Raw genomic sequence first — 63,258 nt, forward strand, 5'->3', positions numbered from 1 at the left:
AAGCCAGAACACAGCCTGGTTTCCCTAAGGTCAGTAACCCAGTATTCTTTTGTCAGGTTCTTCCCTACCTTTCTTTCATAGTGCTTATACATCTTTTAATCTTCCTGCCTTATAAAAAAATAGATAACCTAACTAAAAAAAAAAAAAAAACAGAAAACACAATTTATCATTTTTAACAAGAATCTCATCAGAACTTCTGTGGAACACTTGTGGTCTGGCCCTGCAGAAGCAAACCCCTCAGTCTATCAACAGAGAACTGAATTCTTCCTCGTGTCCTGACCCAAACATTTAAATAGAAATGAGTAGTTTTATCTATTTTTTCTCTTACGATCAGGATTGTTCAAAAAGTAAGTATTTCACACCCCAATTCGTATTTAGGGGTTGAGGTGGCTAGCCTACTTGATAGAAGTGCAGAGGTCCCACCTGAGCCAAGTGATCACTCAAAATAAAGGCAAGGTAATGGCTGCTCAAAATTAGGCAACTTCAGTGTTCTCAGGAACCTGAGTTTATAAACACTCAGCCTAACTGGCTGCCTCAAGATAGACATTATGCCCTTTTGCTTGTGAAATGTATCTAAAGCTCAGATTGCTTTCCTCTGCTGTTACAGATCCGTAACAGCAGTAACATACGGATTTCCAACATCAGTCACTGCTGAAAGACAATGAACAAAGGGCCACAGGGAAGGGAGGAAAGAAGTCAGAGCCAGATTCTCCCAGGTCACATGCTGGGTGAGATGACAGTAGTTCAGACTGTTCACTTGCCCAAATGAGGCCCTACTGCCATCTGCCCACATATTTCTGTCTTTCCGGTGTTGTTGCCACAGCAAGCCCTTCATTCTTTTGACAAAAAGCCACCTGAACTATTGTATGTGTATTGATTTGGTCAATTTGCTGCCTGTGTAACTCAGAGCATCATTAATCTGATACGCAGAGCACTGCTTGAAAGGCTTTGATGGAGTACAATATCAAGTGTCACCCTGTGCTTTAGAGTACAAAAAGTACAGATAGTACAAACAAAAGGGCCATATTCACCTCTGGTTTAACTCTTACAACTTTCCCAACAATTGTCATAAGGTGATTATCCTGGAGCTGAATCACTGGAAAATATGACACAGAACTGAAATGAGAATAAGTTGCTTGGATATAGATGTTTTCCTGATTTCTTAAGGATGCCGCTTGATTGATACTGCTGAAAACACTGGTGACTTTGGAAACATCCATCTTACTTTTCTGCAGATGTTGCAATTGTCTGGTTTCTCTGAGGACTGCAATACTGTTAGCACAGGGGGATAATTCCGCAAACAAGATGAACTTCTCTTTGGAAACTGAATATGTAGGTTGCCTCTGATCAGTACTTGTGAACTGCTTCTTAAGGCTATTTGTCTGATAAAACAAACACACCTGAGAGTGAGTGTATTTTGAGTAAGTAGCAGCAGACATCTCAACCTGAATTACAGAGACCAGGTCAGATCCTGCCTAGTTCTTAAGCCAACAGGTGGTGGGGACACAGTGCATACAGAAGCCTTTTCCGTTCTTCTACAGCCCGTGAATGAGCTAAGCAAGGGTTTGGAACTCCAGAAAAAGGGGAGGGAGGGGAAACTGAAGTGGTTGTTTTCATTTTTTAAACCAATTCCAGTATCAGCTGAAATCATCATTGTGCTACGAAACTCGCTGTGACTAGAATATCTTCTGTGCATGCTATTCCTACTGCCTACCATTGTAAATGAGTATGAGTGATGCAAAAAAGTTGTTTTATGAAGAAATCTACCTGGTATTATTGGTGAGCTCGGTAGAGTGCTTACACCAAAAAACAAGTTCTTTCTGTCATCAAATTATTGTTTCTCACTGACATTAAGAAAAAAGCCTGGAGATTAGCCATTGACAAATAGTACATATTTCCTCAAAGGTAAGTTTCCCATTTTACACAGCAATTCAGACAATCAAATCTATGTCAGATTGTCAGTAACGCGTGACAATAGTTTCCTGTAACAAATAGGCCATGTTCCAGCATGCACTTTCCACTTACATTAATCCTTGTACTGCTCTGTATTTAAAATATAAGAGGCAGGCATGACTGGAAAAACAACAAAGATAGCACCTCAGCAGTAGTATATAAGTCTGTTGAATTCTTAGAACCAGCACTGCTGACACTGAGCCGTCCTAGGGCTTCTCCACGATGTGGGCAAGATTGGATTTTGGCATCCTAAAGAAGAGGGTAAGTAACTCACCTGTGCTGACAACACTCAAGAGCTATGTTTTGCCCCTCCTGCTGCTATGAAGAAAGCGGAAGTAGGGATTGTTTCTGCAAAGAGCGATAACCTCTCCCTCCCCCCTGCTTTCTCCCCCAAATAGACACCATCCATTTCCTTGGCCATTTACTGAAGAGCAGCTAGATATCTGGCTGCACAGAAGCAGCAGCAATTGTCTGCTTGGGCAACAAGTACTCCCTGTCTCTTCCAGCACAGGAATTTAGGCAGCAGGTTCATTATCAGTCCAGTTTATGAAACAGAGGAATCTACTTCAACCCTTGGTTCTGTGTGCTGCCACAGAATAAATGGAGACAATTCTTGGAAGAGTACTAAAACATGAAACCTAAAGAGTAATAAATAAATGAAAGGAGAAAGCATGACAGAACAAATTCTTCCCTCATCTATACTGACACCACCCATTTCAGGCTGGAAAAATAATTTTATGTACTTCATTTGTTGAATACTTTGTACCCTAACATATAATGAAGAAGCCTGCTTAAATGGTTGCTGAGCTTAGATCAGAGAGAGCCTCGATGTGGTTTAACACCTTGTGCTTTTCTTTCTCTGCTCTTTAAAGCCTAACTCAAATACGAAGTCCCTGATACCTGTTCTTAGACCTAACTGTATTTCTATATTTGCTTGAATATAAGCCAGGACTGAACTACAGACATGTCAGGAACACTCATAACTGGAAGTACATATACTCTGTTTGTTCACTAGTCCATAAGTATTTTTAAATGCCTGGGATGGAGGAAGGTCTTCTCCCAAATTTTCGTCTAGCTTACATGTTTTCATTTACTTAATCAAAAGGGATTTGTTACTCAGTATTCTTTGCTATCTTTTAGATTTCTATTTGCCACCATTTTATAGAGCATGCTGTCTAGTCCTGACCATAGAAATAGACTGTCAGTCTTTTTTTCCTCATAAATATGGTTATGTTAATTATAGAGGGTGCCTCAGAATTATTTTTCTCAGTGTTGGGTCAAAGAATAGCTTCACCAGCATATTAAGATTTTGTCATTTCTAAATGAAGAAAACTGTAAGAAGAAAACCACACTGCTGACTTAGCAGAGACACACAAGGCTTGCAAACTCTAAGATAGTTCCAGTTTTATAACTTGTGATCTACTTTGAATTGTTTTACTTTCTAAAAATATGTTAAAGTATGATTTAGTTCCTTAAGAAGAAAATACTGGGAGAACTAGCATAAGGGATGGTAGAAACACCCCTTTTAGATAACTTAATTTCACAGCACCCAATTCACTTGCTCATTTTATCTGCATAAGCACCAACATTACAGAAGATGCTCCAGGTCAGGCTTGCTGACATTTTTCATCTACTTTGTGCTAACCATACATAGACAAAGATGAATCTCATACATGGGATATGAATACTTTTCCATAGATTTACTTAGGTATCAGCTACAGAAGGTAACTACTGCAAAGCAGAGTAGGGAATGCCATCACAATGCACTAGTTCTTGTGTGAATAATTGCACACTTATTGCAAGTGTTAGGCCAGAAGGGACTAGTGCAAAGTAGATAGAGAGCTGTAAATTCACACCTTAGCTTACTTTTCTGTAATTTTCCTACGTCAGATAAACCCATGAAGATGCGATTTTAAACTGATTTCACTGAGCAAATCCAAAAAGTTGTCCGGTCACTGAAGTCTGCATTCCAGCTAGACTTCCTGGCTTAGCTTAGCCTTTAGGAATGAAAATCAATAGAACCAGCCACGGAGGAATTTGCTCTAGCTGAACCGAGTCAGTTTAAAAGCCCTTCTACATTAAAATAGTGGTGTTCCCTCAGATAGCATGACTCACAACTCTGATCTTGCCTCAGGTGGAGGCTTGGACAAAGGCTCTCTGAATGGTCAGTTATGACAGAATTGTCTTATGTCAGGAGCTTTTGGAAGTACCAGAAAAATATGCTTTCCTTAAGGCAAATTCCCACTTCCTTTGGAATTTTCAGAAGCTCGTAAGTACTTAAAGAAACCACAATACTTACATTGTGCCCGTTGGATTTTTTTTTGATCACTAGAGCATTGAAAACACTGTGTTATGCACAGCACAGTAACCAGAGTGCAGAAAGAAACTTGACCAGTATCATGTAATGAAGAATCACTTCGAAGTTTAATTCTTTCCTGTGCAAGTGAAGAGTTTATGTTTTAGTCATACAACTTTCCTCAGGGAGGAAAACAATCTAAGACAAAAGACATTATTAAATCACAACTACCTTTTCCGTGCTGTGTTTGTTTTTTTTTTTAGTTGATCCCATCTCTTTAGTGATAAACTAGTTGGGAATGAGGAAAATGTATTTTATCATTTCCAGAATTAGTCCAGTGATGCACCTTTACATTTGCTGTAAGTCCATTATACAGTTTCCTCATGAAGCTAAGGCCTGAACAGAATTAGTATAACAGAAAATATCATTTTAGCTATTGTGCGTGGGCCAGGTTTCCAAAAGTTAGATCTTTTCAGATATTCAAAAGGGCTGAGCATGTTCCCCCTCAAACAGACATGCTACTACTGAGGGCTTTGTTTTAAAATGAAACACAGATTTTGTTCAAATAAAAAAAAAACCCTGTGGGCCAACCATTTTGCCTGTCCTGCCAAAGTTTATCAATCCTTCAGCTATCATAATGCAAGGTTTGGGGGCTGTGTTATTGTTTTAATTAATTTAGGTTAAAAAGTCTCTTTTGCTGAGGTACAGTATTTTTTAACCAGATTATTTCACTGATGTCCTCTACCAAGAAGACCACAAACGCTTTCATTGGCACAATTTGAGGGACAACGGTGCTGAGGAGCCTTTTAAACTGACTTGGCTTCTAGGGAAGCTGTAAAGGGGAGCCATAGCCTGTGTGTCACCAGTGAAAGGAATGGCTCCGGCTGCGTGCCTCGGAGGAGGGTGTGGGCAGGCTTTGCAGAGAGCTGTACCAGTGGAAAGCATGGCCTCCCTGCCTCCCACATCCTGCTGCTCTCCCCCTCTCTCCACCAGCAGTCACCTTCTCCTGGGATTGGCCAGAACTGGCAATTTAAGCAGGATATAGAAGAAATACTGGATGAACCATAAAAAGAAGCCCCTCTCTTCAGCCTGTGTCAATAACACTGTCACACTGGTATGAACTTCCACTTGAAGTCCTGAGAGAGCTAACAGCTGACAGGTTAAGCAATGACAATATGACTGCTGTAGTTGCTGTAGTTGTGGACCACAAATGAGAGAAACTGGAGAAATGGGAGCAGCGGAGATCAGACAGAACAAGTAGGTCCAATTCATCTCATTCAGCTCCACTAACTTTAAAAGAAATTAAGTTAGTTCAGTGTGACTAAGCCAAGACTTAAGTTACAGCTCATATATTTAAGTGGGAACAGTGAGTACACATTAGAGGTCACAAAACTGAATTTAATGTAAGAAATGATGATGAATTAGACCAAAAAAAAAAAGGCTGACAGAAGTCAGTGTCTTTTTTATTTCCAAAAAAAAAAAAAAAAAAGCAAATAAAGTAAATACAAGAATATTCACTATTTCTTTTTAATTATGGATATTCATAAGAAACACAGAACACTGTTAAGCAATCAGACGTACGAGCTATGTAAATGCCAGCTTCCTCAGGCTTTCTATGGGCTACTGGTTTGTTCTGAGCGACATACATTTGAAACAACAGTGGTTAACTTCAGATTAAGCATCCCTTCTCATAGCACCTTGTAATTTAAATACCTTGTATCTTGCAAAAATGGATTAAAAAGCAGATTAGCTGCTTTGGAGATAGACTGATGAAGCAAGACTGTTCTCATTCTATTTATTCTACATATATGTTAGAAGCCCTTGAAAAATTATGGTCATTTAGCCTTAGAAGAACAGTCATTAAGGAACCAAAAGAACTGAATACGATCAAGTACTTGATGAAATGTTCTCATGATTCTTCTGACACGCAACACAGTACCTCAACCCATCTGAAGTCAAAGGACACGGGTGACACATGGTGTTACCTGACAGGCAAGAGGTATGATGGAAAAACCCTACAATGCATCTGGGGAGTCTGCTCCCAAATGCACTTATGTGAGCATAAGGCTTTGCTAACCATCATGCTTTCCTTCTTATTGTAACAGGCAATATTGCAACAGGCAGGGTGCTGCCACCCCCTCCCACAGAATCAAATTCACCAGATGGTCACTGGGTTACAGCTGGTTAGTGATCTGCTGGACAATGCGCTGCTCTGATACAAGAAAACCTATGGCTGAAGTCCCAGGTGGCACGTCAAGACTGGAGACTTGCTGGGTTTGTGTCCTGCTTTGCTGCTTTGGTCATGTAAGGCCTGGGAGGAATTCTGGGGTTACCACACAGCATGACCCTGTGTCCTGCCTCCTGGCCAACACCACAGGGAAACAGCTGCTGAAGTTTATCTTTCCCATTGCCTCAAAGAGCAAGTAGCTCCTTTAAAAGCTTAGGCCATAAGCATATTCTGGAAAGGTCATTTTTCCAAAACTTGTTTGATTATTTTACTATACAAGAAAAGTAGCGTAAGAGGATTAAAAACCTGGCTTCGGTAAAAGTTGTTACCAAAGCTCCTTCTAACTTCAGCAAGTTCAGCTTTTTACCTGAAAGATATTAATTACAAAGGTCTGTTTTTCTTTTTTAAAGTTTGAATCTACATTTACTTTCATCTAGTATTTTCTGTATACTCTTCCAGACGTACCGTTTCTAGGTACAAGAAACATGAGAGATTGACAACGCTTTAGGTATTAGAAGAGAAAATGCTGGAAGAAACTGCTGAACTGAAGTAACAGAGCACAAGGATGGTTGGGTTTCTCTTGATGTTCTGAATTCTGAAGAAGCTTAATAACAAAGTGGCATTTCAAGTTTCTAACAAAAAGATATTTTCTCACTAGTATCAAGTTCCAAACCAAAAAGACATTTTCTCACTAATATCAAATATTTCTCACTAATACTCAAAGAACAAGAGAGCAACAAATATATATTCTTCTTAAAAAAGAAAACTAATGAGTAATCCTGAGAAATTTTAGTTAGTCTTTTCTCAGTAACAACTTGATTTAAACTGTAATTAAATTTAGCAACACAAAACACAGAGAGAAACCTAATACGCTGAGGGCATTTAAGCAAGGTTCCTGCAATGGAAAACTGTAGCTCCTTATTAAAACTATTTGGTATGCCAGCAAAACAGCCAACAAATGGGAACTGATAATTTAAATGGACTTTCTAAAGTCTCTGACAAAGGACTGCAGAAGAGGCTGTAAGTAGAAGCTACATCAGCGTGAGACAGCAAAATAGTTCTCATGTTTAGAAAAAGTGAAGAGATAGAAAACAAAATGGAGAAATCAAATATCCCATTTCAGCATGGGGAAAGCTAACTGTGAGGTCCCTGTTATAGGGGACATACAGGAGGCATGTTTCTTAATATAGTGCCATCTGAAAAAGCAGGTAAATAGTATAAAAGTATTTATTAATCAGACTGAAAAAAATATAGAGATATCAGTTCTGGCTCCTGATTTATCATTTTGATAACAAATATTCACTTTCCTGTAAAGATTAATCTCCACAAAAAAAGGCAAAGTGTTTCTAAATATCTATAGGAGGATTAGCTGGAATGCTGTATAATACTAATTCAGACCTGGTCAAATACAGATGATAGACAAGAAGAAAATCCAATTACAAGGGGTGCTGATAGTTCAGTCTGTGGCAGCCTGTTTTGCACTAAGTACTAACTGAACACTCTTATACAGAGATTGCTGCAAAATCCTGTTTTTAAGGACCTCTTCTTTAAATTACACAAAATTGGAGGTTCTAGCTACTTATGCAATCACATTCCAGAATAACAATTCCAGTCTAATGGTTTGAGGAGCTTCTGCTACTTTCTTATTGTATTTCCTTTTTTTCCCTCCTCCTCTCTGAGAGCTGAAAGGAATGCTGGAATTTCCTAGGAATTAATTCTTCTCTCACAACAATTCCCTCACAACATTCCTGTAGCACAATAGTCCATAGGGAGACCTCTATACACCCAAAAGTTCACAAAACTGATTTCCTTTCCTGAATGACTGATCTGCACCAACTGCTAGAGGAGAAAGAGGCTGACTGACAACCAGGAAAAAAGCATTTTAAGGCTTTTTCCTTTCAGAGCAAAATAGCCATGTTTTTATATCAAGTTTACTCTTGTATTGAGAATAGTGATAGTCCTCTTGTTGTATTTCTTTTTTGATACTCTGCCAATGCCCAGCCTTGCAGTCTCAGCTTAGGTAAAACTTGAGAAACTGTCATCAGTAGCAAATTAGTAGCAACAAATTGTAAAGCTGTTCTTGTACAGAAAAGCACCAAAAAATGCTTTAATTTGCATCCTGTGGCTCACCTCGAGGCATCTTTCTCTAGCTAGCCTCTAGGTGAGAGATGAAGTACCACCTTTCTTCTCTACCCAAGGTGGGACTTGGCCTATTTTTTCAAGTTGTTCTTTATGAACCAGCACTCTCACTGTTCTTTATGAACCAACACTGCTATACAACCAGTCAAGAGGAGAGAGATATTACCTAACTCTGATAGGGGTGTGGGGGCATATGTGTTATCTGAATTTGTTTGTGAAAGTACTGAGCAGCTTTTGATAGCTACAGGGAGGTATGTTGTAAACTCTCTGTAATGAATACTTGTAGACATGAATGTTTGTGCATACCTTTACTATAAGAACAAGTCAAAGCCTGCACCATTTAGATTGTCTTACTTTTCAGAATTGCACATCTCTGAGTTTCTTCCCCTCAAGAAGGTTTTATGTGAATATTGTACAAATTGTAAGAGTTTAGAGAGGAATTATGTGACTTTTATTAACTGAAGCTGAAGATGATAAACAATTTATAATTTATTTTATTTTCAATTGGAAAGGCATTTAATAATAGGTTTAATTTGAAAGAGCATTTACCTATAGTATCTCCTTATTGCAAATTATACCTGAAATAAGAGAGGATTTGGATTTCTGTACTTCAAATATTCATATTGCCTGCCTTAGAAGGAAAAATAATCTCTGTCACAGAGAACTCTGATCAAGTCTGACACTATAATATTCATTTCTGTGGTATATGTATTTTTAGAACTGTCATGAATTACAAGGCTGAGAATAACAGAAAAACGTGATGTTTGTCCAACAGTGCACTGATACATACAATGGCCTTGTTCTCCTACACCTTTGCTCTTGTACTTCTGAAAAATTAAACCTCTGTAACTTGTGGAAGTGAATGTAAAAGCCTAATTTAAGACCTCAACCCTGCCAGCAACCTTATATGAGAAGTCTGTACTGACTGTGTAATGTGTGTACCTGGTGGTTTTGCTTTAGGGGAGCAAGAGGCTGGAGTGGGGGAAAGGTGTTAAAAATCTCTTTTAAGCTACCAAATCAAAGGAAGATACAGTACAGATCTCTTGTCCCCACACTCCTCAGATTCCAGAAAGCAGCTAAATAGCAAGTCCGGGGTGTTTTAAAGGCCAACTATTAGATTCACTACATGGCTCCAGGTTTAATCCAGAGAGAGGGCATCAAAAAAGCTGGCATTTATTCTATCCATTTAAAAATTGTCAAAATGTTCTCTCCTCAGTCTTCATGTTGCCATGATAAGCTCAGGATACAAGAGGCAAAATCTGAAAGACAGTATCTTTTATGAGACCAGCTGACATAGCTGGGAAGAACAGACAAGCTTCCAAGCACGCCAGCCCTTCTTCAGTCTGCTATGCAAGCAGCACCTTTTCCACGTTGTATGTCATTTATCACCTGTTTTGGTTTGTTATTTACCTATGTTAATGAGCTAGACAATTCATCCAATTATGCAACACTCAAAAACAAATTGAAGGCAGTGTTTCCAGACAAACCATATTCACATTGGACAAGGATTTACAGTTTGAAACGTATTGCTTATGGAAAGGGCTTTGGAGTCTTTAAAAGAACCCATTTTAGGACACCGAAGGTATGACATGTCCAGAGTCCAATGTCTCCAATACATCTGGCTTTGATGCCCAATTATTTGGTATAGCATACTGAATCATAAAAACCACTTCCTGCAACGGACTTTCTTGTAAATCTCTTATCCAAGTACTGACCAAGCCCAACCCTGCTTAGGTGTATGAAATCATAGCCTAAGGTGGTGTACGTGCAAGCACAAACAGCATACATCTGTCATTTCAGCTCAGTTAGTAATCCAGTTGCCATCTTCAGAATTAAGCCTTCCATTAAAGGCCGTCATAAAATGTAATCTCATAAGAAATGTTACTTTCCTGGGGTAAAATAGTCTGAATACAGCATATGCAAATATCGGCATTTGTTAGTTATTTTTGTCAATGGCGAAAAACTGCTCACTATGTTGCACAAGGCTGGCTGAAGTTGATGGTAAGTTCCTGTTCTGACCACTAGTCATCTAGTGGCTATTACTAAAACGAATAAATAAGAAATGAAGATCAAAAGAAGGATAAATGATACCACAGTGGGACTGCTTAAGGAACAAACACAAGTTTCTAAAGTTAGTCAGTCTTAGACAACACTAAACGGAGCCAATCTTTTCCAAGCCTGAGTGTTTAAATTTAGGTGGCTAAATAAAAGCTAAAGGAACCTAAGCATAGGTTTAGCAGGTTAATTTTATGTACCTATGATCACATTTCCAAAAGTGGTAAACATCTGCAGTTCCTACTGATTTTAGTCAGCAACTCTAAGAATCACAGCATGAGACCTGAAAACTACAGTATTTGAAAGAAAGTAGTAAGTTTACACAGATGCAGGATTCTCTTGGGGCAGACATCCTGATCTCTGCCTACAGCTTAAATAAATATGCTATACGCAACACCGATGTGCAAGTATTCTTGCTCCCCAGTCATGAATAAGAAGCAGCACAGCTGCTGCTGCAACCCATGTGCTATTGTATTAGGGCAGCTGCTGTACCCTTCATAGGAGGAGAGAGCTACTTCACAAGTAGTTCATGGTTATGGAAGCATGTCCCATACACTCCATATTCTCTGACCTGTTTCACCTTCAAATATTGTGTGTGGCAATACACGGCAAAATTACACTGACTCAGAGTCTCCCCACATATAACAAAGCTATGCTGAATCCTAGCATAGGGTATTCTTTCACACTTACAGCAGGACTGGAGCTTAACTTTTTTTTTCCTCTTAGCTGATCGCACTAAAAATTTGGGGTTATTAAGAAGTCTAGTTTAAGTCTAGTTTAAGTCTAGTCTAGTTGAAGAAGTCTGTATGGTTAGTGATGTATAAAAAAAGACCTTTTTGTTCCCATTTCCCTCTGCATTTGTGCTGGGCAAGACCTCTAGCCCAGTGCATCTGCATATAAAATGAAAGAAAATTTATAACAATAACATCTTGCTATACTTAACAAAGATATATCACTCCTTCACCCCTTGGTAAATTATTTTGCTGGAGGCTACATCATTCTATCTGAGTAGTATGTTGGGAGTTGACAGAGGCGTGAATAATTCACCATGTATGAAGCCTCCCTGAGCTGAGCTGAGCTGCAGCATGTTGGGCCCGCCTTTGATGCAGACTGGTTGGGCAGGTTCCTGGGCGCCCGGAGAACCGGTCTGACGGGCCTGTTATGCCAACAAATTCTGGTATGATTCCATGCTCTCCAGAATGCAGAAACCTGCCCAGCCAGTTAAATGAAAGGCATATTAGGTTATCCATTGCACATTGTATATATCTTAGGTGCAGCAGATCTCCTCTCGGCACTCTCTAGTGTGGTCCACAGTGGCTTCCTCATCTTACTTACACTTCAGGTTTATAGCTGCAGGGGAAGTCAATAGTAAATATTTATCACCCCGATCAAGAACAGAACTTTTGACAATTCAAACAGAAGGGTGAGTTTTGAAAGTCTTTCTTTAAAATTAATTTAAGATAAACTAAAGCAAAAAATTTACCTTATGCTTGAAATGGTAGAATGGTTATCTCCTTAATGTGTCTGGGTACTGCCAGCCTCTATGGCACTTGTTGACATTTTTGTGACTGCAGCTTTTTGACCCTTCTGTGTGCAGCTCAACATCATTTGCTCTGTCTTCAAGAATATTTACCAGAGAGAGAGTTTAATGAACTAAGCACAGGAGTGCAAGACAGAAACTCCACTGCCAATGACTTAGTATTTTGAGCTGGTCAGTTAACTTATCCTTCTTGGTCTTCTCTTTTATAGTGTTTTTATAATCCCTGTCTCATAATAGCATTGTTGTGACAAACCACAGTGCCACAGCAGTAAGATGTATGGTTACTAATACTTGCTGGGCCAACTTTTTTTTTTTTTAATTGTTCAGTTTTATGGAGTGGGTTAATTAACCTAGATTTACATTTTCAAAATTGACTAAATGGTAAGATGGGAAATGTACTTGTCATTCTTACTGCTTTCTTTCTATATATTTGTTAGAAATGTACCTGTTTAGAATGTAATGAGTAATGGTGGTAGGTAGCAATTATAATAAAAAACAGTCCTAATCAAAAACAGCAGGACAGCAGGCAGCCCTGAAATTTTTATCTGTATCTGCAACTGAATCCATTCACAGGTACAGTGTCAAAAAAAGAACTATTAAACAGTGCAAAAACAAAAGCTGTGGAATCTAGTAACTGATTAACTACTGAAGAACAGAAGTACTTGCTGAGCTGAATAGAAAGGAATGAAGACAGGTTTTGTCATGCCTGTTAGGACAAAATAACTCTTTAACTGAAGTAAATCTGTATCTTCTCACCATCTGTGTAACTTCATTCAGGAAAAATCATATAGCCACTTCCATCTCTCTGGAAATCTTATTTTAGTCTATCTTTAAGTGAAACAATTACGGTTCTCCTTTATGATGTAAAAAAAAATCCTACCCCAGTGGACATAAACCATTAGATACATGAAGATCTATGTAGGATTATGTAAGAATTTATGAAAGTCACACAACAGGAAGCTTCAATTATGGAGGTGTTTACTGCCTGCTATTTCCAGGTTGATGCAAAAATGAACATTATTATTCTCTTGTAGAGTGCAAATAAAAAGGCCTCCTGAGCAGCTTAAAAAATGAATGAGAGACTGAAATGACTTTCTCACCGGCTGCACTTTATCTGTTAAAATTGTTCTTCAAAGTGTGGGAGAACGGAAAACAACACAGGGAAAGTTTTGCACTCTCAAATATGGCTAAAAATATGCATCAGGAAAAAACATTTAATTTTTAGCATCTCTGTTGATTTCACTGTCAAATATGGTTTTAAAACTTGCTTAGACTAAAGAATACACCATTTTCAGAAGAAAAAAATATAAGTAAGTGGCTGATCTGTATGGTTTGACCAGGGACACTCTGCAGAGACCATAAAATGCTCCAAGAGAGCTCTGTTTTCTGAAGCTATAGAATTAGAACATATGAAATATATGAGTTTTCCAAATACTGCTTGCCACCCTCTCCCTCAGCAATTTATGTTTTCATTTTCTTGCTTGGTTCTTGCTTGGCTGCTTTTTCTTTGGGGCAGAGGCCATTGTTTAGGGATTTACCTCCCCAAAAGATAAGTAAAACACTATTTCCCATCTACTGTTTCTGTTTTGCTGGTTCTCCTGTCCTAAATTCTTGTCTTTCACTACAGTAAAAAGTAGGTGGCATGATACACAGATCTGCAAACTTTTACTCCAGCCTTCCAAGCCTGAAATAGCCTCCCAAGGCTAATATAAATATGCATAACTACTCAGACGATTCATATCAACCTGACTAACATCAGTAAGAGCAAACCATTTCAGTCTGCAGCTAACACATATATGTGCTGCTCCTTTGAGTTTGAGGACCAGGAACACTACACTGGAGTCCTAAAAGAGCCCCCTCAGGCTGCTTTTTTTTCTCCATCAAGGCTCTCTAAAGCACCTCAGAGTTCCAGCTGAACAAACCCTGGCTGCTTCAGACTTACAGATGCGGAGCAGTGTAAGCACTTCGAAGAAAAGGGTTCCTTAAAGTGAACAACATTATTGGCACCAGGGAATTTGCCCTTGACTTGATTTCAAAAGTTGCTATGCAAGCTGCTTGAGAAGATTCAAATTCAACTAGTGGGGGTGATGGAGTAGCTACTCTTCCAGAAAAAGCAAATGCTATCAGTGCCAGACAGATCGTGGGCTCTGTGTGCTCTCCCAGTTGTAAGAAATCGTACCATTCAGAGGGCTGCCACTTCCTACTCTCCGGGTTCAAATCCCATGAAGGTAGCTGCTGAACTGAGTTGCATGTTCTCGCTCACTGGATACGAAGCTGGGCTCATTTGAGGCCCTTACTGGCAGCTACAACATGAAGTTCATGAAATGAACATGCCTCTCAGAGATTAAGCGACATATTTATTTTTCAATGCAGATCCAACATGTCAGGGAGGTTGCAAGCACACTGGTCATGTATGTATATGTGCAGTCTGCTATATATTACGTGAGTAAATATGGGTTTCATTATTACATATATATACACAAAAAAGCAATTTATTTATCACTGTGTATGTTCAATGATAATTGTCATTCAAAGATGGTTTTAATCTTCACATCTAAATTTAAGGTAACAGAAGCAAAAAAAATCCAGCTATCTACTATTCTCTTTTAAAGCTACTTTGTATGCATATTCAGTGGGCTAGGCCTCTTACTGTTATCTGACTGGTTAGAAACACTAATGCATCCTCTGTGCTAAAAGGGGTTTTTTATTATATCTCTGCAACACTGCAGTACTCTTACAAAAGAAATTCAATCAGTAGTCGATTTGCTGGTAAATAGTCCAGTCACCAAGAAGGAAGATGTCACCATTAAATTATAATTGACAATCAACAGCTTCATATACTATTAGTAAGGCTAAACATTTTAGGCATTAAGGTCTAAAATGGGCTGGGATTAAATCAGATTCCCTTTTCTGTTTCAGAGTTGTTCATAGACAGGTATTCTGCTATCTAGTTTAATGTGCCATATTAAGGGTTACTTTGAAATCTGGACACCAGCCATGATTCCACAGGAACTTTTGTATCTGCTCAAGTGCTACAATGGCAAAGTCTTTTTTTTCCCACAGTTTTATTGTCTAGGTGTGGGTGTTTACCCTTACGAGATGAATGAAATGCAGTTCCAGTTAGACTAGTCAGCTTAACATCCGATATAGATGAATGTGGAATATCAGACTCTGCAGTAGTTTGTTAGCACATTTAATGAGCCAGGGATCTATTCAGTAATTTGTGGTCAAGTATGTGATTATGGAACACATTTTTCTGCATAAAATCAAGTAAATCTGGAAGGGAGATAAAGTTCAACTTTTGGTCTTATTTTGCATTCACTTATTGCTGAGTAAATTAGGATAACACTGCAGAAGTCAATGGAGTTATACTGCTGTAAAGTTTGACATAGGAGAATTATGTCCATGCAGATTATTTGGAAAGAAGACACAATTATTTTCTAGAGTGTTTCCTAGAAATAAAAAGAAGGGTCCAGTTCATCATAGAATGACTGACCAACCAGCAAGAAGGTAATTATACTGCTACTTATCTGGTCTGTGTATATATTTAAAGACATCTGTTTATCTTCAGTCTGAGGAAATGATTACTTTTGTACATCACTAACTTTTAGATTATAGGAAATTGAAAAGTAGAATAAAAAAACAGGGAACAAGACAGTGCTTGCAGTCACTGTTTAAGAATATTGGTATGTCTACTGTAACCTATTAGGGCAGTTTCTTCCATAAGATGTAGTAAATTTTAGCTCTTTTGCACATGTACTGATGTGAAAATGGGCCAGTCTATGATGGAAATAATCTGCTGCTGAGCTGTTGAACACTGGATTTGTTTTAGTAGAAAAATAATTGATTAAACAATAGTGAGGAATGAGGAAAAAAGTTAACTACAAAATTTTTCAAAACACTAAAGATCAAGGTATACAATTAATTGGAAACTGAGATTATTTGCAACAAGGCTGAACAACAGATTTAAAGTTTGCTTAATGATGAGTCATCTTGGACTCCAGTCTGAGTATTTCAAAATGCTTTATTTCAGAAATACTAAAATAATATTTTACATGTTTTTATTTACGCTATAGCTCCATATTTATGACACTTTCTTGAGATCCTAGACTTCAAGTTTGTGATCTACTAACCTAACAAGATGAAACAGCTACTAACTAGTAAAATAAATACTTGCACACCTAACTTTATTTATATTGCTATTAATGTAGTTAAGAAAGTTTATGTTTGCAGGACTGGCCTTTACAAGCAGATCGCTACTGTGACCTCTAACCACCCCACTAAGCTGTATCTGCAAATATATCTACATATACTGAAACAGTACAGTGGAATTGTCTGAAGGCAGAATAATATTAGTAAAAAGCTGTGTTTTGTTTCTATTTTGTAATTAAGTAAAAATACAGAGTAAAAATCAAAAGGTTTACATCACAGCAGATGGCAGGATTGATCCCAAAGAATGAATGGTGATCCATAATTTGGGCAAAAAAATTACATTGGTAAAATTCTCAAAAATGGATATATCAGACAGATCAGCTGACTTCAGCCAACTTATGCCACTTTGTCCTTACTAGTTATATGAGCCTACAGGCTTTTATACTCACACAAAACATTAAAGCGTGCTCTAGGCAGTTCTGCTATATGCTAAAATGGCAAACTTACTGAATCTAGTAAGATCAGGAAGGGGATGAAAAGCAATCCAAACACATCTTAACTTCCGTGGCGTAAACCCCAGCATTCAGCAGACCACAAATCCTGAGGAAAAAGGTAGCTTTTGCAGCACAGCCTGAACACTAGCAAGGCTACCTCTGCCAGAGTGGCTATATTCTAAAGATCCTCCTTATATCTGAACCAACAAGACCAATTTTTCTATCGGGCAGGCTCTTCTTATGTGGGCACCATTCCTCATAATGCAGGCCCTCACACGTACCCTTGCCTTTCCAGAATGTTCCGTGCCTGCCGCACTTCACTGCGGCACACGCCGAGGCCCGGCTCGTCCCCTCGGCTTTCATCAGGCCGCGCTCTCTTCTTCTCTGGCCGCGGAAAGCCAAAATGCCAGGCCCGGCTCGTCCCCTCGGCTTTCATCAGGCCGCGCTCTCTTCTTCTCTGGCCGCGGAAAGCCAAAATGCCAGGCCCGGCTGAGGAGGAGAGGGTGGAGAAGGAGGAGGGTGTTTGGCTCCATGGGTATTGAACGTGTGCGAGCTGTGGCGCACCGCAGCCTGCCGGAGCGGCGCCCAAACGGCCGGGCATGACCCGCAGCCGCCTGGCCCGTGCCGCCAGCCCGCGTTAGCGCCTGCTCTCGCGAGAGCTGGGGCGGAATCCTCGCGAGAGCTCCGCTGAGCCCCGCCCCGCCCCACCCCACCCCCCGCCAGGGAAGGCGCTCTGCCCCGCTTTCCCTTTTCCCGCCGTTTCGCGCGGAGCTGCTGGGAGCCAACCAGGTAACGGTGTGCGCCCTCCCCTACCCGCCTCCGCCGCCTGGTAACGGCCGCGCGCGTAGCCGCCGCCCGCTTCCTCCCCTGCCGCGAGGACCCTCGAGCCTCCGCCGGGGGCGGCGGGCCGCGCTCGCCCCTGCCGCCCGTCTCGGGGCGGCTCGGTTGCCGGGCTGGGGCGCCACGGAGGGGCTCCCCCCGCCGCCTTTCTTGGCACCGGGGGCCCGGAGCGGAGGGGCGGCCCCTGAGCCCTCTCCGCCGCTACGCCGAAAGCTGGCTCCGGCCGCGGGGGAGAAGTGGAGGAGTGGGACGTGCCCGTCCTGTCCTGCTCTTGCAGCTACTGAGCGCAGAGCAGCCTGGCTTGGAGCTGAGGCGGCTGAGACATGGGTGCTTGCCCCGTCCGACGCCTCTGCGCTGGGCTTGGCAGGCTGTCGGGCGTCTGTCATGTCTTACGAGTGAGTTTCCTGTAAAATGTTTATGCAGAGGGGGGGAAAAATCACTGCTGGGAGGTGCTGGAGAGTTCAGCTTGCAGGAGCAGTTGGACTTCTTAGTAGCAGTCTTAATGGTCTGTTGTTCAGACGTTTCGGTCAGGGGTCAGGGGTTCAGGAAGCTTTCGGGAAATAGTGTTTGTGCTCTTGAGAGTCAGAGAGGCGATTGTGCTCATGTCAGTGAAGTATAAGTGCAGATAACCAGTTACAGTGCTTTATCAGCGTTAACTGCTATTGCTGATGAAGGCGTGTGTAAGAAGGCAGTCGTTCATGAAGCTGTGCAAAGCCTTGCAATGCCAGAAATAGTCGGTGGCTGGAAGAAAAGGAAAACAGAGATGTTTAACTTGTTGCGTGAAAGGGGCAGTCAGTACAGCAGGCACACGGCCCCATTGGGGAGAGCCACTGGGCTAACTGCCTGCAGCAGGCCGTTTCGAGAGAGGCTGGCATGCCCCCTTCCAGGTGCAAACAGCTTCTAATTCTCTTCAGCACCTACCTGCAGCTCAGGCTTTTTTCCCCCTTTCCCCCCCCCCCCCCCCCCAAGGACTGGAAAGTCCTTTCTTAGGACCAGAAAGTAAGCTAAGACTGACATCAGTGAATGCCTTTTGCTCTTATGCAACCGCTGAGACCTGCCAAAAGGTCTCTTCAAACACTTGTTCGGGGGCAGTCTGTTTGAAGACTTGTCGAGCACCTGTAGACAGCAATGTACCATTTGGGATCTTGAAGCAGAGGAAGTCTGAGGCAACCCATTGCTCTGTTTTGTTCGTATTCAGTTGACATATTAATCACTTGCAGTAACTCAGCAAATATTGCGGGTTTTGTATTTTTTTTTCCTTATAACCATCTCTGGGGGAAAAACAAAAACACTGCAGACAAGCTTGGCCATGGGAAACAGAAACAATTTTAGTCAGATGCCCTTTTCTTGAAAATGACTCATTCAAAAGATTCAAATCTAAGATAAGCAAGAGCAAGTCTGCTGATTTCACTGTCTTAGCACTTGACAGAGGAAGAAGATGGTTTCTTAGGTATTTGTGGTTGAAGGTAGAAAAACAAGTGTTTAAAAGACATTCCTAATGTCACTAGGCAATGTGTTCCACAAAGAAGCGTTGTAAGATGACTTAATGTGACTACACAAAATGAAGCATTTCAGCTGTGAAGATGCAAGGAGACTATCATTCAGCTTCAGTTGGTGACTTGTAGGCATTGCTCATTCAAAAAGGTAATTTTATTTTCTATTAAAGATTTGTCTCAGTATAAGAACACTGGCTAACTTGAAACGAGGTCCTGAAATGGGCACTGAGTTTTCTGGAGAGAGCAGCTTAAAGCAAATTGGGAGCTACCTTATGCTTACCGAGGACTCTTTCATAACTCCCGTTACTGTAGTATTTGAGTGTCTTTACACTATCGGGAAAAAAAATGCTTCCAATATCCCTGTGTCATCAAGAATAACTGTTTGTTCTGTCTGTTCTGTTATTTTATTTTAAAGGAGGGCAAACTGAGAGAAAAGACTTACCTAAGACTGTGCACAAAGATATAAGAGCAGAGACACGACCCAAGGCCTCCAGGACTTAGACTAGGTCGCTAGCCAGTGGACTAAACGTTTTGTCATGATGAGTCTGGGAGATCAGCTAAACCTGTAGCTGCAGTTCAGATCTTTTAAGTTGCTTGAAGACTTTTAAGGTAGGAAATGCAGCTTCTTGACTAATTATAAGCCTTGTTGGGTCTGAAGTGCAACTATAACTTTTATCTCAAGAATTTGAGAGCCAGTTGCTACTTTTATTTCTCTATACAGAAATAGTCTGTGGTGTGCGTGGTCAGAATGTTACTTTAGGACTAACACAATGTACTTCAGATTATTCTTTTTTCTTATTGTAATTTATATTACAAAGTAATACATGTTGCAATGTGCATCTGGTAATTATACCCTGCGCCTGTTCAGAAATGTTTGTTTAAAATTGATGGCATAAAGAACAGGGGAAAAATTATAATCTGCAGTTTCACACACAGAGGGCTGAAGGATAGAGTGATTACATGAGTATTTTAATGCTGGACACCCACTGCAGCAATTAGAATTGAATCTTATCTTTGGCTCATACTCACATCTGAGTACCATGTTTGCCCTGCAGTTTACCTGAGGGTATCATCTGTGCTAAGGAACCCTTCAAAAGAAAGAAAAAATTACGGGTGAGATTGTTCTATCAGAGCGTGTAGGCAGTCTGGCTTTTAAGAGAGATAGTTCTCCTAAAATATTCATGTTTTGGGGGGATTTATAAATTTTGAGATTAATCTCCTATTTCTTTTTCATCAGGGAGTGTGAACAGTTTCAATGTAGAATTAAGAAAACTTCCAAGGGAGATTTGAACTTTTCTTTGCAGAAGGGGCTAACTTGAATCTATGTTTATGTAAAGAATGTATGTACGCAAATGCATGTTAAAAGCTTGGTGAAACAGTATTTGCTGATAGCAAAATTTTGGAAGCCTGAGACACTTTTGGCAAGCTGGAATTCTGTTGAAAAATAGCTTTACACGGGGCAAAAAATGAAGATTCCTAAAAATTGTAATTAGTTTTAAGTTGGTAGCTGTTCAAGGTGGAAAAAACCCCAAATTTCTGTTATTTTATAATTGCTTGTAGCGAAGTACTTAGCATCTCCCACACTTTCAGGGTGACTGTCAGTAAATAAGCGCAACCTGACAAGGATAGACAGTGAGCTTTGTATTTCATCCATGGCTGCAAGTTATACTCTGATAAGTGCAAACATAAGTGTTGTCGATCTGTCATTACAGGCATACACCTGTCTTCTGAAACAGCTTCATAACTATGTAATTTAAAACTTAAAGTGAGAGAGTGAGCCTGCTTTGTAGCTAAGTGAAAGAAGTTGGGAGCAGAAAAAGCAAGATGAATGCATCTGGAGGAAGCTGTGGGAGCCCTAGTTCTGCAGAATCTACTGGAGATTTCTTCAAGGAACTGTGGTCCAAACTGAAAGAATGTCACGATAAGGAAGTGCAAGGTATTGTTAAAATCTGGGCTCACAAGAGGGTAATCGTTACTATAGAGAAACTTTGAACCAGTGTACCACTCCATCTGTACAGAACTAAATAGATTTTTAATGTTTTATGGTATACAGGAAGTTGGATTGGATGATTACAAAAAGTCTCTTAGAGGTTTACAACCTAAGCTTGGCTTAGCAGAATTGGATTTAAACTATGAAAAAGTATAAATGATTTGCTAGGTCAATGAAGCGAAATAACACAATGTTAGATGCCATTTATTTTTGCTTAGAAAATGTTTGAAGGTTACATTGTTATTAAAGGATTATGGTTCAAAGTTTCAGAATGAAGTTTTCCAACCTATTTTTTTTCTCTTTTTTATTTCTTTTGGGTTTAGTCACTTCAGATATATTAAAACTGTGGCCTTGACAAACATCTGCATTTTTTCCCCTAACTTGTGCTTAATTACAGTGCATATCACACCTTGTTGCAGATTAAGATTACCAAAGAGAAAAATAATTATTTGATTTTTTTTTTTTTCAGTGTTCTACATTTTCTCAACAAACTTTATACAAAAGAACAAGCACCTCTTGTATTGTATTTCATGATCTGTGTGATACCGGTTTTACTATTGTTTGACTGTTACTATCTTTCCATTTTACACTAGCATAGGAGATTAATAACATTCAAACTAAAGACGAATTATTGCATTATGTATTTATATTCTTATTACAACATTGTTTCATAAATAGCATTCATAAAAATATTTTGCTAAAAATACATGGTCTGAAATTAAGATTTGGTCTTGCAAGGGTAAGTCAGATCACCTATGCTTTTGCATGGAATTAGAATATATTTGAAACTTCACAAAGCACACTTTATGCATGAAATAGTATCTATGTTATGCTGGAATAAAAGCTGGTGAACTCTTGTGAATTAAGGGCTTTAGTCATACAAATGCATCTTCATAGTCAGACTGTTCCAGTGGCCTTGGTCATTTTCAGCAGCCTCAAGACAGGTCCAGGTCTGTTCATTTAGGTCTAGTTATAGCCTCATTTCTTAACAGTCCCTCCCAGGTTTTGAAATTTTATAATGTGTAGATGTTTCATACTTCCCACTGGAAGTCGTAGAAGGCTTGATTCAGCACTGCAGCACTGGGCCTTGACATTTTGTGCAAGTGTTAGAAAACTTTCATCAGTTTGGCAGCTGAAAGGAAAGATGTACCAGGTAATAGCATTTTGTTAAAAAATAGTTATGTCCTATGAAATATAATTTTATATTGTGTTCCAAAAAACCCTCAAATTTACTGCTTATTTTTATGGCTTTTTATTTTTTTCCTCTTTAATTCCTTATGGTTCATTCCAGAGTGGGTGTGATGTCAACTGCAGATAAACGCAGAAGTACTGACAGAATGGGATCTGGCAATCTATGGCATGTCTGAACAGCAAAAACTTGAAAAACAAAAAGCTCTAATATGGAGGATGATGTTAAGTGACCCCTTCTCTAGTTTTTTGGGAGATATGCAGCATGTGATTCTAATGTTTTGGTTTTCTTTATGCATATGAAGATGTTCTTTAGAATGCATGTTGGGTGGGGCCAGATAATTTTGCCACTAGGCAGACTTTTTCATGCCTAGCCCTTTGTCAGTATGTCCCGCACTGTGTTAGGTAAAATTAGGTCTTCCATGATAACATCAAAGACATGCCTGAAGGATAGTTAATTTTTTCAAAAGGTGGGGATCTTCTTATAGAAAATGGTACTGGAAGATATTTTAGAAACATCAAACACAGACTTGCCTGGACTTTGCTTGTTTCTGAAGTCTATAAATAAGAATTAAAATTGACTCATGAGTTTCCAATCTGAATGTCAGCAAAAATATATTTTAAAAATGGTGGTGTTAAGGGAAAGCTAGTGGTTGGAGAAAAGACTTTTTCCACGAGGTAGACAATGAACTGGACATGGTGACAAACATGGAATTCTAATTACAAATTTATGAAAAGCAGATATACAGTACATGAGTGTGAAATGATCAGGCATATTATACAAATTAGAATATTTATATATTTATAAAATATTCATAGAGGATTTCAAACACATTAAATTGGAAATGGGTTTTATTGAATTTTCATGTTACTATATTGTAAAGTGTATATTTTTTCCACCACGTTAGCTAAACAAGCACAGTCTTGCAACTTTGTCATTAGAGAGTAAAAGCTTTTTATTGTTTTAAACAGATCATTTGTAAAAAATATTGAAATTCATTGACATTCCTAAAGTTGACTCTCTCCAGACAAAATAGCTAGCATTTTCTCTCAAATTCATTATGTGACCATGGGTAAGACTCCTACAGCTGTTTCCAAAGATGTTGAGCATGGTGGAAGTCAACTGAGTTTTATGGAATTCAGAAGTGCTCAGAAACTCCAAATAGTGGTCATTAAAACTATTTCTGCTTTTATTTCCTACCTGTAGAATGTGTGGCATACTTATAAGTCACACAACTTAGAAAGAAATTCAATAATATTGTTTATAAAATGACTAGTTTCTGCAGGTGTTAATACTTGCATCTAGCTTGAAATAACCATCTAATCAATAGTGCATATGTATCTTTTCAATGTCATTCCTGAGGATACATTCACATCTGAAGCTCTATACTAAAAGTAATTGTTGTATTTCAGTGTAGAAATGTGGTGAGACAGTTTTGTGTAATAGAACAAGAAACAGCCAAATTATTTTCAACTACTCCTTTACCTCTGAAGAGCAGGAGATATCAATGGGGAAAAAAACTATAGTTGTAGAAGTAGAGAAAAATTTGAGGAAAGCGATCCTGTTGATAGATTGCTGTAGGAAAGGAAATGGCCAGAGACTACTGAAAAGTAAATAATCATAGGCATCAGGGCTGGAAGGAATCTCAGGAGGTCATCTAGTCCATCTCTATACCCTTAAGGTAGGATTATATCTATGTCATTCCTGACAGAAGCTTGTCCAACCTGTTCCTAGAAACCTTCAGTAATGAAGTGCCTTCCCAGGCACTGTCAGTTTTAAGAAAGTAAACCTCTTGTGTCTGAAGACTTATTAGAACAGAAATTGTCATATCCGTTAATCAAAATATTACGTGTACCTAATTTAGTGAAGTTGCAAGTTTTATAAATGTTGTGTATTTATATTAATCTGCCTAATGACAGTTTGAAGACAGTCTCCATTATTTTTATATAGACAATTTACTAAAGCTCTTATGAGTTTTAGATAATTTAGATTTCTATAGTCTGCAGCTGTCTATTTCATAGAACTGTATAGTGAGAGAGGGGAAATCAATTAGAAAGTTGATTAGTAATGTACATAGTGTAGTTTTACATACATACGTATGCTCACTAGAGTGTTATGTAAGGAAATCCTAAAATTCTTATATACTGGTTAAAAATAAGAAAAAGCCAAGCTGTCTTAATCAGTGCGGTTGAAGCTTCCCAGTTCTCTGGAAAAGCAAAAGAAAGAGATTACAGCCAATGTAGTAATTCAGTGCTCTTGGATACATGTAACAAACTGGATTCCTGCCTTCTCATTGCAGTCCTTTGAATTAAAGGGGGGGGGGGGGGGGGAGGGGGAAAGACAACCTTTAAGTAACTAGTTTGGTTCCTCCTGAATTCGGGTGAGAGGGGAGATAGTGTTACCTGTAGCACAGTACTGGGCCTTTTGAGCACTGCCTCTTCATTTTGTGGCTCAGGTTGCCAATGTTACAATCTTAAAGACTTGCTGAACAGACTACCTGTTCATACAGGAGATGCATTGTTGTGCAGCTTCATTCCTTCCGATGGGCGTGGAGCAGCATTAAAGCATGCTTTATAGGGGTTTTAATTGCAGATGCCTAATTGACTTGATGAATAGCAACTCCTTAAAAAAAAATAAACCCTCTTTCTATGTTGATCTGCATGACAGAACATAACATCTCACAGGTGTTAAACACTTAGAGATAAAAGAAATCTTGCTATATTTCCCAAGAGCTATTTTTGAAGTAGTCTCTGTACATTTTTATTGCATTGTCTCACTGGCATCTTGTAGCAGTCTGTGGCATGGGTTCATTGAGTCTTTGGCTGGCCTGACTATTACTTTTAGGTGGCCTGAAAATTAAACTCTTCTCCAGCAAGTATTTTTCCCCATTGGGTTGTTTCCATTTGAGGGGCAGTGGGAGAGAATGGAAAGAAATCTGTTTACTGTTTTACCTTGCATCTTCTGTAGTAAGGTGTAGTACTGGGTAGGTATTTTGGTTTAAATTCAAAATTGTCAGAATTTTTCTGAAAAACACTCTAGTTTCGTAAGTTTAGACTTTTTTTTCCCCAAGAGACTAATCCTTTTGCAAGACACCTTACATTCAGACTGAAGTTGTTCTCTCTGGAGTATGTTGTGGTTTGTGTAGTTTAAAGCCTTAAATTGTTTATTTTTAATAAGCTGCCCTTATGCATATACACTTATAATACACTTTTCAATTCAGTGGTTGGATGCTAGATTTCAAGTAAAGAATTATGCATTTATGTGTATACACAGATAGCACAAATTATTATGTATATATACATTCAGTGAAAATATATTAATGCTTGGTACTCCCAGTAAAGCCTCCCCCCCCCCCCCCCCCCCCCCCGGATGTGTTTTAAGTGGAAATGTGGGTGTTTAGTTTATTATGGAGTCCCCATTTCCCAGGGCTCTTAATGGCTGGCTTTGCTTCCAAGAACATATCCAAGAAGCCCAGAATGAACCGTTTTTTTTCCAAATTAGTGACTTTGTTCTTTCTTGCAGATATCAGTGGCAAAAGGAAAGTTTGTTAATTGTTCCACTAATTTTGTTAAGTCGACATTGTTTAATACATATCTTCTTCCTCTTTCCAGGCTTACAGCTGAAAATATCCAAACTGAAAAAGGAAAGATGCTTGTAAGTACACATCCTGATGATCTAATCTATTAAAGGAGATTCTGAATGCAATTAACAAGCTGTAATACCTGTAAGATCATTTGAGGTTTTATGGATGCTTCCTTCATACATGTATAAAACTCTCTTCACCTGAATAATTCAGCTGAAGTTGTCTAAAGATGTACATAACTTATAGGGTTTGTAACCTGAACATTAGGCTTGCCTTCCTTGAACAAATGACTGGTAAGATTTTCTATCTATGATATTTTTAGGATGCCCATCAAAGATGCGTGACATTTCTAATATGAAAAATTATCAGGGAGACATTTTAAAATTGAGCTCAAATTTGTAAAAGAGAATTTGTAAGTGACAAGACAATATTTAAAAATTTCTTTTGCTAGATGTTTTTTAATATCAGCTTCTGGGCCTTTATCTCAGCTTTTAGATAGTCAACAAAGGTTCTGGTAATAAGCTTGCTAAATTTTGGTCAGTTTTCACACTTAAAGATGTTATGCAAGTCTTCTGAAGTCATTTTTTACTAGTAATCCTGAGTTTGTTCACTAGAAACAATTTGGAAAAAAAGAAATCTATTTTATGGGATTGTCATGTACAGTAGAATCACAGTCTACATTTACAGCATTAAATCAGCTTGTATTTTCTTCCTGGTGACCAAAGTCATTTAGTTAAAAATGATAAACGATATGGTAATGTGAAATTTTGAATTTTGACATCAGGTTTAAGGAAATGAAAGGAGGAATTTTCACAAATTTATTAAGATTACATATGGCCTGCATTATGAGTTGCACTTTCAAGTGCTTTAAGAGAAATAAGAATAAATTACTTAGGTATTTTCCATTTTGGAAAGCAACATGATTGTATGAAATATACTAAAGAAATAAAATTAAACTCTTCTGACCATAATGAAAATAATACTGCATACTTACATATCCAGTGTTGCCATCTGAAGCCAGAGATAGACAATCTTAGTTTTACGGCGCCACCACAATGCTCTCAAGCATAGTTTTCTGTGTTCAGATTTTGCTTTGTCAAAATTAACAATGTGTTTGTCATAGTCTAGCCATTCTTCTGCCTCATTCACTCCTGGATTTTTTTAGTTTTCACCTGCATAAATAATTACCCTGTTACATTTTTCACATAGTATAAACAAGAATTAACCCTCCCCTGGGTTAGAAAAATTACGTCATTATTTAGCCTTTTTTGTACAACAGTAACTCAGCAAGCTCTAGCATTTCTTTTATAAATTCCCCAATGTGCTTATATTTACAGTTGGGAGGGAAACAAAGGTGACTTTCCATAGGAGCAAAGTCCCTTTACTGGAATTAGTGTTTTCTTTTCCTGTAGCATGAAATATCTAAATGCATCTTAAAAATACATTGGCTTTTTTGTGTGCTTTACTGTGCTAGAGTACATACTTCACTTGCTGTTTATTTCTTATTATCACTGCTCTTCAGTAATTATAACTGTCTCCTTTCTAGAAAATTTGTTCTTATTTGTTTTCATTTAGCTTTCATAGGCATTGCCTTCAACTGTTGTGCCTGTGTTGCTGCCTTCCCTAGGTATCTTTTCATATTTTATCCATCCTTTGTGGTGCTTGAGCCTCCTCTGAACTTCACCGTTTTATGCTCATTTCAGTTAAATAACCTCCCTCCTGCTGGCATTTGATAATCCACAGTAGCATTTTGAGCCTGCAAAGTGTCATGTTTTCCCACTCCTTAGCTGCATCCTTGCTGATCTGAGCTGTGAAGACTATAGACATTTGCCTATGGGTTTGACTTTTGTCCGCACGGTGTCACTCTGATGCTTGCTGAGTGGATGCGTCACTGTTTACTCTGTGCTTCCTGGGTACTGAAGGCTACAGCAAAGATGCTAGAGGGATAACTGTTACAGCAGAAGGAACAGTTCAGGACAGAAAGGGAAGGATTAATTATTCTGTTTCACAACATCCATCTTATCCCAGAACCATAAGGATTTCCTGCATTCACCCCAAATCCACAGCAGGGTCTGCAATCCCAGCAGTACCTTTGTCGCTAATTCTCAGTTCCCCTACATGTGCACCTGCTGTGCAGCAGCAATGTTTGTCAACTTTTTTACGGCTTCTTGTTTGATGTCTAAACACTGCTGGAGCACAGTGTATTGACAATTTGCAGTTGCTGCTTAGGTTTGTGTAAGAGGTGACAAATGATACAAAAGCGATGTGGCAATAGAATCCCACTGCTTGTTTAGTCTGTCAGCAGATTTTTAGTCTGTCGGAAATATTAATGCAAAAGGATTTTATAAAGCTTTTGAGAAGAGAGTGTTTCCTGGAATCTTAAAAGATATGAACAATTGATAAGCTGTTTGAATTTTAATGAAATATCTGATAAGATATGCTTACTAAACATTAATATCAACAATGCAGTACCACAAGAAATCTAATTCTTTACTGAGCATGGGTGTGCTACTGGGGTTATTAGATGGCTTTTAGTTAACAAATATTCGGTGCTGTGTTTTATCATCACAGGATGCACTTACTCAATTTGGGGGGAAAAAAATCAATTTGACACCTTTTTATATCGTATGTGCAATCCCCTCCCCCCCCCCAAATGTGTTTGTTTCACTTTTAATCTAAAAGGGTGAAATGGGCTATTGCTATTGTTATTAACTTAACCTTGCGTGTCATGAGTTGTTTCCACATTCTAAAAAGCTTGTATGGATCAGTTCACTTTCTAGATGATGAATATTAACAGTTATTAAGCTATGTGACTGGACACATACCGAATGGTCTAATTGTTGTTTGTTGGAATCTTTCTACAATCACCACATTGTAGATGCAGTACCCTAATATTGGAGGTCTTGTTCTCCTTGATGCTTCTGAATACCTGAGGTTTAATATTTCAGACTTCATAATCAGCTGACAATGAGCTCCTTATGTTTTACCCCACTTCAGCATTGGAGCTAATGACTTGTAAATGCTAGGTTAGAGACCATTCATTATGAAGAGTGCCTTCTTAGCCGAAAGTGTCCATCAGGTATATCAGCTGCTTTGGAGTCCTTTAAAAAAAAGCTTTTTTTTTCTTCTGTCATTTTAACATCTTAATGCGGCATTTGGCTAGATTTAGATGGAAGGGATGGAGTATTAGTATATGTTATATCTTTTTTTATGAATAACTTAATGCCATAGAATAATGATTTTTAAAGGTGGCTTGAGAAAAGTTTTTAAAATTGGATGTATTAGGCCTTCTTTTAAGTTTCATAAACTGTGGAAAACATGAGGTTTTCCCCATAAACATCAGAAAAATATAGACCTCTCTTTTCTGGCTTTTCTGTTTTACCATTGCCTGCCTATACTTGGTTAATCAACTTTAAACTTTGTCCTCCCAAGCCGAAAGTGCAACTGCTAAATGGTTCCTCATGCTTTTTATATTTAACCATCTTTTATGTTGTGTATGCAGTTGAAAGGCACAATATTGGTCTGGAGGGTAGAACAGGAGAATAACATTTCTAGTTTTAAATTTCAGAATTCATAAAATATGTCTGGACAGTACACTGCAGAAACTTGCTATCCCATTCACTTTATGAATAATGGTTATTAATTTTCTGTATTACTCTTAATATCCACAGGATGTAAACGTGTTTGGATAGCATATCTTAAAGGGATAGAGCTTATTTGAAAGTGTGTCTGTGTAAAAGAATTGTATTAACAAGTTAGTAAATATGGTTTCATTTATGTTATGTGTGTGCTTAGCAGCTTTTTGTCAGCCAATTTCATGGCTTCCTCAAATAATCCATCTCAAGCATGCTGAGAACAAACACCCGCGTTCATGGAATATGCAAAGGATACCGTGGTTAAAAGAAAAACTGGGAATGAGTTCATTTATATATATATTCATATTTTCATGTTACATGGATTCAGCTGCTTAGCTTTTAATGAAAGTTGCTCTTTTTGTAGAGAAAAATGTGCGTGCTTGATGCTTACGCCTTGTTTGCGTCTTGACGACAGACTGTGATCTGATAACTAAAATGAAGCTAAAATTGTGAAGCTGATGTTCCTGATGCTTTTCCTTAGCTCTTTGGCAGAAATGTTCTTTATTAATTAAACAGTTCTGGCTTTTGGCAAGAAATTTCCTCTAAGCTCTTGTCCTGTTTCTGAGACATTTGGGAAGAGAGTTCGCTTCCCACTATTCATGTTCTGAGAATCCATCTTCTATAGACTCTGGGAATTGCTGCCTGAGAAACTAAAACTCTAGTGGATCTAAAGATTTATTAGAGCTTTACAAGCCTAATGTGGCTTGCCATGGTGCAAGATACAGTTATTGCTGGGAAAGAGTATAATTACAGAGACCTGAGTGAGAGAGCTCCCAGTTAGTTCCCCAACAGCTCAACTAGATAATAAAGAAAAGTGCTTGAGCTTACGTTCCCTGGAGTTGTTACTTGAATAGCATTAGCTTTTATGCCTTGACTGTCATCACCTGTATATTCGTCTTGAGCAAAGGTCAGATTTATCAACAAAATTTGAACTGTAATATGAATGAGGAACTAACCACTCCTTTTCTAACTCAGACGTTCAGTTACCATTCATCAAAAACATTGTTTCATTTATCCTCAACCTAGTATTTTTTGCTGATTATCAATTACATTTCCTAAGAATAAGAAATAAACATACTAGAGCCATAATTCTGTATTGAAATGATAATAACTGGAAGTTAAAGCTGGAAGTAACTTTTTCTCTATTTGATTTTAGGGATGCAGAGAGGCTTGAAGAATTTTACACCAAGAACCAACAGCTCAGAGAGCAGCAAAAAGCACTTCATGATACTATCAAAGTTTTAGAAGACAGGTGAATCTGTGGGTTTTTTGGCTTTCGGATTTATCATGTTTCATTTTGTTCTTAGAGTCCTTTTCTTAGACAATTCAAATAGTGTGTCTTGAAGAAAAGTATACTTTTCTTTAAGTATAGTAGTAGTAGATTTTTCTGATTGAATTATATTTTTGTTGTTTTCTTATTTCCTAACTGCTAGCATGCTTAGTGCAGTAAAGATAATAGAAGTTAAGTAGATCAGCTTGGGAGGCTGACGGTAGCCATTTTAAAGCATCTGCTTTTACAAAAAGGGATGTAAAAGTAAGTTTAATGTCAGTCAAGAAACATATAAATTGAAGACTGCTGGAACGTCTAGATAGGACAAGATCCCTTAGAAAAAAATACAAATACAAAAAGTAAAGGCAAACTATACAATATACTTCAGAACTCATGAAATAATTAACTAGGAAATCTTCCAGATTTGGGGGCCTTTTTTTATCTGTCATTTTTATGTAAATTTAATCACCAGTTCCATCTCTTGTCTTCTCTCAAACTCAGCCATTTTGATTGCCTTTTGACCCTGCTATGCTTTTCTCTTATTTGGCCCAGTTTAATCTGATACCAAAAAAACCCCAAACTGATAGACAGTGCATTTTTTATCTTTTAAAAACTGGTAACTTTCCAGAATGTGTATGTTTAATTTGCTATTAATAGATTCTCAGAAGTTTGAATATATGAAAATGCTTAATTCGAGAAGAGAATACTGTGTGTTTATTACACAGATAGAAAATCAAGTGTGAACAGATGTTCGGTGTTTTACTCTTTCCATAATTCCACAGTATTAAATTGGTCTTAAACCAAGATGCAGTTTATTTCAGTTGCAGAATTGGAAACTTTAGCTACTTTATTTGTGCTTCATGGGCTAAAACAGTGGAAATGCGGTGGAACACTTACCAGTGGAACTCTTAACCAATAGGTATCTTATTTGGCAGGCAAAAGACATTCTGGTTTTCGCTTTTGTAATACCATTAGCTTATCATTGCATAGAAGAAAAAAAACACACTTTCAGCTCTCTATAAAATGAACGCGTATTTCATCGCAGGAATAAATGTGTTGGGTAAAATGGACTAATTATACAAAGTCCTTTTCTGCCCAATGGTATGCTTTAAGCATTAGGTCTAAACCATGAGAGACAGTGGAGGCAATGCCTCACATGCACCTGCTGCTAAATATTTGTGTCTACTTATTAACTGCCTAGATAAAGAATTTCTCATTCACTTGGTTTTGGTTACAGACTGAACTTATTTGTCCTTTTAATTTTACTGCTTTACTTTATGGCAAATATGTATCTTGCTAAGGCATAATTCTTAGATAAAGCCAAAATTACAGTCATTTAGATTTTATATATGCTGAAGTATTATTGAAATGTCTGTTGTTCAACAAGAAATTATTTGCTTATTTGTATTTGTTTGAATGAACTGCTTATAAGTTAAGTAGGAATGATAATTTGTATCTGACAGAATGCTTATTAAAACGCCTTACAAAGGCTTTCAGTGGCAGTGTAGCACACTCCACCTAAGTGAGTTATACATGTTGTTTAAGAAATATCTGGTACTGGCAGTCATTTGTGAAAGCTATTGCACATGTAGTATCAGGTCACTCAAAAATCTCAAGGTATTGCTGTGTCAGTGTATGTTAGTGATGTTCTGCATAGTTTTCAAAAACTTTCTAATTTTCGTTATTCAAAGAGCCAGTTAACTATTGATAATCTGATTCATGTATGGCAATATTTTCATAACAGATGTACTTTCTCTTAATTCTCTTTTAGATTAAGAGCAGGATTATGTGATCGCTGTGCTGTAACTGAAGAACATATGAGAAAGAAACAGCAAGAGTTTGAAAATATCCGGCAGCAGAATCTTAAACTTATCACTGAGCTTAGTGAGTTTTATCCATGCATCTGAAGACAAAATTTGTAAACTTAATGCTTCATGAATTTCTGTGAAGCCACAAAAGAATCCCATCACACCAGGCAGCTTGTTGCCAGTTCATTTTGAAATAAGGAGCTAGTGCATATGGGAGAGGAAAAAATAAACTATTTGTTCTAGTAAACATCTGTGTGATGTTCTAGATGACAAGAAGTCAGGACGCATCCAATCTTTTCATGAAGAAAGATGCTCTCTTTAACTATTTTGTAACACGAAGTCATCTTGCCTCACCATTCAAGAACAAGCAGGCATTCAGTGAAATTGTGGGAAATGACAGACACAAATTGGCTTTTCAATGTTTGATTAAATTACGGAAATACTAAATTCTGTATTAATATAGATTATATCAATTTGTCAGGACTATTAATTTTGTATATTTATAGCAAGAATATTCAGAATTCTTGTGTTTAATGACAACAACAAACAATACAAACAACCTTTAAATTAAGCTCTGGGCCTTAAATCAGGATGGTACCCCTGTTGGGTACAAATCATACTGACCACTGTCTGACAGAATGTTAGACTTCTGTGGACATTGGGTTGAGATCTGTGACGCTTTGTGTGTTGCCTCAGCCAAGCAAAAAGATCAATAAAGAATAATCCAGAAGTAAAATATGCAACAAAAAAGTCGGAACAAGAAAATGAACATTAAAATGAACAGAAAAGTTGGGAGTTTTCATTCCTCTAATTTGAGACAATATGGAAAAAAGGCTGAAGGTGACAGAATAAGCTTGTGAATTGTACACAGAATGAATTGAAAATTAAGAAAAATAAAATCAAAGATTTCTGACTAACCTCTCTTTACTATTAAATTCCAAAATATTTAACTGATTTTGGAAGAATGGATTTTTTCTCTCTCTCTCCAACTGGCTGATTGTTTCTGTGGCTAAAAATAAATTCTAATTATTTTATCTCCATACGCTGCTTTCACCCTGATGAAGCCATTTTGTCTCTGGAGCTGTGTGAACAATTCATTCATCTTTACAGCCCAGTCTCACTTATATGCATGTGGAATGGAATTAATATTGTAATCCAGTAATTGTGATACCTTTGCCTTTTTTAACAATCATTTTGTAACCTTTTTAATGAGTAACTTTAAAAATTAATTTTACTAAACTATTGCATGCAGGGAGATTGTGTTTTTAGAACTGATTCTGTTTTCTTAAAGGACCTAGCAAAATCGAATATAACATGCTGTTACCATGTGTGCACTGATCTCTCTTTTTTTTTTTTAATATAAATTGCAGTGAATGAAAAAAACAACTTACAAGATGAAAATAAAAAGATATCTGAACAATTCCAGCAATTGCAGAAACAGTTGGAGTAAGTTGGGGAGGGGTTGTTTGTTTTTGTTTTTGCTTTTTTTCCCATTTCTCAGTAACAACTTCTGGGAATATAAATGTCAGCTTTTAATTCCTTAAAATCTGAATTTGCTCTTAATAGGTAGTCAAATGATAGTCTACAGCCACTTTGAGTTAAAAACGAAAAACTAGCATCTTGCTAATGTACAGAAATTTTGCTCTTTTAACTGTATGCATAGGGTTTTTTTTTTCTTTTTGTAAAGGGTAACAGATACATTTGTCACAGAAATTCTGTTTTGATAATTAGTCTAAATTATTCTGGTCTTTGTGCATAGTAAAGCCTTACTTCTCTCTTTTTATTCCTCTGTAGACACTGCCAATCCTTTCTTCCTAGGATGAGACTTTAGGAAACTATTTTCTCCAATAGTCAAGCAATCCTAGGATCTTTCAATACATTTTTGAAGTAAACTTACAATTTTACAAAAAAAAAAACCCACAGTAAATTCTGTAAGAAAGCCACAAAAATAAAGAGCAACAAATTGACTATCAAAGATGTAATCTGATAAGATGTAAGAACGTGCCATGTAGTGTTGTATTTAATATACAAATATGTTCCACTATGTAAGGCAGAGATAGTACTTGTTTCTTGTATAGCTGTGGTCTGACATCACCTGAAATTTATTTTCATTTTGGGTTTGGGTTTGACTGGAAGCAGTTGCCTTATGTGGTACGGGAGGAGGGGAATGGTGATGGACAGACGAACTTGATCTTTGAGGCTTTTTCTGCATGTAATTTTTTCTTGTTTTCATCCAAAAGTACGCTTCATACAGGAGGAAGCAAATTCACTTCATGATGCCTGCAGTTCTATTCCTTAGTATTTCTCGGTTGCTCTCCCATCTTTTGTGCCTTAATCATCCCTTTTTTCTTTTCTTTTTTTTTTTTCATGTATGCATTTCATCTTGTTGAAATGATATATTTCATACCACTAGTATTCTTTTTTTCTTTTAAATACCAATTAGTAATAAACTTTTATATGCCTTCCACTGTATAATTGCCATTCTATAGTGGGTCTTCTATGTAGCCTGACAGCAGTTAGGCAGTAACATTAGCAATATTAATTTATGCTAGACAAAATCATCCAAGTTTATTACCTTGAGCCCCAGTCTTGCAACTTAGCTTCCAGTGACCATCTCATGGTATATTGGCCACTGTAGGAGAGTTGAGAATTATGAACATAATGCTAAGTTATTTGCTTAGTATGCTAAGTTTATTTAAATGAGTGCAGAATTGTGTGGATTAACAATGATTAACAAGGATAGTCTTGCTCTTTTTAATATATTTGCTACATTTAGTTGTTTTGATTGAACTACAGTCATATTGCTTTACTTAGAACAAACAATTCGGATCAATATAACACCATCACACAGGAGTGAGGTAACAGATTTTCTCTAGTGCATGTCATCAAGTAAGACTGCAAACATCTAATTTCGTTTGTTATGAAGATTTACTGTTTTAGAAAAAAATCTGAGAGTCCCTTATAAATAGGAAATAAACCAAATTTTAGAAGAATGGTACTATCCAATCCTTTATTAGATTACAATTTCATTATTCATGGATGGAAACAGCATGGAAGTTTCTTCAAAAATCTGTTATAGGGTCTCAGGTAAATGTTTCAGTAACTTAGAAATGATTTAATGCATATTTATAATTATAGCATTTATGGCAGCTTCTTCATTTGTTTGTTTTTTGTTGTGGTATTTAGGAAATACCTCCTGGTTAGCATAGAATAAAGATGCAGAAAAATATATTTATAGCAGACTAACTTTTCATGCAAGGCCACATGTGTTAGTAAATTTAAATAGAATTCTAGCAACTAGCATACATTGCAGGGTAACTGTATAAATAGAATTTTTTACTGTTTATTTTGCTTTGTTTTTTTAAATATTTTCAGTAGATGGTACAGTTTTACAGTTGTAGTTTCTGTGTAAACATTCTGGAAAAGAGGAATTATAAAAATATGCATTAGAATTCATCAGGATTTCAGAGAAGCAAATAACCGCATTAGTGTTTTTCAATAAATAGTCATAGTAAAAAGCCTAATTTTGCAAAAATTCTTTTGACTCAAGCCAGACAGTATTCCATGATTTTCCATCATATTATTAACTTATTCTGTATAAGATACTGTGGCTTACTTTAATGCAAATGGAAATATATCCGTATTTCCTCCTCTTCTCTTAAATCCAAAACCTTTCATCCTTCTCTTTATAGTTAGGAAGTTGTCTTTTGGCCTGTGTTTTCTCTTGAGAGTTATAAAGAAAAATGCTACTAAAGAAAGATGGTAAAGCAGGCCAAGATAGATTTCCTTATATTTTTCCTGCCTGCTCCATTCCTCATTATCACCACCATATGACAGGAGTATTGGTCTTACTAAGTACTAATCAAATTGCATGTAACTTGAAAGAGCTGAAATAAATACTTTTGTTCTTACATTCTTGCTTTATCTGTAAATTCAGGTTTTGGTAAGAAAAGACATGGTCATCTGTTACATTGATTTTTATATACTGACTTCAGTATGCTGTTAAATTTGACACAGAGAAGAAAATAAAGTTCGTAATTCATGTCATGTTTTTGCTTTACATTGTTTTTTACACTGTTCTGTAGAGAGCCTATGAGGTAGATAAGAGGTAACATCAAATGCTCTGGAGAGGGATTGTTTTTAACAAAGTTCTATTCATTACCATTTACAATTCCCTAAAAGCTTTTATTTTGTATTTGAAGACAATTAATATTCTGGAAATACACAGGGGCTTCCATACTGGAAGAGACCTGGTAGTCCATCAACTCCAATTTTTTTTCATTGAAGTAGCATATGCTTCAGGGAAGAAGCTGGGAACTTCAGAGTTCCTAGTTTCCAGGAGAGAGTCTTCCATAATGCAGTAGTTAGATGTTGACTTCAGCTGTGAAGAACAAGGGTTCTATACCATTCTCAGGCTTGATGGAGCAATTGTGAATTTGTTGTTAGATGTGACTGAAATCTTGACTATAGCATTACTTTTTTTATATTGTGTTGTTATTAAGATTACTGTATTTTCTAAATTGTTGCTTTCTTAAAACATGATTATCCTACGTGCTATAACTAAAGCTCTTCATCTTGCTGACTTAGGGTTTTATTTAACCTCTTAATTTTGTCTCCAGAGAGCAAAAGCAACAAGCAGTTGAATTAGAAGAAGGCGTCATTCCAGATTCTCCAGTTCTGACTTCTTCATTTTCTGTGGTTAATCGTATGAGAAGGAAAAAAGAGAATAGGCATATCCGATACACAGAACATACACACCCAGATTTGGAACTTGCTGAAAGCAACAGTGGTAAGAGTATTGTATTTGGGTTTTTATTTAATTTTAAAGATTTTCTTTTTAAGGAAGGGCTAAAGGAAAAAAATAACATATAAATGTGATTGCAAGGAGGAAGACATTTTATTAAAAGCCTTGCTAATTGTCTTTTGCGTGTGGTTTGGGGGGGGGGGGGAGGCTTTTTTCCATTTATGCTATAATATATGAACCAGTGGAAAAATGGCTTTAACAGTAACTGTTATACCAGCAATATGTTTAAAGCTTGTCTTAACCTCCTACTTAACCATTCCCTCCTCTATTCATCATCCACATATACGTGCAAATATAAGAGTTTTCCAACACCTATGTCTTCTGCAACTCCAAACAAAAATATACTTAGGTTTGACTTGTGTGCACACCTTTATCACCACCTAGTGGAGAGTGAAATCTATGTCTTGGCGCATTCAGCCATTATCTTGCAAAGTGGTACTACTGAAACTGATAGGTGTCTAATTCTAGCACCTACATGATGTTTCTTTTTCTAGTTCTGATGTGCTGTTTGCATTTGGTTTGTGTCCTTTAGTGTTGCTCATGTTTAATTTAATCCAAACTTGGTTCTGTATGCCATAGAAATAACTGTAATGTACTTTAACTGTAAGAAATATTTTCATGAAATAAGGGACTTCTTGGTTATATTTTAATGATACAGAGGAAGTATGATAAATAATTCAGGTGCTCTTACCATGTTAATTTATTTCTTGTGGAATAAAAAATATCTTCTAAAAGTATATTTGATTAGATGAAAATATAAGACTTGACTAAAAGTTTCTTTCCAAAAATAGAAAGCACAATTGTGGGGTGAGGAGGGAGGATTATTTACACCCTTTATTTTATGCATCTAATTTTGGTGCTGTGAATAATTTTCTTTCCATTCTAAATATACCTATTTCTATCCATTTTCTGAATTAAAAAAAACTTGAGCTACTAAATCAAACCAAAGTAAAATACCTAAGAAAGAGGCTATAACTACCTACACAGTATATAATGGTTATGAAAAGCTGTTGGTGTCCAGCTGGAAAGAACTAAACAGCATAAAGAAGGTTGTTTGTTTCAGATATCAGGCTTTTCACTTTTTCATTACCTTAGCTGATGCAGAAAATTATCCTTCTGGACAGTTTATTCTTTAATCAGTAGTCTTGCTGCCATATCAAGAGGTAAATTGTAGACTGAATATTTACTGTATGTGCACTCAGTATAGAAAGTGACATAATTACATGTGAGCATTATTTTATGGCGGAAGCTGACTGGCTGGGATCATACCTGCGAGAGAAAGGATTAACATGAAAATTTTGTGAATAATTTGTCATAGTGATACCTCAAAATAAAAACAGTCAGATATTCTTAGATTAATGGATCTATTGACATATTACAATTCATGTTCAAGTGCTTTTAAGATCAGAGTCTATATCTAAGCATAATTATCACAGAAGGCTCGCTCATTTCACCCTGTGAAAATGTTTATACCTCATCTTCTAGAGTTTGGAAAAATTCCACTGTGTTCCACTCAAGTGAACAGTCACCATGGAGAGGAGATACTAGTGGCAGACACTTGTGATCCACAGATGTCCCCTGTGCCAAGTAAGTGTATTAATACCTTTAGTTTTAATTCTTTTCAAAATAAGGACAAGCTATAGTAAAATAAGGGATCATTAGCTGTTGAGATTCAATTCATTGTCTGTCTGTGTGAACTAAGGAGCCAGAAAAGGAAATGATCTTTTAATAGCAGAATTTCTGCTGAAATGCATCTCCTGTAAAATTATATGATCTAGTGGCCTAGCATCAGGACTTAAAAACCAAGAAATAAAAAGAAGTCCAATGCAGCTTTTACTACTGACTTCTTATATTTTGGGTTACTCATCCAATTGTCTTATATCTGATTTTCTAACTGTAAAGTAGAAGAAAAATATTCCAAGGATTGCATTTACCATCTAAAGTCAGTATGTAACATGTAAAAGTGCTTTTGTTAATTATTCCCTCTTTTGCAATTGTGAATTGGTATTGCTGTCTTAATTCTTCCTTCAGAAACCAATCTTTAAAAGCTTATGTAACATTTCAAGAATTTTCTATGTTGTTGATTTTTCTGTGAAGTTTTTGACTACAAGTGACAGGATTTTGGAATATTCATGCAGGTCAGGGTTGTAGTGATTGTAGTTCTTGTACTTCCCTATCGTATCACTTCTCCCCGGTTTAATAAACTGAATGATGTTAAACCCCTAAAAGAAGAGAAACTCATCTCTTTTCACTTTTCTAATAAAAAAGTTAGAAGAATAATTTTAAGTGTTACCTAGGAAATATGCAACGCAATCAGTTCACTATAAATATACAGTATCGAACTTCCATATGCTGTTCTTGTACAACTCATGCCCTGGATTGGGAGGTTGAAAAGCAACTTTTACTTTGATTTGTCTATGTTAACTTTGGGGAGCTGTATCCAAATAGGAAGTACATCTCTCTCCGATACATCTCTTCATTATTGTCAGAAATCCTTCTTTTGTCTCTCTCCTCCCCTCACCGCTTCTGGATTTGACTTTATATGAAACAAGTCAACCTATTTCCGTAATTACTAGATTTTAATTTGTGATCTTTTTAGTTCTGAGTTTGTATTATCTATATGAGTGGAGTAAAATATTATAATGTATATATAACTCATTAAGTGAACTATTTTCTACCCGCAAAGATAAACAGAGGTTCGGAGGCTATCCAGTTCTAAGACCATCTTTTAACTTGGCTGCAGTTGTGGCAGAAACAATTGGACTTGCTGTTCAAGAGGAATCTGTAAGTAATGTTCCCAAATTTCTCATATAATCAGCTTTTTATGCCAGTTGTTCTGGAAAACAATATTTTACTCTTGCTTTAAAATTCTGCAAAGTGTTCAGAGCCCATATAATCTCACTCTGGTCTGCTTTTGCTTGTTTATTATAGAATTGCTCTAGCAAAAAGGAATACAACTGTGCTGACCTGTCCACAGGGAAGGGAATTCATGCCTTGTAAATGTCTTTCGAGTTTGACTAAGACAGTAAACTATATCTTAGGTCTGCCAACCTCTCTTTGTGCACTAATACAAGTTTGAGACACTAAAATTATCTAGTGATGAGACAGGTTAGTGGCTTAGATTAGACTATTCCATGTTTTTGCTTGGTTGCTACGGTGAAGATGGTAGTATGCATACTACGTAAATTTTTCTTATAAATAGAGGAAAATTTATGTCTATGTGTGCATTTGAATGAAAAAGTTTTTTGGATTTCCGTAAGTCATCTTTAAAATTTGCTGGTGAAAATTTCATCTCTTCTTTAAATGTTGTTATTTTTCAGAGCTTTGAATGATTCAATTTGAATAGGACTTTGGAGTTCTTATGTGCGAGCCTAGCATATTTATAATTTTTAATTCTAACAGCTTCTCACGTTTCCCTTCTTTGTTTTCCTTCATTGCTTGCAAGGAGTCCCAGAGTGTACTGAGTCCTCCTACCACTAATACTGTTATGAACCAGGATCCAGAGAGCATGCAGTGTGAAGATTCAAGAAAACACCCAGCTTCTGAATCAACAAATGATGACAACAGTTTAGGGTTTGTTTCTTCTTGGTTAGAATAATATTGTTTTAAAAAGGCTTAAATGAACTTCAGGGTTTAGTAGAATTTAAAGTTTTAAAGCAGTTTCTTTTAAAGATATAGACATGGAAAAAAATAGATATTTTCATATTGTATGAGCTTCTTTCAAGTACGTAAGTTAGCATTAGAAGAAAAGGAACTATAAAACTGCAAAACTGTAGACTTTTTCTTCTCTCCCAAACTTTTGATATGGGCTTTTGATATATACCCTCCCATCCTCACTGATTTCTTGCTATTGAGAGGTATCTTCTGAAGCCCCTAAACCTGGGAGTAAATGGCCTGGCATGAGAAAATGGAAAAAAAGGTTTTCTTCTGCTGACAAGATGTCATATCAGCGGGCTGTTGCTCTTTCTACCGTCTTCAGGGTGTTGTGGCCTAAACTGGATTTATTTAGCACCTATTTGTCATCTTGAAGGACAGGAGACTACTTAAAGTGTGTGTTGGAGTGTATGAGAGTACCTGAAAGAAACTTGCAGATTTTTGCTTCATTTGCAGAAGGTTAGAGAATCTGTTATTGTGCTGATAAGATCTATACAGAAACCTAGATAGGCTTCTGTATCAACCTTTCTCACTTTCTGCCATGTGACTGCACTGAAAGGTGGGAAGCCCTTTGGTAGGAGAGATTCCTAGGTGGGCTTAATTCTGTCCTTGATTTTCAGTTGAATGTGGAATAGAATTTGACACCACGCTAAAATAAAAGACTAAGTTTGAGTTTGCCTGCCTTTTAGAATTCTTCTTGCAACAGTATTCCTAGACCAAAAGTTTCCCTTTTCTTTTTCGTTCAGTTTTCAGTTACTAGTAGCAGCTCTGACAGCTTTGATGTGTATCACTGTTAGGAAACTTATGTCTTTTCATATCCCCTTTTCTCTCCTTTCCCCCCCCCCCCCCCCCCCCCCGCCCCAGCTCCCTATATACACCAGAAAAATATTTCATCTGTCATTGTATTCAGTCTTTCAGAGCCATCTCAGAACACTCCACCACATGTCAACTGGGATTCTCAGGTAGCTTCTCCTGTTTTTGGAGCTTCTAGCAGTATGAAGAACAAGTCAAGTACAAGTCATCCCCCTTGTATTTTAGATTCAGGATTGAAGCCTAATCTCAAAACCAACCCCTTCAACAATCCTTCCAGTTCCAGATCTCATAAAAGCAGACCAAAATCTGAAGATGTTGCTTTTGTTGCACCACTTAATCTTGGAACTGAAATCAACTCAGTTATCGGCCAGGCCTCTATCAATAGGCAGATGGTTGTGAAAAAGAATACTAACGAGGCTGGAACTTGTGTTGGAAACACTTGCGCAGCTAAAAATGAGGTGATCAAGAATGATTTCTTTCTTGTACACCATAAGCAACTAGAAGGCAGGTGTGCTAAAAGAAAGAAAGCTGAAGATGAACATGCAATTAGCTGTGAGAAAACATCCCTCAACAAAGAGAACTCTATGCCTTTCCGAGCAGACATTGAGCTTGTTAACGGAGAACATACAGTTGATAAACCCTTGGATCTGTCTGATCGCTTCTCTGGGGTTCGTTGCCAAGAGAAAAAACAAGGAAGTGAGGAAACCTGTAAAAATAGACTGAAACAGGTGACTCTGCATGATGTTTTTTCACAGCTAGGGAAGCCCATTTCTGAGGGTTCACCATCCATTCAAAATGCCAACAGTGAGAGTTGTTTGTTTGGCAGAGATTTACAAGAGGAACCTTATGTACAAGAGGCAATGCTGGGGAAAACATTCCCAGATAACAAAAAACAGATCCAAATGAAAGAAGATGTCCCTCCCTTCAAAATTGCACCTCTGCTAAACTCCATAGAGACAGAACATCTTTTTGATGACATGAAGGTATGTTTTTTTCTGATTTTTTTTTTCTTTTCCTTCCCCTTAGGAATGTTATTTTTAAGTGTTTGGAAATGGTAAAATTACAATATGTTGTTAGGTTGCCAGTGGCCATGTACCAAACAGAAAGAAAACAAGGACAGGACATGGAGAGTCTGAACCAGCATCTGTACTTCAACCAAACCCTTGTAGACTACCAAAAAATAAAGCACTACAAAATGAACAAGGTGACTTTTTGAAAATGTTCCCCTTTCCCCCTGCTCCCCACCAGCCTGTGTTATGGTTAAATAGAATTTTTCATATCTGCTTTTCTCCCACAGTAATTACTTTCTCTGTTTTCCTTCCAACTTAATCCCATGTTATTCAGGACTTTTCAAAATCAACTCCAGCTTTTCAATCTACATCATAATTTACTGTATTTCATTAAGCTTGTCTTCAGTGGTATCTTCCTGGTATTCTTTTACCACTGTACAATAAATATATCATTGGCTTTCAACTTTAAACTCAACAAGCTTGCTGAAACTTGTTCTTTCTGGTTTATTTAGCATTGCTATTACTGTACACAGTGGCTTACTGCAATATGTGAATAAGAGATATTGAAACAATCTCAGGAAGTTTGAATTTATACTGTCTACATCAAATGCTTGAAAACTGTACTTAAGTGTAAGGATAAGCCCTGTTGTTAATGTTTGTTATGATTCCTGATGATCTTTTAAAGAAATTTCTGCTCCTACTAGTAATGGACAGGTTCTGCCAAATAATCCCCTTAGCACATGTTGTATCTTCTTTCCTGTAAGTGATCCCATTCTTAACGTTTTAATTTTCCTAACTGGGATTGCAGAATCACTGCTTCTGTACTCCTTAGCTAAGCTGTTACACTGCATCCTCTATTTAGAAATACTTGGGAATTAAAAAAAAAAAAATGTTAGCCATTCATGTTGTCACGTAGCTAGGAAGCTAAACGTCTACTTCACAAATGACTTGAGACATCTCTGGAACAATGACCAGGAATGTCTTTATTACTTTAACTTTTGGATTCTTATTAATTTTCTATCCAATTTTAATATTAGTTCATTTACATAGTACAGGTATTTTTACTGCTAGAATATTTATTTATTTACCTTATACAAACACAGAGAGCAATGTGCTTCCCAAATATGACAAAAAACTTATTATTACTCATTGCTTCTGAATCTTTAGATAAAATACAGTTAATACCAGATTAGTATGCTTATCATTTGAGAATAATCAATCTTTAAAACCAAAGATGAATTGATTTAAAAAAATAGAGAGAGAGAGAGATTAAAAATTTAGATGCTATTGGATGCCGTTGACAGAGTTTGATACTGATTATTTGTCATTTTTGTCATATTCTCTGCATTCAGAACTTAAAGATAAATCTTCTTTAGAAAACCTTCAGTGGAGCATAGATCCAGGAGCTGACCTTTCACAGTACAAAATGGACATTACCGTGATTGATACGAAGGTAAACTACCTTTTCTGTAACAAGTCCACATGTTCCACAGTATTGAGAGGGGAAAAAAAGGTACTATTATGAACTTTATTCTAGATAGACCAAAACCACCACTTTAACAAAAATCTGAATTCAGCTCACTTGATATATGGTTTCATTCTTAAAATATTTGTTTATACATAGTGCTGTAAGTTATCTTAAAAAGTTCCAGCCACCACCTTGTATTTGATAAACTTTGCAGGCAGATACTAAATATGAAACTAATTTTTAATTTTTTTAGGCAAATAAATGTTCCAAATCTCATATTTTTCCTGTGAAAAATGTTCACAGTGATATCACTTTATGTTAAGCAGTAGAAGATGTGTAAATCTTGACTATTATCTTTCTCTGATTTGCATGCAGCTTGACTGTTAGAACAGGGTTGCTGAGCATTTTCCTGAGCTGTATTTGTTTTGTCTTGTTTATGGGATATCCTAAAATACACTGGCTTGATAATGACTGTTTCTTAATTTCTGTATGCTTCATTGATACTTTGAGTTATTCTGTTACCTAGTTACTGCATCTTTAATCATGCAAATACTACTGCAGAAATAATATCAGAGAAAGTTTCTAGGAAGTTGCAATAACTATCATGAAAGGGTTTTCAGATATAAAGCATGACACTGAGTACATCAGTTACATCTGAGTGTAATTATCGTGTTTGTCTTGTTTATTCAGGATGGTTCTCAGTCAAGGACTGGAGGGGAAGGTGTTGATATGGATTATACATACGTTAGTGAAAGTGTGCTATTAAAAATGAAAAACCAAGAGCAAAAACAGGAAAGCAGTCCAGGTAAAACTGCTTCCCCCCCCCCCCCCCCTTTTTGTTTGCTTTTTTGCAAAAGGAAAGAATAACATGTATTATTTTTCTCCGTGTAGATAGTAGAAAATGGTTTGCATTATAAAGCGCTGATGTATTTTTGCAGATTACAATTATCACCCAGTCTGTTTCCTAGTAGAATCAGTGCCTTTTTATTTTTTAACCTAAGATAGAATGATAGGATTTGTAGAGACAGAGCTAGTACCTTTCCTTTTAATGTTGCTTAAGTTGTTAAATATTTACCATATTTTACTTCTGTTCTCATCTGCAACAAACATGCTCGCAGGTCAAACAAATTTGGAAGCTTGCTGTGTAATCGTATCAGACTTCTTGTGGAAAGACTAATTTCATTTTTAATGAGACATAAATAGAACTAGTACATTTAAAATAAATCCAAATGTGTTTATATCACATTTAATGTATGGTATGTTGTGATTTATGGCTGCAGGGCAGTGACTTCTAAGGGGGGTGGGGTGTTTTTGAAGTAGTTGCAACTTGATCACGTTACCATAGTTTATCTCCTACCCACAGAAGGTATTTCCTTGTGCTTGGATATCTCCATAGTTACAACAACAAAAAAATTTGTGCATGCAGTATTAAGGTTAAAGATAAATCATAGTGATTCAGCAACTAATCAACGTGCACCAATAGAATCAAGGTGTCTTTTTGAAAAATAAGTAAGCATTATCCACATTTAAAAGACTGATAAAAGAAACAGAAAAAAATAAATGTATCGGGAATGTTAGGTTAACCAGTACTGGAGCCGGAAGTAGGTATTTGTTCTTTTGATATGCATTCAATCAAAATATATAAAAGCATTGTTTTCTTGACTTAAATTGTTGGGAGACTGACCTGGATATTTATTATGGTTTGTTTGGTTGGTTTTTTTGAATAGGAGGAGAAAAAAAAATGAGTGATACCTTAACAGAAATGTTTGATCGGACAAGCCATGAAGAATATGACTCCTGCCTAGCAGAAGATAGTCCATCTACATGTGACGAAAAAGAAACTCTTCATGATGATCAGCAGGATAAAGAAATAGCAGCAGCAAGCAAGAAACTAAAGAGTGGGATTTTTTTTTTTTTTGTCTTTATTAGACTGGTCAAACTACAAGAGTTGCTTTGAAATCAAGCTTGGTTCTCTCAGGTCAAATACGCCAAATAAACCATGAGCTCATTTTTCAGAAGTTCATGGGGGAGTTCATTCATTGCAAGGACATAAACCACTTTAAAACATATTTTAGGAATTCATTTACATAGTCACCACACAAATATGGGAGCTGTGATGGATGTTAATATGGGGGCTGTACAGCAGGATGACTCTTAAAGGAAACACCAGGTTTTGGCTGAGATTTATGACTGTGCATTGTTTACTTCCTCTCTTCCTTGATTTCTTAATGTTTTGTATTTTAGGCAACCTTTCCTTTGCTATTTGGCTCATCTTTCTTCTTTACTTGTCTTATTGCTGTCTTCCTGCTTTTCCAGTTATGCTTTTTGGTTTCTGGTTCATCCAATTCTATACTATTTTTAGTATCTGTTTGAATTTTCTGCCTCAGAGCAGGCAATACATGTCATCTTTGTATTTCTTAATAGCTGGCTAATCATTTTATAGACACATCTCCAGGCAGTTTGCTAACCTTATGTGACATTTTTTTTTTCTGCATGTATATTTACAGAACATGAAGATAAACAAGATAAGACCAAACAGAAAGCTTTTGTGGAGCCCTACTTCAAAAGTGATGAAAGGTAATGTAGTTTGTTTATCAATACCACATAGGCATTTTAAGACTTTTTTTTTTCCTTCCCCATAGAGATTTTTTCCTTCCATAAAGTAAGCCTATTTGTACACAACTTATTAGCAGCTGTAGGTGTACAGGTAGAAAATCTAGTTAGTTAGATAAAACCTCAGGTAGGGGAAAAAAAAACTATAAACAGTCTGAGAGGCATGTCCATCACATTAGCTAAAAAGAGATTGCTACTTTTGCTTTTTGTAACTTTATTGAATGCAGTATTTCATAATCCATGCTGTTTCTTTTAGTTATGTAGTCATGCAGGAGCTTATGATCAAAGATGCTATGGATTACTTGTCCAGATAAAAACATTTCCTTACCTCTGGCTTTTTTGCCTCTTCCTCTAGGCAATAAATCAGGAATATTTAATAACTGTACCTCTTAGTGCTGCATCTGTTGCCTTTCTGTACAAGCAGCATTGGTAAACTGAATCTTCATTTCAAAATGATATTAAACCCTTCAATTAAATAGTTATTGGCTTATTTTTTTATCTCAGCCTGTATTCTCTTTGTAGAAGAAGAAGGATTTTTCTAATGCAGTTTTGAAAAAGAAAACACAAAGTTGAGAACAATCTGTTAGACTCCCAACATACATTCCTCTTTCAGAAATCATTGCAAGAACTTCTGTTCCAGGCAAAATAAGTTTATAAATTAAAGATATATTTTTGAGTAAATTAGATGTAGTAATTATTTTAGCCCTTTGAAAAGCCATCAAAATCTGACACACATATCTGTATAAAATATCATATTACATTTAAAAAAATCCTGAAATTGTTTTGCTTATAAAAATAGTCTTGTTCAGATGTGAAATAGAGAGTGGTTGGATATTGCAGGCATTTTGTGATTTTTTTTTTTCTTTTATTTTCTTTTCTTAAGACTCTTCTTCATTGTGTTCTTAAAAAAAAAAAAAAAAAAAAAAAGTCCAGACCTGTAAAGGAAATAGATCTACTATCATGTGAAAACATTTTTGCTTTTCAGAAAGAATACTGTGTTAGATTTTCCTCATATTGAGGTCATTCGAAAGAAGGAAGAAAGAAGAAAATTGTTGGGCCATACTTGTAAGGAATGTGAAATAGTAAGTAGTGCTCTAAATTTTGGTTAGTCTTGCATTTTTAACTCTGCTATTATCGAAGTTCTAAAATGCTGTCAAAATTAGGAACACGGGTTACATCATCATCAGTACATACAGTAGCAAAGAAGTAAATGCTGTTTACTAAGCTATTTACTAGGATTTTTTAATTGTAGTAACTGCAAATAACTTAGAATATCTTGAATTTTTTTCTTCTATCTGTTTGAACATAGAAACTTCTCACTTCATGGATCCAGCAAGATTTTTATTATTTATGTATTTTTATATGTATATTTCATATATATATTAAAAAAGTTAGTCAAAGAATGATTGACAAGCCTCTAAACATTAGCTCAAAAGCTTTACTAAAATTTACAGCTGCTGAATTAGGAAAGTTTGGGTTTTTGTCTTCTCCAGCCCTCCTAACCAGTGCAAGTATTGTTCCTATGTGTCTTGATTTTGTTTTGTTCCTTGTGTTCTGGGATGTCTGTATTTTCAGATAGATAGTTATAGATAGATAGATAGCTATACCAGCATAGATGCCAATGTGTACATGTGTGCAAATGCATACAAAAATATTTACAGATTTAAAAAAAAGATGAGATTTTAGGTTTTACATTACAAGTTTCCCTTTTATTACTCTAGCAAGTCTTTCCTCTCTTTCAAATTACTAAACTGCTTTCAGATACTTTGTACAGATATAAAATATTGAAATTATTACATATGTAATAAGAACATGTTTAATTTGGTCATTAACTCCAGGCTGAAAGTCTATTAATTAGGCTACGATCTAATACATTATGACATTCCAAAAGTGTAGATTAATGACTGAGTAATGGATTCTCTCTAGTCTTTTCCTTAATTTCCATACCTATTTAGAATGAACATTTTTCTTAGATTCTTCAGCTAACTAAATGTAACTTAACTATAAAATGAATAACAGAAGACATTTATTAGAATGTATTTTGAACAAAAACATCTTCCTGAAAAATTGCCTTGATAAAACTCATTAAATGCAAATTATTAAGTTTTACAGTCAACTATAAATACCACTTTCAAAAATATGTTTAATTTAGAGAGTTTGAAAGAAAACAGGATTAAAAAAAACACTTCAGTCTATTTCTCGGGCCAAGTGCTATGTCTTAACTACTTTAATTTCCTGTCTCTTCAAGCTATAGATCTTCTCTCAGCAAATCCAGTTCTTGTCATTTTCTGGCAAGTTAATTAAAGTGGTAACCATGGTATTTGGAAACATAGCCTCTACTTTACAATACTAGATTTCTACGTTAAGCTTTAGTAACGATAGGCCATTCAGGACAAATGTCTCGGAACGTTTGGAATGTTGGCTGTATCATTGCACCATAAGAAAACTAGCTTTGAATGAAATGCTTATGGAAAAGGGGAGTATTAGACAAAGCATAAATGATGTTTAAAACTTCTTGGCTTACTTATTAGCCATATGGTTTTGAAAAGTCTCCAAAGTCTGAGGAAATATTTAGGGAGTGGATAGAAATCAGTGGATTGTTTCTGGCAAGGCACTCCAAGCAGTGTATTTTGGGAGTGGGCGGGAGTTACTCTTCATTCTGAGAAGAGTGAGAGATTTGACTTCTGTACCTGCTTAGCAAAATGATATTTAAGTCGTTTACATCCTCATCTTAAAGCTTTGTGGAAGCATCGCATTCACTTTACTGCATAGAACCTCTGATAACATGTCTTGTTATGTTTTGTGTGGTGACTTTGTGATGAGATCAGAGAAAGATTATATGCAGGAGTTACTGGTAGCTTGTGAAAGTAACATTTGTTAGTGTGGATATTCAATCTAGCCAGACTTTAAGTAGAAGAATCAGATCTCTTTATGTACAATTAGGTTACAGAAATGACTCTCTGACTTTCATACACTGAACTAATGAAAAGAACATTTTGAGGATCTGTTACCTTCTTGAGATTCCAAGTAAACGTAGAGCTCTGTAAACAGTTCTTTACAAAGGAGGTAGTACAGGATGAGATTTTGCATATCTCTTCACATATGGAGAAATGTAGTTTGAATGTTTGGGGGATTGTAAGTGCTGTGGATAGAGAGATCAATGTTAATACTTCACTGATCTTGATCTGATCATCATTCAAAAGGGTAGAAGATGTCTGATGGTTCTTTTTTCTTTTCTGTTTAGCAGACATATGTAACTCTTTCATTCTCTGTCAACCCCAATACATTTCTAAAGGAGTCAAAATAAAAAACAATGACTTTTTGATTTCTATTGAATAATTACTTAGGTTGGTTATTAATTTATTTTCTGTTCCTGCAGAACTTTACTGTATTTTTTTCATTGTTTGATCCATAAAATTCCCCACCAATCATAACCTTTTTTTTTTTTTTTTTTTTTTTTAAGTCTAAGGAAAGAATGCAGCACACTGCAGATTTTTAATAGGCTGTTTTCTAGAATTCCAAGCTGTCTAAAGGACAAATATAAAGCCTATTGCTAATCATCCTTCAATAAAACTTGGCTGTTAATCTGACTGGTTTAAATTTGTACTGCAGAATTTTTATAGTTAATTCTGTTGACTTAACACCCTGTGATTTTTTTTTTAAACTTCATCAGTGGAAAGTAATGTGTACTTAGATGATAATCACCTATTCTACTTCTAGATCTCTAGATCTTCAACTCTGTGACAAAGACGTTTTTCCAGCTGGTCTCTGAAGTCCAGTTCGGTAACAGTGCCCCCTCTTTATCTGACTCAATCCATTAACTGCTGATGTCCACTTCAAAAGTTCTGATCTTGGCCTGGGCTTTTTCCTGTTTGAGTGAACATTGTATAAGACAGTGGCAAACACTTTCAAACTAAATTTGTCCATATTCACTAACTGAAAGGGGTTCTACTGTTGGGGCTATATTGGTGCACAAATGTTTTGTAAAACCTTTTTCTAGGGGCTCATAACCATTCCTGACTGTTTTCTATGGAACTGGCAGTTCATTCTACCCTACATACCAGGACTTTGTAGAAGACAGACCAGTAATCTCATATCTTGGATACAACCCGCTAACAAACTGAATCTCTGGTCTTGACCAGGAAAAAACGCATGTGTTAGATAAAATTCCTGTATTAACAAGGGCTTTTAGAGGGAAATATGTTCTGATGTCAAACTTTGTAATGAGACAAGAAATTTGTATTGCTCTTTTGGGGGGAAAAAAAATGTACCTCAGTTTCAGGTAGAGCTACACTTCCTGTAGTCTACAGAAATATTAAATTAAAAAAGTCTCCCACCTTTCTTCCCATTTCATGCAGCTCTTTCATTCCCCCCCCCCAGATTGTGATTACTTGTACATATACACACTGATGATTGTTTAGATAGGTAGTGGACGGATGGACATTTATCTGTATATGTATATATATCACTGTCTTGGGGAACAGGATTTTTATGCCTCTTTTATACTTCACCTGCCACCTATTAAGAAAAAAGGCATCTATTGGTGCACTTCAATATTCCGGATAAGTAGGTTTTCTCTGATCCTTCTTCCAGTAGATGGAGACAGGTAGAAAGCTAAACTGTATTGACACAAATGTTCTGCTCCTTTCCTAATCCCCACTCCAGATCTCTTTCTAGCTGACTGAATGAGGTTTGAAACTGTAGTTTGCCTCTCTGGATCACAATACTGCATTACTTTGGTAGAACTGTTTTATCACTTTTTATCAGGGCCAGGTTTCTTGTGCAATCCAGACTGGGACTTTTGGCTTGCCACTTGAATCAAATAGTACATTCAGCTTTGAAAATACTTCAGTACTTTATAATATATAGGTTCCAAATTGCTATTTTTGGGAAATGCTGACTAGAATCATAGTCTAAAACACTAGAAAGATACACTAAAAAAAAAGTCTTTTTGTGATGCTACACATGGGAACCACCCTGCAAAGCCTGCAGAGTATATAGTTTTTTCAGTGCAGCCTCCAACACAGCTAACAGATAAGAGAGTGGGTAGCCAATTTACAACATAATCTGAAGAATCCCTGGCTGGCAGATAGTTCCTGGAATCCCCGTGTCAGCCAGCATATGTTTATCTAGCTCTTTTCACACCCCTAATTTGAGGGTAATGAACCAGGAAACATTTTGCCTTGTCTGCTGTAAATATTGTAAATTTAAACACTGAAGAATTTTGTAGCATAGATTTTTTTTGTAGCATGGTTTTTCTTTTTTTTTTTCTATTTTATTTACAAATATTAAAGTTTAGACTCTTCATTAGAAAATGCCCATCTATTTCAACCCCTATGCTATTTAGCTTTATAAAATCAATCAATTTTGATGTAATTAATTGTACACATGCATAAACTTAGTACCTGTGTTATGTTAAGAGATATGAATCTAACAAACAAGACACTGTAGGGCTATACTTAATCTGTCAATTCAGTAAACTTTTAGGATAATGGCCAGATAACACATTTTTACTCTTGGCTATTCTCACCAACGTATTTAGATAACTGTGTTAATAACCAGTGACTGATAGTTTTGTTGTGTAATGCAGTTACTTATTATGTATGAATTTGTTAACTTAGAATTTTTATTTTCTAACATTTAGTATTATGCAGACATTCCAGCAGAAGAGAGAGAAAAGAAACTAGCTTCCTGTTCAAGACATAGATTTCGCTACATTCCTCCAAGTACACCTGAAAATTTCTGGGAGGTTGGATTTCCTTCCACCCAAACTTGTGTGGAAAGAGGTTTGTACATAAAATGGCTTATAAAGAAAGCACTTTTCTTGCAGCTGATTCTTTCTAAAATGGACTCCTGAAATTATCTCTATTTCATAAAGCAGCCTTTCTCACACAGTTCTGTTGAGCTTCATTTACCTATCAGCAATCATTACTTTGAACAAATACTGCCTTTTTCAGCAGCTCCTAGAATACAAAGGAGGAGAGACTATAAGGAGGCTTTTCTCAGAGCCTAGATAGAGAAGGTGGAAATAATTGAGGTTTTCAGAGAATTTAATTAAAACCCTACTTGTCCTTGAATCAAAGCAAGAACTAGGTTGACTTTTTTAAGAGGAAAAGGCTGAGAGATGGTGCTTACTGAAGACAGACAGGTAGCATTGTTGATTTTTGTCTGGATCTTTAGAGCTCCTTAGTATCCCATAATAATGGAAAGGTTGAGAATAGTGTGTGATTAAGTAGTTCTTAATACATATACTCTGGCTATTAGTGAAACTCAGAAGCTGGTTTTTGACTGCTCTTCACAGAAAAGATTGTTCTTTCCATAAATAATTTTTCTGAAGCCTCTGGAGCGTGGAGTAAAACTTAGTTTTTAGCAATGACTTTAAAACCTACCGGGTTTATACTATACTGTATGGATGCTTCTTCAGAAGAAGTGAAATTTGGGTGTAAGGAGTCTAGATGAACTCTCTTTGAGTTACTTATATATCAATGTGTATGTTATTAGTTATGAAACATTAATCTTTGCTTATTTTTGCTCTCTTCTTGAATAGTTTCAGGTCAGGCATAGGAAAATTTAGCCAGGGTCGTGTGTGTGTTCTTGTGTGATAGTGCTACAATATCATCCTTCAATAATCTTTCAGTACAGAGAGCCTTGATTTTGGGGGGGGAGTCCTTATATAAGCAGTATGAGTTGTATAATGAATTTTAATCAAGATGTACTGAGTTGAGTTCACTTAAATTCGAACCTGTGGTTCTAAGGAATACAAGCATTTCAAACATGGGGTTCAGAATTTTAAGCTTTCCCCATTTTGAAGGTCAGATTTCCTGTTGAAGCCCTAGTTAAGTTTCTCTTCCTTAAATATCCACTGCAAGGGTTTACGCTAGTTACTAGGCTGTTAAGCATCCTTGGGCTTGGTTAGGCTTCCGGAAATGGTTCTTTCTTTGACATAAATTCTGCCTGGTACCATGTATGAAAAATGAAATCCCTCTGTCCAGCTAGGCTGCACCTCAGGAGTGCTGCTGAATTGCCACTTCCTCAGTGAGTTATGTTTTTTCTCCTGTGTATGCAATTAGGTAGGGTTTGATTAAGGATTTCTAATCCGTTACTCCTTCTCCTTAGACAATGAGATAGAGAGGGAGAAATCTCAACACCCTAGAGCCTAGTCTGGATTTTGATCATTATCCCTTCCAAGATGACCAAATCATAATCCTTTCTTTTCCAACCTGGTTGCCTTTTACTGTTGCAGCCAATGAGAAAGCTGATCTGAGCAAGCCATGTCCATCTATAACTTCAAGGGATAAAGATAACCTGTTAGGGAGATTGTTACCACCTGTCTTGAATCCCCTTGCAACCTTATTGAAACTAGCTTCATAGCTGCCTCATTGTTCTGCTGAAGCAACAGCTGTTCAGTTGTTTGTGGTCCTCAGCAGGATATCAGAGGCAGACTTTAGATCTCCCCTTTCTTGGCAAAGGCCGTATTATACAAGAGTACAACAAGAAATCAGAAAACAGAAAGGGAAAATATACATACAGCATGACAAGCAATTGCAGTTGTCACTCAGTAGTAGTGGAAGGCAGGGGATGTATTTTCTGTCTCTTAATGGTATCTTGAAGCAATTGTATTTTAAAAAATTGAGAGTGGAACAGAAAGCACTTTTCTAACTATGAAGTACAAATCTACTATTCTTACTTCAGCTTCAGCAGATGTTAGCGCTGATAAACAGGGTTTGACAAAAGCCAAATGCTGTAACTGACTTGCATAAAATTTCTGCTTACTGTCAATGTTAGCTAGGTTGAGCACGTTACGGAAATTTTCTACACATTTTTCTTATCAGAGAGCAATTCAAAGTGTGTTTGATCCATAGGTTACTATTTGGCTTTTTCCAGGTGGACAGTCTTTAATAAATACAGACTGCTCTTAAAACAGAGGGCTGTACTATTTAGACCCGTAAGGCACATGTGCCTAAGGCTTCCTGTGAAAGACTAGAGAATACATTTTAAGAAGTGATTTTTATTAAGCAGCTCAGCTTGCAGTGATTTTATATTTTGTTTCATATATTTTACTCTTAGAAAATATTTTCTAGAAAAGAATGAAACATGCAATTTTGCTTTGACTAGATGAACAATTCAGTCTCTTTTCTCCTCTGTAGCTTCAATATTGTTTGTTTGTATTGGATGACTATGCAATCATTTACTGCAAAGCAGCTAAATGTTTTCATTAATGATAGATTCTGTCTAATGCACCCTGGTATCTCTAACTTCTTCTCAAGTGAGAACCATTTGCCAAAAGAAAAAAAAAGTCAAATTATTTTTTGAGAATAAACAAAAAAAATGAAACAAATTATGTGTGTTTCTATGTTGTATTTCTTACCTCAGATTTGCTCTTCTTCTTTTAAGGATACATTAAAGAGGACCTTGCTCCCTGTCAGCGTCCAAAGAGACGGCAGCCTTATGCTGTAATGTTTTCTCCAAAAGGCAAAGAACAGAAGACATAATTGATAGAGAAATACGGCACGCCAACCTGAGGGATATCTTTCCTCTCCTTAGATATTTATAGTTAATATAAACTTGAAATAAAGAACTGTGTTTTCTACAACAATAAATCATTTCATTATGTATGTAAATTTTATAAAATTCTTTTGAAAATCTGAAGTATGTACCAGGAAGCAAAACTATTTAATGTATGTTTGTTTTCATGTTTTTATTAATACATTTTGTATTAATTTTTGCACCTGTCAGACAGTGAGTCTCCCGTTTTTCTTTCTTTGAAGTCAACAGCTAAAAGTCCAGCAGTTCCTATCTAAACTTTGTGTCAGTGAGTAACTGCTTTGAAGTCCCTGAGATCACAGTTGCTCATGCAGGGTCTAAGTGTTGCATGTCAATGGGAACAGAAATGCAGATTTTGTAGGGTGCTTCCATTTTGCACTGGATTTTAAATATATATATATTTTGTCTTTTTGGCAATAATTGTTATACCTACTTGTAATAAAAATGTGTTAAATATGAAAGGTATCCACTGTTAATAGTTTGGAGGTATAAAAATCATTCAGTCTAAGCATCTTTCTTAAATTTTTGATGTTAAATATATAGCACCACATTTTCCTCAGCATTTAAATTAGAATATTCCCCCCGCCCTTTTTTTTTTTACTTTGGATCTATTTGTATTCAGTTACTATGTGTCATTTATTGATACAGAAATAAGCATTGTTACTTTTAAATTTGGATGACAGCTATGTCCTTATATGTAGGACTAGGATAGTAGGGATAGGATATATAAATTTATATAGGAATAGGATAATATGTTCAAGCAGTGTTTAGCCAAGGATAGTCTCAACCAATGAGAATTCTGTTTAAACAGAGATCATAAAACAGGCAGCTATTTAAGTGACTTAAACCAAAATAAAATAAAGTATACATACATTTTCATATGTGCACACATATACATACATATTTTAAAAATATGTACTTAAGCACTTGGTGGATAGGACCATGTAGTTCCAGGGGCAATTACATAGGAGTGACAGTAGGCTATGCTGGAGGAGAGGTTATTGCATATGTTTAAGAAAAACCTTAGACTAATTTAACTGTACCACTAAGTAATACAAAATCTTCTTAGGATCATAGACCTTGCAGAAAAACAGAAGGTATATCACTAGTCATTGTCACCATCCTGCCTGCTTAGTCCATTGATTTCCTTTGGCATTTCATAAGGGTATCCTAAGGAACAGCAAAGGCAGAAAGCCGAGTAACAATGGAAATCTTCAGTTGCTTCCATGTGTACTGAAGCATGCTGACACTAAACGTTTAGCCACTGTAAATGTCTGTTTCTCGGGGCAGTTAATCAAAAGAACACATGCAAAGATAATTCTAGTTTCCTGAAAATTAGAAAACTTGCTGCCAAAAAGGTAAAATTCTTGCAGGTATCTTGCGAACAGCTAAAAAGCAACAAGATCCTCTGAATAAATGTATACCCACCAAAAAAAAACTGTAAAGTGACAAATGAAATAGGCTGGAGGCTACATTTAAGTAAAGAAAGCCCTTAAAAACTAGCAGTTAGGCACACAAAAGGGAAGTAGAGATGCATTGTAAACACATCAAGTGTAAAATCCATTATAAAGTAGGTTATACATATACACATGGGTGTCAGAGTCCAGTACTCTGGCCAGCTTCTTTCAGATAGTCCATGCATACAGAGAGTGCAATGTTTAATGTAAAAGTTTATTTTGAAGATATTTGATGTTACATGGGATTTTTGATTCAGCAGAATGATTCAGCAATGCACTGAAATCACAGTACAAGTGTAAACTGCTACAGTTTAATCATGATACCAATGCCATTGCCAATTACTGGTCTCTCCAATACACTCACCATCATGATGCCTGGGCATCCCCAAGCACCAGCAAGGAACACGCAGGTTGAAGCCAGCTCAAGTCTGTTGCTCTGTGCAAAATTCCTTTGGGAGTTGTTGAGGTTTTATGCTCTATGTTGGGCTGAGCCACGTATGCGCTTCCCTCATGCAGCTCTGGCTCATCTGAGGGAGACATTTACATCTGGTCCAATTCACGGCTCTAGCTGCTTATCCAAAACAGAGGTCACCCTCCGGTTCCCCTATGTTGCATCCTACGTTATTCCTGAACTTCACGGGGCACCTCGCCCTCTGAGCCTTCTCCTGTTGTAGGGGCTATTGGTTGGTCACAACGGGAGGGGAAGAATTTTCTAAAGAATTAGAATTAATTATAAACCCTCTTTTAAAAAAGTATCAGAAAGTGCAAACCTTACATTGAAGTTAATAGAGTAAGTGAACAAAATGTAATGGGAACATTTAAAGATAAGGCGTCAAGAAAAGTTGGAATTATTAAACTGATGTTCATTACGTAAGTGCTTAAGAACTTTTCTTTGCAGGGAGGGTCAGGGGAGCTGTTGCAAACTGAAGTGGCAGAGAAGGTCAACGAGATGAGTGTCAGCAAAGCTGCAGAAACTGGAAGGTATTCCCTGGGATTCAAAAGTCAGAGAGGAAACTGCTAACTTAACTGCAGCCTGGACCTTGTCGCCTAAAACAGCTTTGATGTTCGAGGATTAGAAAATGACAATTCTTCCATCAGCTTTTCAAAAGGACTCCAAGGAGCTCAGTGGAGCTGCAGCCTGATTAGTTTTATGGAGCATTGGAAACAGTGACCTAACTCTTATTAAACAAGATTTGCAGACATGGATAAATACAAGGGGAAGAGTCAACACGGCTTTTTGAAGGCAAGTCCTGCCTCCAGTCTTTTGGAGTCTTCAAAGGTGTCAAAGGGTGGTTTGTCTGATGCTTGTAGTAGAACCAGCATGTCATGGTATAAAAGGAAAGGTCCTCTCATACGTTATGCCTGCTTAAAGGACTGGCGGGAATAGGTACAGTCAAATCACCACAGTGGAAGGAAATTTTAGTGGAGTTCGGCTAGGACCTGTTGTATTCAACCTGTTTATAAGTGTTTTGAGAAGGGTTGGAGGGAGAAGTAGGAAAGCTGACTAAATTATTCACTGTAAAAGAGACACCAATAGGACTAGAATATAGAAAAGAGGGCCAAGAGGGGAGATTTTGCAAAGGAGAAGGTAAGAATCAGTCTGAAAAGGAGACATGGGAGAGCGGTATGATAGATGATAGTCATGAAATGTGGAAACAATAAATGGAAGGGCTGCTCACTAAGGGACCTCAGGTAGCAGGTTCAGTTAGAAGCAAAACCGAGCATTTTCCTGCATAAGTCACCCATGAATTATACCATGGAACTGCTGCAGGATATTATGGATACCAAAAGTTCAGGCAGGTTAAAAAATACATAAATATATGGTGGAGAGAAGTCATTAAGGGTGTGTTAAGGATGCTACCTCTGATTCAGGAGTTCCTAAAGTTTAGTTTACAGGAAGCCAGGAGAGTATCGTGGAGGAAGTATCTGTGTTTCAGTATGTCTCAGCGTAGCCATACTTGGCTTCATTATGTTCTTGATATTGCCAAAATTCCACAATTCATTTGCTAGAGAATCTTACTATTTGAGATGCCATTTCCCTTTCAACATGTGATGTACCCCAGCTTTTGGTCTGCATCTGTCAACCTACAAATAGGTTAAGAGTTCTGTCACCAAATGTGCAGCAAACACCCTGTGCCCCCAGACGTATTGCTGTAGCACTTGATGTTGAACTGTACCATTATTTAGGCTCTGCCATTTGATAGTAACATCGACTTACTCCAGAGTTCACTACTGTTTCAGATGAAAAATACAGAAGAGAATCCGCGGAGGTTCTCAGTACATAAATGTGAACAACCCACCATCGAATGAATGTTTTATCAGTACACATTATTTTTTGAAAGGCAGTTAGTGTCTGTGAGGATAGTACTACTCCACTAGAGGGCAGTAAGTAACTGTTTTTACAATTTTTACAAGCCTAACAACTATGTCCACTCCAGTTAGCCATTTTTTAAGACTTCGGTGACCTTTAAAAATTTAGATCTTTTTCTAAGATCTAGTTCTACTGCCACAAAAAATATTTCACTACTCAGAACCAGATTTCATCTTGACAAGTAAAAGATCAGACAATTTGACAAATCATACAGAAACAAGAACAGAAAGGGTTAGAATAGATGACAGACTATGATTTCCCTTTCAAAGAGAAATTTCTAAAGAAATACTAGAAGTCTGAGAAACTTTTTATGTACAAAAAGAAGACCAACGTTCATAAATTTTAGAAATTCAGTTACAAATTTCTAATTGCAATAATTTCTAATTGCAATTTCTAATTACAGCTCACCTACATTTTTATCATATCCTTGCAATAATGTATATTTTTTGCCCAGAGGAAAAGGAAGAAGAAAGAGAGCCAGTCAAACCCAAGCAAAGAAAGTCTGCTAAAGATTAACTTAAAGACTGTTACGTTCAGAAGGAGTATTGGCCATCCTGGCCCTCTTTATTCCATGGCAGCACTTTGTCATCCCAGTCAGCTCCACCATCAGAGGAGTGAACCACGTTCCTCATGGTGAGCTGTAAGTAGTGAACACAAGAAAGGGAATTCCAGGTACAAACTGCAAGCTAAAGCAGGCTAGCGTATATCTGGAGGAGACTGGGACAGTTGGCTGAAAACCATGTTTATGAGCTAGTTGTTTAAATACTCTCTTCCACGAAGCCAGTACTCTTAAGTTGAGAGAGGGGGAAAATTTTCTTCAAGTGTATTAGGATGGCAGAAGCATGCAAATGGGAATCTTTGAATAGCGGTACTTTTTGGGTCATACCTGCCACACATCTGTCTTTCTGGGTCTCCAACCAGGACAGCTGCAACTATCCTTTATTCCTGTTGTTGTCTGTGACAATGAATTGGGATCCAGATGTGTCTGCCTGTTGCCGTTATGAATTAAGGAAAAACGTGGGGTAATTAATGCTAGGATTTTTGCATCTTTTTTAAACCCAATTAAATGAATTATATACCCATCTGAATATGAATTATATATGGGTATATAATGCTACCACATCAGCTGTAACTGGGATTTAAAGACTTGACCTTCACATAGTAGCCTCATCCCACCTCTGTTTACAAGAATCTGTCATAGTAACGATCCCCAAAGAGACAATAATATCTAAAAACTGACCTATTTGACGTCATGAAAAACTACACCCATTGGAATGGGTTGAAGTGGTTTCTGGAAGTCATCTTTTCTTAACTTGGATCTGCAGTTTCACCAGAGCTTCTTCTGTAGTACTGGAGCACAGAGAGTGTTGCCTCTGTGCTATTAGTGATTCTTAGCATATATTCAAGTTTGTGATGCTAAGATACCGGTATGGGCCTGAGGATGGTACAGATCTCAAGCTGGTTGTTCCCAAGAACATAAAGATGGCAATCGACAACTTAAGCATGTGCAGGGCACTATCTGTCCTACCCACAAACGGGTCTCGGCCCCAAAAGCAAGCTCTTCATCATAAGCAGTGTTTCCTGGGCTGCTTGGAGCACGAGTCAGATGGATTGTTATTCAAAAGTCCATAGGCAGGCCACATTTCCTTTACTGCCCACAAGGCCATCTTGGCTTTTAATTAGTTGGGCTTTTGAGCTTTGCCTTTCTCAAGCAGGAAGAATGCATGGCATGTCCTTAATAAAGCAGGAGAAAGACAATGTCTGTCTGCTGGTTAATGGAACCTCCTGTCAAAAAAACAGGGTGTGAGAGAACGAAATTATTTTTTTTGTAAAATGAGAAAAGCAGAGAGAGAAGATGGTGGTGAGGTGCTAGCTGTAGATATATCATGGGGTATGAGTGGACTCCTCAGTCCTCAAAGAAAGGGTTTATGTTGTATTTGAACAAATCAGTTATGGAAAATTTGGAAGAAGGAACCATGATACCTTTCTCTTGCGGGTACTAGTACAGATAGACTGCTCAGTCTGAATAGATTCACTCTTTACCTCGCTTCTGCACAGAATGAGTATAAAATTAACAGAAGCAGTCTGTGTGTGCACATATGAACAGCTGACTACCCAAGGGAGGCTGCAAGACAGTGCAGAAAAAAGCCCAAAGTTCAGCTTGAGGGGATATGGACTGGGTCTGCCTGATGCCCATTTAGAACAGTTTCATGGGATAAAAAGAAATGCAAAGCACCAGCATGCCTCTTGTTTCTCTAGTCTGCACTTTGCGTGCAGTCTTGGAGGACAATTTGTCTTCCTGTGTGTGTCCAGTACATGGAAAAATGATGTGCTGTAGACAATATAAACAATGTTGTCTTCTGTGAATTGTTTTACAGATTACAAAGTGGCGTGTCAGCACAGCTTGGGTTGAACTTCACGGTTGTGTGAGTGCTATGTCTTAGAACAAGGATGTAATATAAAAATACACAACACTTTTTGACCATGAAGTTTGAAATTACAGCTGCTATAAATACAGATAAATCTCTTTTCCCCTTCATGGTCATATAAATACGAGATTTTTCCTGGGGTGCAACTGTGTCTTCCTTCTCCCACCCTTTTTAATATAGAGGAGAGGCCTATTTAAGAGGTCTATTTAAAAGGTAACTTAATAGAGGAGAGGTCTACCTCTCCTCTTTAGAATATCTCTAGGACACTCTCATGGCTAGATATTTGGCATCTGGGGCACCTGCTTTAGATACAAACATCATCACAGCAGCACCACATGGGCGCCCAGATGGCTGGGACGTACTCCATGACATTCACTGTGAAGAGAGGCTCTGGGATTCTCCACTGAAGGACAGAAAGGTCTCCCCCAACAGCGACTATTGTGGGAGACAACCCTGCCCAGTAGGAATTTTGAGAAGGACATCTGAAGACCATTTGGCTGTGGGTGGGTTTTGTGTGCATTCCTGCTGCAGGGTGAACAAGGCTATCAGAGTTTAATTTATAAGCCAGGCTCCTTTTTATGCAAAGTCCAGTTACACAAATTATTTGGAGCTTGAGGGAGACATGGGAGACAATTTTTTCATTACAGAAGGGAAAGCTGATTTAAGCTAAAAGCATGTATTTACCATAAAGACATGTCCTTAAAATAGAATATCCTACCAGATCAGAACACTCTCATTTTGTAAATGCTTTCTACGCTAATAAGTGGCTATGTTTGGAGCCAGACAATGTACGACATAAGTCTTAAATACAATCAGGTGGTACATAAGAGATGTTCACACAAAAAAAATGAGGAAAATATCTCCAAAAGTAATGGTGGGAAGAGTCCTGGGTCTACCTCTATTCCACCACCTTTCTTCTCACTTGGATGTGGAGATGAAAGATACCAATACATTTCAACTACTGTATGAGAATGAACATCATTTTAACTGAGATTTGTGAATGCAGCAGAACTCTCTTTTTTCATCTCCTTTTTTCTCAGTAGGCTACATAGGACATCCTTGATGTTCTGACCATAGGACTTTAAATTTTGGAGTAGAAATCAGCTGAGTCTTTGATTTTTTTTACCTATTTCAAATTCAGCCTAAATTATTTAAAGTTAGGTAATTGCTGTTTTGAATAAATTGATTTTCACTGACTTAATACCTTAGCTCACATATTGTTTATATTTAGCCTGTGTTTTCTTATGGATATGGCTTTAGAAAATAGCATACTAATAGAAGAGGAAAGAACATTATATGTGTGTACTCTGAAGCCTGTAGAAACAGACAGGAAACTACAGTGTGGATCAGGTGCACTTGAAACACAAAGCAGAGGAGACAAAATTCAGATCCATTTATCAGCTTAAATCCATGGAGTGGTAGAGACTA

General features: G+C 37.0%; 1 protein-coding gene across 10 annotated transcripts; it reads left to right on the plus strand.

Annotated features, from left to right (window-relative positions):
* The first annotated feature begins 11,941 nt into the window (after positions 1–11,941).
* On the plus strand, positions 11,942–56,034 carry RBBP8 (RB binding protein 8, endonuclease). Of its 10 annotated transcripts, none has more exons than XM_064507296.1 (21): positions 11,947–12,093; positions 14,584–14,652; positions 19,608–19,801; positions 20,905–21,128; positions 25,983–26,025; positions 30,746–30,841; positions 32,631–32,743; positions 34,038–34,113; positions 37,287–37,456; positions 38,957–39,058; positions 40,158–40,255; positions 40,917–41,044; positions 42,036–42,921; positions 43,016–43,142; positions 44,301–44,401; positions 45,107–45,221; positions 46,144–46,314; positions 46,924–46,993; positions 48,015–48,111; positions 52,674–52,815; positions 55,424–56,034. In XM_064507296.1, exons 4-21 carry the CDS (start codon positions 21,017–21,019, stop codon positions 55,519–55,521), a joined length of 2,745 nt encoding a protein of 914 aa, XP_064363366.1. In that variant the 5' UTR covers positions 11,947–12,093; positions 14,584–14,652; positions 19,608–19,801; positions 20,905–21,016; the 3' UTR covers positions 55,522–56,034. The 10 variants fall into 10 exon arrangements, with proteins under 10 accessions (XP_064363365.1, XP_064363366.1, XP_064363364.1 ...); XM_064507294.1 differs by lacking the exon at positions 14,584–14,652 and adding an exon at positions 19,205–19,340 and having other exon boundaries at positions 11,949–12,093; XM_064507292.1 differs by lacking the exons at positions 11,947–12,093; positions 14,584–14,652 and adding exons at positions 17,541–17,645; positions 19,205–19,340.
* Positions 56,035–63,258: the final 7,224 nt, after the last annotated feature.

The sequence above is a fragment of the Dromaius novaehollandiae genome, chromosome 2 (genome assembly GCF_036370855.1).
Source record: "Dromaius novaehollandiae isolate bDroNov1 chromosome 2, bDroNov1.hap1, whole genome shotgun sequence".
In the NCBI taxonomy this organism is placed as follows: Eukaryota; Metazoa; Chordata; class Aves; order Casuariiformes; family Dromaiidae; genus Dromaius; species Dromaius novaehollandiae.

Coding starts and splice junctions, on each gene's coding strand:
- RBBP8 (XM_064507295.1), top strand. CDS start 21,017: ATGAATGCATCTGGAGGAAGCTGTGGGAGCCCTAGTTCTGCAGAATCT. Junction 32,744..34,037: donor TAAACTTATCACTGAGCTTA/GTGAGTTTTATC, acceptor TATAAATTGCAG/TGAATGAAAAAAACAACTTA. Junction 42,922..43,015: donor ATCTTTTTGATGACATGAAG/GTATGTTTTTTT, acceptor ATATGTTGTTAG/GTTGCCAGTGGCCATGTACC.